The sequence below is a fragment of the Amborella trichopoda genome, chromosome 7, assembly GCF_054954075.1.
Source record: "Amborella trichopoda isolate Santa Cruz 75 chromosome 7, AtrichopodaSantaCruz75HAP2 v2.0, whole genome shotgun sequence".
Taxonomy (NCBI): Eukaryota; Viridiplantae; Streptophyta; class Magnoliopsida; order Amborellales; family Amborellaceae; genus Amborella; species Amborella trichopoda.
Window position 1 is genome coordinate 9,983,761 of NC_142342.1, and position 72,089 is coordinate 10,055,849.

Genomic DNA, 72,089 nt, shown 5'->3' on the forward strand with positions numbered 1-72,089 from the left:
TCTCTTGGAACTTTCTCTCTCATCCACCCATTTTCTCTCCCTTTCATACGCTTTTTCTCTCTCTACGGCTCATGTATTTGACTCTTTTTCATTTGCCCCATATATCCCTCATTTACCTTAAATCTTCTTATCAACTTAGCCACGCCAGCCATCACTGTCAATCACAATCCACGTGAATCTCATTGTTGAGCCACCCAATCTATCTCTCTTTTTCACATAGACATCACAGTAAATCTTCCCATTGCTGAGCCAGCTCCTCTCTCTCTCTCTCTTATGCATCTACAACATTGCTAAACAATTTCAATGAGCACTTCTATGGTGCAGCCACAACACATATGGAGCCACCGAGCACACACATAGCAGTGGTTGTAAGGGATATGGAAACAGCGTGAGCATTTAGCATTGGGAAATTTTCCCTAGAGATGTCTTGGGTTGGGATAGGCTGTGGCCCTTTTACCGACCATAATAAAATAACTTTTTGCTTCTCAAATGTTGTTCAACAAGCTGGCTTCCTCTGATTATGCTTGAATTTTTGTTGGACATAGATCTATGAGATCAAAAGCAAATTGACAGAGTTTAAGAGAGAGAGAGATAGAGAGAGATCAGTAGTATGAGTAAGGAGATGATAAGAGAGAAATTGGATGGATCTATATAGAGATGACGAGAGAGATCTCTGGCTTAGCAGAGAGAAAAACAGGACAGGGTGGAGGTGGGCAACTCAACCATGAGAAGATAGGCAGAAGAAAGAGAGAGAGAGAGAAAGAGAGAGAAGGGTGGACGAGAGACGCAAGTGATGCCGGAGAGCATTTTTTCCCACAAATTAATTCCACTTTTTATCATTGTACAAAAATACCCTTTTAGTTTGCATTGGATGTAGTTATACAAGGGCATTGACGGTAAAAGAACATTCACTAGTCATTCTAATATTGACCTAAGTTATTTTGAGTGTTGTTATTTTTAGGGGTATTTCGAGCATTTTACATTTTAAAAAATATTTTTTTTATATTTTTTATTTATGCGCCCGATTTTTTAGTACACATTTCTAATATTTCATTATGATCTAATTCATAGAAAAATAATTAAAATTAAAACAGTGATATGCATTTTGAACTGTATGATAAATATCTGACGGCTCCCATTCCACCTATATTACTATTCATTATAGCTGGCTAGATAGTTAGCTGTTTCCATATATATATATATATATATATATATATATATAGATGGAAAAGGCTGGGGTAACGTACTAGCTCATATGAACATATGAGCCCAACGGCCCAGATTGAATATTGGCTGATCTGATGTTTCGATAGTGCTTGATTTTTTTTTTTTTTTTTTACAAATCTATTTCACTGAAAATTTTAAGTATGTGTTCTTCTCATCAAGGTTCACCCAATAAAAATATAAAAAAAAATTATTCGTGAAAATAAAAATGATCAAAATACCCCCCAAAACTTTTCAGGGGTATTTTAGTCAATTTATTTCATGTAAAATATTTTTTGATATTTTTGGAAGATTCATCTTTTTTTGATAATCGCAAACCTAAAATTTCAAATGATTCAGATTTTTATAAAAATAAAATAAAATTCAAACACTATCAAACACTATATCAACTATTTTGACACGAAATTTTGGACGTCCATTCCTCTATTAAACTCGCACTAACGAAAAATATAAAAAAAACATTGTCAATAAAATAAAATAACCAAAATACCCTTAAAAGTTTCAAAGGGTATTTTGATCATTATATTTTATCGAAAAATTATTTTTAATATTTTTTATAGGTACGCCCCAATGAAAAGATGGCACGTACGTTCATCTTCTCTTCATAAAAAAAGGATGGCTGGATGGTAGGGGGAGGATAGAACTTCTATGCTGCAAGGGGAGCATATAGGGGAAAGGTTTCTATGCTGAAAGGTTTCTATGCTCCCCTTGCAGTATAGAAGTTCTATCCTCCCCCTACCATCCAACCGTCCATTTTTTATAAAGAGAACCACTCACCGTTTGGTCTTAGATCCGACGTCTCAAAGTATTTTATTTCTAATTTTTTTAATACAATTTTTCTGAATATGAAATGTGGTACCTCCCATCTTCTCATTGGGGCGCACTTATAAAAAATATTAAAAATAATTTTTTGATAAAATATAATGACCAAAATACCCCTTGAACTTTCAGGGGTATTTTGGTCATTTTATTTTATTGAAAATATTTTTTTACATTTTTCGTTTATGCGAATTTAATAGAGGAATGGAAGGCCAAAATTTCGTTTCAAAATATTTTATGGAAAAAAAATTAAAAAATAAAACAGTGTAGAGACGTGATATTATGATTGGGGCAATCTTAGCCCTCCATTAAAAAATGTTTCGTTGGATAAGAGGGAAGATAGAACTTCTATATTGTAGGGTGAACATAGAAAGCTTTCCGTGTGTGTGATTGTATATATATATATATATATATATATATATATATATATATGGGTACGGTTTGAATACATCCTAGGCTCTAAAAAATGAAATTAGAGCCTACCTTCAAATAGTGTTGAGAATTGTGGTTTCAATATTGGAAATCTTTGTGATAGCCTTAAAATATATTTTTATATTTATTTATAAATTTAAAGCTTCAAAAATAGTGTAGATCGACTGATTTATGAAAACTTAAAAATTGACTGTCCAAAAATTCGTTATAAAATACACTATTTCCAAAACTTAAAATCCATTTTGTTCTCATGTCCATGCATCTTGATATCGAGATGATCAATTTGAACATATTTGGGTATCAAAGCAACATCTTCTAGTGAAACTTTTGAGGGAGGCTCAAATTTGATTGTTTAGAGGCTCGGCTCTATATAAACTTTTCTATATATATATATATATATATATCTATATGGAAAAAGTTTATATAAGGTTGCAAGCTTAAAATGTAGAATTACATATGCACCTCAAAGATCCATCGGAAATGGTTATTTTAATGTTGAAATTTTTTTTAATTGATCATCTCGATATCGAGATGTATGTATATCAAAAAAAAGAAGAAGAAAGATTTGAGTCCGAAAATTAGTGCATCTTACAATACATTTTTCTAGACCGTCCATTTTCAAAATTTTCAAATGTTTATAGATTTACTTGATTTATTAGATATGATAATAGATTTTGAGATAATTCTAACAATTTTTTTCACCAAAATTATATGTTATGATACAATTTGGAGGTACGCCTTAATTGGATTGTTTAATGTTGCAACCTTATAGAAACCACACCCTATATATATATATATATATATATATATATATATATATATATATATATATATATATATATATATATATATATATATATATATATATATATATATATATATATATATATACCATTTTTGCCGCAAGATCTACCCTAACAGTTCTATCTACTTATATTAAGTATGAGAAAATTACAGAGTTATAAACTATTAACTGTTGCAGAATAGTAACATAATAGAGAAAAACAAACAGAAGAATTAAAATAGGAAACCAAGATATATCAAATATGATCCAGGAAGTATGAGTATAATCACAGATTTTGAAAGTAAAAACAAACTTAAATTGCATAACTTACTGTCTACAAATATAAAGACTGGCAAATCTCCTCCACTCAGAGGGATAGTAAGAAGGTAAAGAAGATAGATTACAATCACACATGTATATGAAAGTTACCGACTTTAATGGTGTACAGTTGTTGATGATTTGTACAAGCCTATCCTACTGTCTACATAATAGGAGAAGAAGGTAAGAAGAAGAGAGAGATATATGAAAGAGCAGAGAGAAAAATATGAAGAACTATAAGGCTTGATGCTTCCTTGATGCAGGCTCCGATCTAATTCCAAGATGCCTCTTTCTTCCAGCAGAGAGTCCATATTTATAGAGAATCATCAGAGGAGAGTACGTGGCTAGCTTTGGTTGCTTGGTGATGAAGGAAACTTTAGTGGCTGACATTCGTTGCTTGGTGACGAAGGAAACTCTAGTGGCTGATGTTCGTTTGCGTGTCGAAAAAGGGATGCAAAGATAAGGTTTTCGCTGACGGAAGGTACGTGGCAGGTGTAGGAGAGCTTTGGATGTCGGTGATGGCGACGGATGGTGACTTGGCGAATCTTTGGTGGTCTGTGCGAGCGGTACGTGTGAATAATAGCGAAGGAGAGGAAGACACGTCAGTCGGATGATTTGACCCGAAATTAGTCACATCATTCAAGAGAATCTTTACTGTTGCAAATGTCTTGTCACTTTTATAAAAGGACTATTTTTGTCAAGGTCGGATGGTGAGGTCTTGTCCGAGGGATGAAGAAGGAATATATTTGCTGTAGCATGTTTGTCCTATATACAAGATAGGGAACAAAAGAATCTTTGCAGGGAAACGTCTTGTCATTGGATAGGATAGTATCAGCCCGGGCTACTCATCGGGTCTCTGGCTAAAGTCGTCTAGCAGAGGATTGCTAGATTGTACTGTCTCTTCTGATGTAGCTGGTGCAATACTATCAGGGGCAAATATTTTGAAAAGGTTTTGCTCTAATTCTTCTATTGTAGCATTAGGATGTGATTGCTTCATTTTCTTTAGATAGGCAGAGAAGGTGGGTAAGCTGACTGTATTATATGCTGGAGGGTTTAATACATCAGTTTGAGGAGGTATCCGTTTCAGGGATAAAGAGGCAGGATCAGTACTGAAGATGTCCCACCATTTGACTTTAAGGGTTTTGCTGAGTTTGGGAATATACTCATAATTATTTGTATTATTTTCAGAAATAGAGTAATCCCATTTGAGAATCCAGGGTATTTGATAGATTGCCATAAAATAAAGATGGAAATCTTCTAGGTCGGTACAAGTATTATATTGTGCAAATTTAATCTGGAAAGCTTGGAATTTATCAGGTAGGATTTGAGTTTGTGATCTCCATAGTAAGAACCAATGGCGGAACCAATTCGGGAATCTTTCAAGGATGGGAAGTTTGAATTGCAAATATCAGGAATGAGTATTATTGGGATTCTGGTAGAGGAATACTTTGTGCCATGCATCGAGATATTCAGCATATTTATAATATTTATATTGGAACTTAGGATTTAATAATTTTTTCCCTTGGAGGGGATTACATCCCCAATCATCGTAAGAAAGTAGTTTTTGATTTGAAATTTAGAGTAGGCATATACTTTAGTTGTACCTTGGTAGAAATGGACTATTGAGACTGAACCGGTTTCCATGAGAATGGCTGCATACCATTCACGAGTTTTGACTCCATATGAAGGATTTAGATGGTTGATAAGGTAAAGGAGAGCTATTTTATTTGGGTCAAGCTGTGCATGAGTATCAGAAATAGGCATGTCTGATAAGAAGGCTGTGTCTATATAGACTGATTTGGCAGAAGTAGATTGTTGTTTATTTGGGTTTTGAGGAGGAGTTTGTAACAAATATTCAGGTACATTTGAGGATCTGAGAGGTGACATTGGTGTCAGGTTTAAAGAAGAATGGATGGGCATAATAGGCCCAAACATATTGTTAGATATTATTTCCATAGGTTGTTTTCCTTTTTTGGTATTTGATGACTGAGGATTATTCATATTATTCATATTCTTATTTTCAAGAAAGAGTTATAAACCGTAGGAGGAAAAGCCGTAGGATGAAATTGTATCGTCCTTAGGATGCTGTGGATATGTACGGTCCCCCTTGCAAAAATTCACGGGTTAAAAAGTCAGGTAATGAATTAGAAGAACCGTGAAGATGTTCAATGGAAAAGTCAAAAGCAGATAAAATAGCTTGCCAACGGGCAAAGATTTGTTTAGATACAAGGTTTTGGACATCTTTTTGCAGAATGTCTTTAGCAGCTTTACAATCGGTGCGAATAAGAAAATGTTGATTTAAAATATCAGTCTGGAATTTACAAACACAGTCAATAATGGCAAGTAATTCTTTTTTGACAGTAGAATAATTTTTTTGGGTTGGATTACAGGCTTTAGACGTAAATCGTAATAATTATTCTTTAGAATTAATAGATTGTTTTAATGTACCACCTAGTCTTAATTCAGAAGCATCGCATTCAATGATTTTAGAAGCTATTGGATCAGATAAAGTTAAACATGAAAGTTCTTTGGCCTTGAGTTTAAGTCGCTGTACAGCCAAAGTATAAATATCAGTCCAAGATGGAGGATTCTTCTTCAATCGGTCATATAAAGGTTTGGCATCGAGAGCGAGATTTTGGTAAAAGTCACTTATATAATTGAGACATCCTAAAAATCTTTGTAATTCTGTTTTATCTAAGATTTTATCGGGAAATTTGTCAGCAAATAGAATGGATCTATCAATTGGGATAATTATCCCTTGATGTATATTATGGCCTAAGAATCTAATTTTGGTTTCGAAAATATTTTACTTTTTTGCAGAAACGACTAATCCAGCATTCTTGACTATATGAATAAAAGTATGGAGATGTTTAAAATGTTGTTCAATAGAGTCAGAAAATATGAAGACATTATCAATATAAACTATCATGAATTTATAGAAAGGATTAAAAATATCATTCATTACATATTTCTTTTTTATAAATCATAGAATTTAGAAATAGAAACTAACACAGATGTCATAGAATTTAATCATTTACTTAAATCATATCATCCTAATGATTATATTAATGCATGCGAATCCTCTACTAGAAATTCAGTAAATATCTTAAATAAAGTAATTACGCAAAAATGGTTTATCCTAGAAACTCTTTTTATCAATGATGAATATGAATTCCAATCTCTAGCTCTAGTTGATTCAGGTGCTGATCTTAATTGCCTTAATGAAGGTCTAGTCCCTACAAAATATTTTGATGAAACTACTCAAATTATTAATACAGCGAATGGAAGTAAACTATTTATTAAATATAAATTATCTAATGCAAAAATTTGTAATGAGGGACATTGCTTTCCTACACCATTTATTATGGTCAAAGGACTCAGTCAAGCTGTAATCCTTGGCGTACCCTTCCTTACTTTGTTATATCCAATTACTATTTCTCATACAGGCATGGAAACAAATACTCATGGTACTCCTATTAGATTTGAATTTCTTGATAAACCAAAACTCAAAGAAATTAATACTGTCAAGCAAAATATTAAACAAAAGGAAAATTTTGTAGGATCATTACAACTTGAAATCAAACATAGAGCTATCAGTGAAAAGCTTCAGAATAATGAGATAATACAAAAAATACAACAACTCAAAACTCTTATTAAAAAAAAAATATGTAATGAATGATATTTTTAATCCTTTCTATAAATTCATGATAGTTTATATTGATGATGTCTTCATATTTTCTGACTCTATTGAACAACATTTTAAACATCCCCATACTTTTATTCATATAGTCAAGAATGCTGGATTAGTCGTTTTTGCAAAAAAGTTAAATCTTTTACAAACCAAAATTAGATTCTTAGGCCATAATATACATCAAGGGACAATTATCCCAATTGATCGATCCATTCTATTTGCTGACAAATTTCCTGATAAAATCTTAGATAAAACAGAATTACAAAGATTTTTAGGATGTCTCAATTATATAAGTGACTTTTACCAAAATCTCGCTCTCGATGCTAAACCTTTATATGTCCGATTGAAGAAGAATCCTCCACTTTGGACTGATATTCATACTTTGGCTGTACAGCGACTTAAACTCAAGGCCAAAGAACTTCCATGTTTAACTTTATCTGATCCAACAGCTTCTAAAATCATTGAATGCGATGCTTCTAAATTAGGACTAGGTGGTATATTAAAATAATCTATTAATTCTAAAGAACAATTAATACGATTTACGTCTAAAGCCTGGAATCCAACCCATAAAAATTATTCTACTGTCAAAAAAGAATTACTTGCCATTATTCACTGTGTTTGTAAATTCCAGACTGATATTTTAAATCAACATTTTCTTATTCGCACCGATTGTAAAGCTGCCAAAGACATTCTGCAAAAAGATGTCCAAAACCTTGTATCTAAACAAATCTTTGCCCGTTGGCAAGCTATTTTATCTGCTTTTGACTTTTCCATTGAACATCTTCACGGTTCTTCTAATTCATTACCTGACTTTTTAACCTGTGAATTTTTGCAAGGGGGACCGTACATATCCACAGCATCCTAAGGACGATACAATTTCATCCTACGGCTTTTCCTCTTACGGTTTACAACTCTTTCTTGAAAATAAGAATATGAATAATATGAATAATCCTCAGTCGTCAAATACCAAAAAAGGAAAACAACCTATAGAAATAATACCTAGCAATATGTTTGGGCCTATTATGCCCATCCATTCTTCTTTAAACCTGACACCAATGTCACCTCTCAGATCCTCAAATGTACCTGAATATTTGTTACAAACTCCTCCTCAAAGTCCAATACAAACTCCAAGCCCGGCATTTTCCCCTGCAACATACCCAAATTAACAACAATCTACTTCTGCCAAATCAGTCTATATAGACACAGCCTTCTTATCAGACATGCCTATTTCTGATACTCATGCACAGCTTGACCCAAATAAAATAGCTCCCCTTTACCTTATCAACCATCTAAATCTTTCATATGGAGTCAAAACTCGTGAATGGTATGAAGCTATTCTCATGGAAACCGGTTCAGTCTCAATAGTCCATTTCTACCAAGGTACAACTATAGTATATGCCTACTCCAAATTTCAAATCAAAAAACTACTTTCTTACGATGATTAGGGATGTAATCCCCTCCAAGGGAAAAAATTATTAAATCCTGAGTTCCAATATAAATATTATAAATATGCTGAATATCTCGATGCATGGCACAAAGTATTCCTCTACCAGAATCCCAATAATACTCATTCCTGGGATTTGCAATTCAAACTTCCCATCCTTGAAAGATTCCCGAATTGGTTCCGCCATTGGTTCTTACTATAGGGATCACAAACTCAAATCCTACCTGATAAATTCCAAGCTTTCCAGATTAAATTTGCACAATATAATACTTGTACCGACCTAAAAGATTTCCATCTTTATTTTATGGCAATCTATCAAATACCCTGGATTCTCAAATGGGATTACTCTATTTCTGAAAATAATACAAATAATTATGAGTATATTCCCAAACTCGGCAAAACCCTTAAAGTCAAATGGTGGGACATCTTCAGTACTGATCCTGCCTCTTTATCCCTGAAACGGATACCTCCTCAAACCGATGTATTAAACCCTCTAGCATATAATACAGTCAGCTTACCCACCTTCTCTGCCTATCTAAAGAAAATGAAGCAATTACATCCTAATGCTACAATAGAAGAATTAGAGCAAAACCTTTTCAAAATATTTGCCCCTGATACTATTGCACCAGCTACATCAGAAGAGACAGTACAATCTGGCAATCCTCTGCTAGACGATTTTAGCCAGAGACCCGATGAGTAGCCCGGGCTGATACTATCCTATCCAATGACAAGACGTTTCCCTGCAAAGATTCTTTTGTTCCTTATCTTGTATATAGGACAAACAAGCTACAGCAAATATATTCCTTCTTCATCCCTCGGACAAGACCTCACCATCCGACCTCGACAAAAATATTCCTTTTATAAAAGTGACAAGACATTTGCAACAGTAAAGATTCTCTTGAATGATGTGACTAATTTCGGGTCAAATCACCCGACTGACGTGTCTTCCTCTCCTTCGCTATTATTCACACGTACCGCTCGCACAGACCACCAAAGATTCGCCAAGTCACCATCCGTCGCCATCACCGACATCCAAAGCTCTCCTACACCTGTCACGTACCTTCCGTCAGCGAAAACCTTATCTTTGCATCCCTTCTTCGACACGCAAACGAATATCAGCCACTAGAGTTTCCTTCATCACCAAGCAACGAATGTCAGCCACTAAAGTTTCCTTCATCACCAAGCAACCAAAGCTAGCCACATACTCTCCCCTGATGATTCTCTATAAATATGGACTCTCTGCTGGAAGAAAGAGGCATCTGGGAATTAGATCGGAGCCTGCATCAAGGAAGCATCAAGCCTTATAGTTCTTCATATTTTTCTCTCTGCTCTTTCATATATCTCTCTCTTCTTCTTACCTTCTTCTCCTATTCTGTAGACAGTAGGATAGGCTTGTACAAATCATCAACAACTGTACACCATTAAAGTCGGTAACTTTCATATACATGTGTGATTGTAATCTATCTTCTTTACCTTCTTACTATCCCTCTGAGTGGAGGAGATTTGCCAGTCTTTGTATTTGTAGACAGTAAGTTATGCAATTTAAGTTTGTTTTTACTTTCAAAATCTGTGATTATACTCATACTTCCTGGATCATATTTGATATATCTTGGTTTCCTATTTAATTCTTCTGTTTGTTTTTCGCTATTATGTTACTATTCTGCAACAGTTAATAGTTTATAACTCTGTAATTTTCTCATACTTAATATAAGTAGATAGAACTGTTAGGGTAGATCTTGTGGCAAAAATGGTATATATATATAACAAATGGTAAAAAATTGCTTACCATTGGGACCATTAAATAGATTGTCTAGACAAAAATTGAATATTGGAAAGTGATATTGCATGAGGTGGATTTTGGGACCATATCCTTAGTTCATTGAGCCAAAGTTGAACCTTCCAATGTGAGAAATATTGTGAAGTTTCCGATTTTATTGAGAAGACTAAGAATTTAATAAATAAGGGATATAATGGTTTTTTTTTTTTGAACGTTGGTAATTTATCATAGTTAAATTTATCAAGATATTGAATGTACCAGACATTTTTTCTCAAAAAGAGGGTGGATGTTGAAACAAGGTAAAGGTTTCTATACTTTTCCTATAGCATAGAAGATCTATGCTTCCCCTACCATCCAGCCGTCCAATTTTGATCAAGAGAACTACTCATCGTTTGATCTTAGATCTGGCGTCTCAAAGATTTTATTTTTAGTTTTTTTTTATACAAATTGTATAAATATGAACTTTGGTATGTGTCATATTCTCATTGGGGCGCACCTATAAAAAATATTAAAAATAAATTTTTGATAAAATATAATGACCAAAATACCCCTTGAAATTTTTAAGGGCATTTTGATCATTTATTTTTATTATAATTACTTTTTATATATTTTTCTCTAGTGCGAGTTTAATAGAAGATTGGAGATACAAATTTTGGTGTTAAAATAGTTTATAGAAAAAACATGAAAAATAAAATAGTGTAGAGACTTGATATTGTGATAGGCGCAATCTTAACTCTACATTCAAAATTGACGGTTGGATAAGGGGAAGTATATAAGTTTTATGTTGTAGGGGAAGCATAGAAAGCTTGCCCTTGAAACAAATATAATGACAAGTATTGAAACATGTAAAACGGTCGCTATGATGTTACATGAAGGCTAGTATATAAAGGCTGCATTTTGTATTAGAGCCGATGCTCTAAACAATCAAAGTAAAGGGCACCTTCAAATAGTGTCGAGAAATATGGTTTCAATACTGGAAATCTTTGTGATAGCCTTAAAATATGTTTTCATCTTTAATTATAAAATTTAAATTTTAAAAAATAGTGTAGATCGAGTAGATCTATGGAAATTTAAAAATCTTGAAAATTGACGGTCCAAAAATGTATTACAAGATGCAGTATCTCCAAAACTTGAAATCCATTTTTTTCTTATGTCTATGTATCTTGATGTCGAGATGATCAATTTGAGGATATTTGGGCATCAAAACAACATTTTCTAGTGAAATTTTTAAGGTAGGCTCTAATTTGATTGTTTAGAGCCTCAGCTCTATATAAACTTCTTCACATGTGTTATTATGACATATTTTGTATTCACATCTAACGAATCATTGTTCTTAGATAAATTTACTATATCCCCTTGAATTCATGTTATGTAAAAGATCTTTTCTAAATTTCTATTTTTATGTTCATATTTTTCTATATTTTATTTACCGAACTGCCCCTACTTTAAACCTTGAGTTTAACTATGGGATGAAAGCCTCACTAACTATTTGTCATATGCTTAACGCTGATTTTCATGGTCTTAATTTGTTCCAAAGAAAAGAAAAAATGTATGGCTTTGAAGGTTTAAAGTTAACACTATACTTGTAATACAGCCTCACATTATTTCAAATACAGTAGTTGGGCTTCGAAAGTTCAAAGTTTACCCCAGAGTTTCAAAAACAAGTCTCGGACCTTTAAGATCCGAAGTTTGTATTTAGGTAACTTTTTCCTACTTACCCAAGCAAATAACAAATTCTTTGTGATGCCAGTCGTTAAGTTACCAGAGAAACTTTTTTTTGACACAAAGCTATGAAGTACCTCTTATAGAGTATCTCTACCCAAGCATTAGTACATATAAGTTATAAAGTATCTCTACCCAAGCATTAGTTCATATAAGTTAAATTTGGGACCTTTAAGATGCGAAATAGGGGACATTTGGACTAGAATAAAATTTTTAAAAACAATTATCTTAAAAAATATGTGTTTTTAGGTAATTTAGTGGGTATAACGGGCCCTTACCCATTTATTTAAGCATATTAGGAGTTATACTTTTTAAGGTGTTAGTGAGGTGGTATTATCGGTAGGAACGAAAACTGCAATGTGGTGACCATAATAACGGTCTGTTAATTGTAAAATAGAGATTTGTGTTTTAAAAAAGTTTATATAAGGTTGCAACCATAAAATTTAGAATTAAGAATGCACTTCAAAAATCCATCGGAAAATGCTGTTTTAATGTTAAAAAACCATCTTATTGATCATCTTGACATCAAGATGTATGAATATGAAAAAAAAAAAAAAAAATTTGAGTCTCTGCAATAGTGCATCTTGCAACACATTATCTAGACCGTCTATTTTCAAGATTTTCATATGTTTATAGATCTACTTGATTTTAACCACTTTTGGAGTTTAAAATTTTATAATTAAATATGAAAATAGATTTTCAGATAATCCTAATTTACACCAAAATTACATGTTATAATACAATTTGGAGGTGCGCCTTAATTAGATTAAGGTTGCATCCTAATAGAAACCACACCCTTCTTTTTTTTCCTTTTCTTTTTATTTTATTGAAACCTTAGAATGTTGTAATTGCAAAAAAATGTATATTTTTGAAAGTGTGACTTTAAGTCAATAAGTATGTTTTTTAACTTTTAACCTCTTTTTTTCAAGGGCGCAACGCGTTGTACATATGAAAGATTAGGAGCTAACCGGCCATGCCATATCAAAGAGTACTAGTCCACAACCCATGTCATAGGTAGGATTGATTGCTGTGATTTATTTTTTATTTTTATGTAAACTTATTATCTTTTCACAGAAAAATTTGAACTCTTTTCTCTTTCTAAATTTCTTGGAGTCATAATTTCGAAGTATCATAAGTTCATAACCTTCTCTCTTATATCGTAAAACGAGTTTACTCCAATAGAGCATATTTTTAAAATCCTTTGGTCTACACCGATTCACCCCAGAGCAAAATAGTTTACATGGCTCTCCTTGCATGCCAGATTGCCTATCATGGGATTGCTTCAATCAAGAGGCATGTCATCTCCTAAGCCCACAAAGAAGAAGAAGATTCCTCTGCCAAAATAGAAATATGTTTCTTCATAATCAAACATGTTTTTTTTTTTTTTTAAATGGTTTGTAGTCATGCATGTTTATTGGTAGAAATTGAACATATTAAAATATAAATATTTAAAGGAATATTAGGCTTGTTTTGTACCAAGTGTATGCTGGTAATGCCCTTATAATATTTTCTCTTGTGTATAGACTATATATTGCAGCACATGTTTGAATAGAATAGGATACTGTCAACTGCTAAGGCTATCAATAGTCCATCTCATGGCATTTATTTAAAATCAAAACAAATGGTTGTGCATCTCAAATTATTTGTTTTAGGGGATTTATAGGTATTTATTTTCTTAATAAACGTTATGTGCTATGCTCCTGTAGTAGCAAATTGCAATCTTAAGTCATTTATTATCGGAAAAACATTCGATATGCCCAATAACGGGCATGAAAAAGCCGAATATTTTGAGAAGTTTCGAGAAGATGCGGTTTTGGCTATAGTTGCAGCGGATCTTGGCATGGCTGCTATTGTTTTAGCGTTTTGTGTTGATAGAGCCTCAGGAAGTAAGTGTGTTTCGTTCGCAAAAAGTGAACTGCAGCCGTTAATTGGACGTGGGCTTGAAAGCGGTTTAATTGGTCTAACCGGTAAACCGGCCGATTCAACCGTTTTTACCGGGCATGTTTTCGACGGTCAAAAAAGTGTTCAAAAAAATATAAAAAGTACAAAAAAATCTACTAAAATATAGAAAGCATATAAAGAATGATTAAAACAAAACACATTCAAATGAAATTGAAAAATAATGAAAAAAATATATTTTAACCCATTTTATAATTTCCAATAGCTATTTTTAAAATTTTCTAAAAAAAATAAAAAAATATAAAAGTGAGTATTAATGACTAAATTTTTTTTTAATCTTTATCATGATGGAAAGAATATTTAAAAATGTATTACAAATCAAAATTTTAATTTTTGAGAATTTATATACATTTTTTTGATTTTTTTTTAAAAATGCTGGTTGATCACCCTAACTGTCCAAAACCGGAACCGGCCATTAACTGGTTCCGATCTATCCAGACAGTTAGCGGTTAAATCGGACGATTTTACAAATGATAGTTTCATCCTGCACAATTTCATCGTGGGTAAGGATGATGATGGCAACATAAAAATTCTCAATAATATGTCAAAAAAATAAAATAAAAATTGTCAATCATGATCAAAGTGATGATGAAGGATCAGATGCGTTTTCGGAAAGCCAAAGGGCGAGAGGTGAGCGCATTAAATTTTAAGATTACATGGAAATGTGGGATGATTATATATCTTGTCGTAATTCTTAGTGTTCATTATTGAAAAAACTAAGGCTAAAAGTGATACTAAAACGTTTACTAATTACTTTTCTTCTTAGTGTTCATTATTGAAAAAACTAAGGCTAAAAGTGATACTAAAACGTTTACTAATTACTTTTCTTAACGTTCGCTCATTATTTTTCTTACTTTTTAGTTAAGAGTTATTATGGTCTTTCATTCTCTTTTTGTTGTGGCCATTTGAATTAAGTACTCGTACGATGTCTCTCTTTCACAAAACCCAAAAAAAAAAAACAGTATATTGGATTGTACAAGTGTATTTGTGGCCATGAACTCGGATTATTGGTGTGCTTAAATGTGGTGAATCCGGTCAACAGTTGTTAAGGTATGATTTCCTATTTCCTAGTGGTTTAGAGGACTAGGTGTGTTATTGTTTGACCTGGTGATTAGGGAATTTATAGGAGATCAAATCAATTCTGAGATAGTATGAGTCATGGTTCGGTTTTCCTCTAAAACTTCCCTTTCCTACTTTTTGCCTTTTGTTTTAAGTGATCATCTAATATTACCTTAGATCTTTTGTAAATCTCCGCCTCAAACTTTATTTTTATTTTTTATTTTATTTACTTTTTGAATTTTTTTTTTTTATAATTAATTCAAACATTATCCAAATTTGATTCGCTAGTCCAGTGATCTAACATAAATCTATAGATCAATGACGTGCATGATCCAACCCATTAATCTAGGGTTTTTTAAATATTGTTTGCCATATATGGTATTATAAAATGATATCCATATGCTTGCATTATTGGATTCATAACTCTTACAGAGATCATGATGGATTCATGGTTTTATTGATGGAGGGAAACCTTTCTATGTATTTCCTAGAGTTAGCTTCAGAAGTAGTAATGTGTTGAAAGTAATTTCGTGTGGATTTAGTTTTGGTTGAAGTTTGTACAAGGTTGCCTGGAAGTAAGGTGTACCTATAAAATTTATTTAACGATGTCATTTCGGTCTCGAAAATTTTATGATAGCTTCAAAATATCTTTTTATCCTCAGTTATAAAATTTAAAATTTTAAAAATAATACAAATCTAGCCGATCAAGAAACGTTTAAAAATTTTAAAAATAGACGGTCCAGATAACTTGTTAGAAGATACACTATTTTTTAGATTTAGAATTCTTTTTTTTCTTCATCTCCATTAAGCTCAAGGTCGAGATGATCAGTTGGCGGGTTCTCCTACGCCTGAACACTCTCCACTACATGATTTTTTGAGGTGTACCTTACTTCAAGAGGGTTGCAACCTTATATAAACTTTTTTTCTTTAGTTATTACCAAAAATCGAAATTAATGGTTTATTTGGTTAACTTGTATTCATTTTGGGGTTCATTTTGTTCTGTTTGACGTGTGATCTCATCATATAGTGTTTCAAGATGATACAATGTCTGCTAATCAGTGTTTAAAAAAACGCTGAGTCGAACCGGACTTGCCCGGTTCGACTCGGGAATCGTCATGGACGGATCGAATCAGTGAAAAAAACGGGAATCGCCGGTTCTAAAGAGAACCGGACGATTTTGCACAGTGACTCGCCGATTCACTGTACGGAATCGGAGAGTCCCGTACGGATTTATTTATTTATTTTTATTTTTATTTTTATTTTTATTTTTATTTTTATTTATTTATTTTTTTTATTTTTTATTTTTTTGTAATCCATGATAGATTTTTTTGTAATACTTGATCGTTTTTTTTGTAATCCATGATCAAATTTTTTTTTTTTTTTTTTGTAATCCATGATCGAATTTTTTGTTTTTTTTTTTTTTTGTAACCCATGATAGAACTTTTTGTAATCCATGATCGAATTTTTTGTAATCCATGATCGAAATGTTTGTTTTTTTTTCTTGTAATCCATGATCGAATTTCTTGGTTTTTTTTTTTTTTTTTTTGTAACCCATGATAGAATTTTTTGTAATCCATGATCGAAATGTTTGTTTTTTTTTTTGTAATCCATGATTGAATTTTTTGTAACCCATGATAGAGTTTTTTGTAATCCATGGTTGAATTTTTTGTAATCCATGATTGAATTGTTTTTTTCTTTTCTTGTAATCCACGATCGAATTTTTTGCTTTTTTTTGTTTGTTTTTTTTTTAATCCATGATCGAATTTTATGTAATCCATGATCGAATTTTATGTAATCCATGATCGAATTTTTTGTAATCCATGATAGAATTTTTTTTAATCCATGATCGAATTTTTTGTAATCCATGATCGAAATGTTTGTTTTTTTTTTCTTGTAATCCATGATCGAATTTTTTGTTTTTTTTATAACCCATGATAGAATTTTTTGTAATCCATGAGTGAATTTTTTGTAATCCATGATCGAATTGTTTTTTTCTTTTTTTGTAATCCACGATCGAATTTTTTGTTTTTTTATGTTTTTTTTTTTTTGTAATCCATGATCGAATTTTATGTAATCCATGATCAAATTTTTTGTAATCCATGATCGAATTTTTTGTAATCTATGATTGAATTTTTTGAAAATTTGTGATTTTTTTTTTTAATCCATGATCCAATTTTTTTTTGTAATCTATGATAGAATTTTTTGAAAATTTGTGATTTTTTTTTTTTAATCCATGATCGAATTTTTTTTGTAATCCATGATAGAATTTTTTGAAAATTTGTGATTTTTTTTTTTTAATCCATGATCGATTTTTTTGAAAATTTGTTATTTTTTTTTTAATCCATATTATTCAAAGAGAAAATGAGAGAGATGATGATTCTGAGGCCACCCTATCCCAGCCATATATTCACATATCGAGTCCCAACAACAACAGTGTAGGGATGAGCACGACAGTACAGGTGAGCCTGAAGGATGGACAAGCTTCGGGGATTTTGGATTGGGAACACAACAAAACACTAACACTCAGGGATTTGGGAATAGTCAGACGCCTGCTAATATCGATGATTCGTTTTTAGATCGAATCAATGAATTGTTAAACGAATTCAATCAATGGCACCAGCGTGACCAAGAAGAACAATAATGTCGTCTATCATTTTTTTTTTAGATCATATGTTACTAATTTTATGTTTTATTATAGTCCATGTATGTTGATATACTTATTCCATGATAATTATAGGTTTATCCTTTTGTGTGATGTAAATTAAATGTTGAATGACGGTTCATGTAGGGAAAGAACATATCAATATTCGCATATTCATTCAAAAACATGAAAATTCTTAATGGAGTACCCTCATTTCTTATTGAATTCTTAAAAAACAATATTTATAATGAATTTTAATAATTTTTTCGGATTTTTTTTAAGCTTTATTCTGACCGATTCACCCGATTCTTGATCCGGATCGCCGATTCGTCGATCCGGATCGGTTTTTTGGGTGCCCGATCCGAATCACCTATCCGTTTTTTAAACCATTGCTGCTAATTGTGTATAAAAACAAATTGATTGTCCTTTGCCACGTGTTCTTATATTTGTTAGCCGGATTCTTTTGCCCCAACCGATCTTTTGTACTGAGTTTAACAACTTGAGATTTATGGGCAAATTGAGTGTCAGTTCTTCTGTAGTAAAATAGATAATACTAAAGAACTTCAACAGTTAGAATCTCTTTTGTGTTTGGGGTAGATGTTCTTTTCGCAATCTTGGGTAAAGAAGTTACGTATGAGAAATGAAAAAAATATTTGGGTTTGCCTACATAGAATCTATGTACGAAAGGGTCTGGGGTTGTGATGGCAGTGTCCCCACACTTAATCACTATGTTGTGGTTTTCATTCCTGTGACTATCACCAACCCACTCATACTTTTAAAAATCTAACTCCTAATCTATTTTAAAAAATGGGTAGAGGCCTATCTTCCCCAGTTAATTAACCAAAAACAAAAAAATGAAAAAATAATAATAAAAAAATCACATTGCAGTAAAACGAAAAAATAAGAGCAACTAATAAAAAATAAACACCAATCATTACAATGATTTGATAAAGTACAAAAAATTTAAACTAATAAATAGGTTTGGCAATAATTATGGATAAAACTAATGCGAGGAATTTATTTGAGAATGTTTTTCTAGGTAATCCAAATAGAAAAATGTATCTTCTAGGTTGCACCAGATGCTATCCAAGTAGAAAAAATCTATTTTATAGAAAATATTTTTTCCAAAAAACATACTTTTTTAGACAAGGTTTTTTCCAGGGATCCAAACAACCCCTAAGAAATTTAAGTTTCTAGATATTTGAAAGCCCTTATATATCCAAACTAGTCTAGAGGAACAAAAACATTTCGACCAATTCAAAGAGAGATCTATCAGACTGAGGCCCTAAACGATTTAAGCAGGTCATACATTCAAATAGTATCCAAATATATTGTTTTAGCACTGAAAATCTTTGTGATGGCTTTATGATTTATTTTAATATTTAATTATAAAATTTAAAGCTTCAAAAATAGCGTAAATCGAGCAGATCTATGAACACTTGAAAATTTTAAAAATTAACAGTCAAAAAAATGTACTACAATATGCACTATTTTTAAGACTTGCATATGTCCATACACCTTTAGGTCGGGATGATCAATTTGAGGATTTTTGGGCGTCGAAGCAACATCTTTTAGTGAATTTTTGATGTCCACCTTAATTTGATCGTTTAGGGCATCACCCTTATATAAACATTTTGCTATTAAGAAATTACTAAATTATTGCCATAAATTTCAATATGCTCTTATTTTTTAGAAATAAGGAAGATAATATTAGTAAATTTAATAGTAGTCATTATTTTTGAGAAATAAGGAAGATAATATCAGCAAATTTAATTGGAAATTTAAAAGATTTTTCTTTTAAGTTTCTTAGAATTAAAGAATAGTTTCACATATTTTCTATTTTATGCTCGTCTCAGTTATTCATTTTTTTTTTTTCCCACATTACTCTTAGACCAGTTCCCAACTCGGACATCTAATATCTATATGTGTGTCTCTCTATTTTAGTAAAAGATAAGTTCAAACATTAGATGTCTAGACAAGTATTTCACTCAAAATTTTGACAAGTGGTTGAGTTCCAACATATATCGTCAAATTCTGTCCACTTATCTTATTTTACTTTAACGAGTGATTGGTTTTGACTTCCAATATCTAAATTAGGGGTTCTGTTCTTGAGGAGGCAAGTTCGGGTTTCCAATTTTCAAACCAGCCTCCTACCGTTTTAACAGGTATGGAAATATGATGCCAACCCATCTCCCATTGGAATGGGTTGGGGCATTGGATATCCAAACCCACCCATATAACAAATTTTTTGCCTAAGGGTCCAAAAGATTATAGATTCCGATAGGAGCACTCTGTAGATTTAGTCCTCGATTAAAAGCTAATTTAGCAAAGATTTTTTGAACCCAAAGTTTGCCAAATATGACCACTTCAAACTCGCAAATAACCCCGAAAGAAAAGAAAAAAAAGAAAGAAAGTAGAAACACATGTGTATGTGACTGAAAAAATAATGCCCGAATAATGAACAAGAACAATCAAATTTTAGTGGGTAATATCGAAGTGTGGAAACTCAAACTCCACCCTTTTTTCTTTCTCAAAATAACCATTCAATTATTCTTGGGTGGATCGCAAAAATTTGATATCAAATAAAGCCTTTTGCTTGAGGAAGTAAAAGTGAGGGTGGAGCCTAGGAACTTTGGCTAAAGATAAACCTTGCTATTGAGGAATTAGGGTGGGTTTAGAGTTTTGGAGCCAGCCCACTATTTAAGCTCAAGATTAGTTCAGACATCTAATGTTTAAACCGGTCTCATATTTTTTTAAAAAATATATGGACTTACATATTGATAATCCAAGAATCATCTACCACTCCAAAAGTACCATAATTTAGACATTCAATATGGGAAATTTGAGAATAGAAAATAATACAAAAAAGGTCAGGACTATTTTTTAATAGGATTGTATACAAATGTGATCATTTATCTTTATTACAAGGAAGTCATAATCCCTCCTACTTATTAAATGTCTAATTTGATGGTTCGAGTTGGTCATGAAATTCAAAATATTTTTTTTTAAGCTTTAACTATTTTCAACGAGACTCTTAAAACCATCTAATTTAAAATCTAAAGAACAAAATGATTGTGCTTTTATTGTACAAAAAGTAAATAGTCTCTTCATATATTTTATTTTTTTTTAATTTTTAAAAAAATAAAAAGTTTCTTTTGCCGTGAATAAAAAACTAAACTATGTTAATAATAATAACAATAATTATGAAATGATCTTACGAGAACCTTTCCAATAGTAATGATTTTATGAAACCCTCTCATATCTTTGTGTACGGGGGCTCGAAAGATCATTATTAAGTGTGAGACATATTTAAAAAAAAGTCAAATCCCACTTTACGTGATAATTTTTTTTTTGAGATTTGTATCAATTTTAATGATTGATCATTTAAAATCCTATATATATAAATGTGCGTGGGAAGGTGTCATCATTCATTTTAAAAATATCCTAAAAACATCGAAATCTAACGGTTCAATTGGTGGCAAGAGAAAACATGAGCCCAGCCCCCGAACGAGCCCTCAAACATAAGACCTACCGCTATCTAATATCGTCCGTGATTTCCCCGTGGACCCCACGTTGCTACGTCACTGTGGTACCACTGATGACGTGGACATCAAAGCTTACTGCTTAAAAGCCTTCGCTCACCCTAAATTACTAAAAGACCCTCGACAGACAAATATTCGTGCATTTTATGCCTGGAGTACGCGCAAACTCTCCACCCAATATGTTAAACAAAAATAAAAAACGCGACATCTTCAAACCAGTAATTACTTGAAGAAAGCTGATTTTTTTTGGTAGCACCCCTCTAATAATATCGTCCATACGTAAATTTCCCCTTTTTTATATAGCTAGGTGTTATTTGGGGGTTTTTTAGAAATAAATTTTTCACAATCTAAACGTAAAAAATCAAATTGGTCAACTGATTATAGTTCATAATCTCGATTCAAATTTTGTGATTAAATTTGATTGCCATACACGAGCCATTAAATCCTCTCCACGAGGATTATAAGTCTTTTTTTATTTGAACACAACTCCAAAATTTTGGTCATCTTTGAAAAAAAAAAAATGATTGTGTTTAATGCATCTCGTCTTTTCTAAAAAATATGCCTCTTTTTTCCGAAGCTAATGAAGTGGACTATGGGCCTTACATTTCGGAGTTATGAGGTTTATGGAGGACTTTTCATAAGTCGTTATCGAAAAATACTCCATAAATGTTATTGGTGCAAAGCCCCCATAAACAATACCACGGTAATTGACTCTGTTTCTGTTAATTTTTTCTAAAACTTCAATACCAGAGGAGGTTGCTTTCATTCATATCAATTGTTGAAAAAAATTGAGCACCAGTAGAAGTATAACACAAGTGATGTGATCAATGATGGCCATTCCATCCTCCCTCCATTCTATGCTCCCACCTTTTTTTTTTTTTCTCCTTCTTCTTCTTCTTTTTTTTTTTTCTCTTCTTTTTCTTTTTGCTCTTTGTGCCTTTTTATTTACCCTCAATGAAAAGTTGGTTAACTTTTCAAAAAAAAGAAAGAAAAAGCCTCTTTGAATACTCTTAATTAATAAAAAAACTACTTATTTACCCTCAATGAAAAGCTGGTTATTTTTTTTAAAAAAGAAAATGCCTCTTTCAATATGTGCGGCTTGTATAGAGCTTAGGCTCTAAACAATCAAATTAGAGCCTACCTTCAAATAGTGACGAGAAAAGTTGTTTCAATATTGGAAATGTTTGTGATAGCCTTAAAATATATTTTCATCTTTGTTTATAAAGTTTAAAGCTTAAAAAATAGCGTAGACGAACAGATCTATGAAATCTTGAAAATCTTGAAAATTGACGGTCCAAAAATGTGTTATAAAATATACAATTTTTAAAATTTGAAATCCATTATTTTTTTGATGTCCATGAATCCAGATGTCGAGATGATCAATTGAGGATATTGCGCATCAAAACAGCCTCTTCTAATGACATTTTTAAGGTAAGCTCAAATTTGATTGTTTAGAGCCTACTCTTAATTAAAAAAAAAACTACTTCTCAATATTATTAGGACGCCATTTATATCTTATTCGAAAACTTTGGGGTGATTTAGTCATTTATTCCATGTGATCAATATTTTGGAGATTCAGGTCATTTCCAAAAATCTAGAGGGTATTTTAACCAACTATAGATTCGGGTGAAAAAAATTCTACGTCAGTTAAAAGAGGGAAGTTCTTTCCTCAAGTGCTTTCCAGTTTATTACAGTAATCAATAATAAAAAAATTACCATTTAGCAAGAGTATTTACGTTGTTTACCTAACTTCACCTACTTTGAATAAATTTTTAATGTCAAACATTACGAAAAACTGTGAAAAGAAAAAATAATTTGGTCGGTGATACAAAACCAAGTGATTGCGGTTAGAAAGAGAGGGGAGAGAGGAAAACCGTCTCTCTCTCTCTCTAGAAAATTAGGTAAAACTGTCTCTCTTTCTCTCTGGAGATCCGCGTCTAGAGTGAGAACACTCCCTTCCCCCCTTCTCTCTCTCTAGAAAATTATTGTTATAGATCAGTATTCCTGCTAGAGTGTGAACTCTACCCCTCCCTCACTTCTCTTTATCCGCGTCTAGAGTGAGAACACTCCCTTCCCCCCCTCTCTCTCTCTAGAAAATCATTGTTATAGATCAGTATTCCTGCTAGAGTGTGAACTCTCCCCCTCTCTCACTTCTCTTTATCCTTGTGTACCTGAAAATACGTCCATTTCTCGCGGGATTATTGCCGGGATGTGTCGTACGGACGTGCATTTTCCGGCGACCTGACGCCATTGTCAGCGAGATCGAACGTTTAGGGGGAAAAGGGGTCTTTGTACTCCCCTGCTCAGAGCGTCTTTTTTAGGATTAGTTTCAGACTTTGAGTTCCTTTTTAGCCAAGAAATTGTCAGGCCTTTTTAGATCCCCTGTGACCTTCTCCTTTTTTTGCCGCCATTGCCTTTATTCTCTCGCTGTTCATCACTTGGTGCTTCAGATCTCTGCTTTTAGGGCTTCGTTACTTTTGTTTAGTGCAATGGCAGCCTCTGTTATGGTTATTTCCTTAAAAGGTGAGCTTTTCTGTTAATTTTGAGTCCTCGTTTGTGTTTCCTCTTTCTGATTTGAGAATGCAGCCTTTTGGTTGGAATCTAGGGTTTGGTGTCGAGGAAAAAAGCTTACGTTCTGCTCCTGTTTCGTTCTCTGATGTAATATTCCCAGTCTAGCTATAAAATGTGGAAAAAAAATTAATTTTAATTCCTCTGTTCCATAGATGAACATTTTCTCCCCTCTTGTGCGGATTAGTTTTTGAGTGTTTGGCACTCTCCCTGTTGTGTCCTTGTATGCGCATCAGTTGCTCGAATCTAGGGTTTAGTGTTGTGCAAAACGCTAAATACTGCAGATGATTGTGATGTGTGATTCAACCTTCTGATTCATCCAGAAAAAGTTAGAGATTTCAAGATTTTCTTATAATTTCCACTTTACATTGTTGTGATTTCCACTTCACATTGTTGTGATCCCTAAATTGAAGCATTTTGGCTCGACCTTAGGGTTTAGGCTTTTAGAAAGTGTTACACGTTGCTTCTGGTTTTGATTTCACAAGATAACTTAAGATTTTTAACCTCTTTCTTCGCCAAATTCCATGCGATCCCCAAATGTCACTTTTCACTTAGTCGAATTTCAATATCTCTGTATTGGCTTGAATGTAAAGTCACTGTGGTTCAGATATCGATGTTAACTCGTTCTTGAATCTAGGGTTTACTGGTTGAGATGCAAAATTCTGACTAATTTTCCCTTGAAGGCATGTCCTTGATATGTGGATCTGGGGTTTAGTGCTTCGATTTATGCTTTGATGTTGTCTTGACATGTGTCTTTTTGTATTGATTTCTCGAGTTTTGAGATTAATTTGGTGGTTTTGCTTGTAGATGTAGGATTAGTTTTACTATTGCCTTTCTGCTCTATGCATTTTCCACTTTTTTTATTGGTAAAACAGAAATTAAGCGTGGGTAAATTAGAGAAAGAGCAAAGGTGATACTGGAAAGGCTAAGGAAACTAGTAATTGTAAAATCATGCCTTTTGAGGAGCTTTCCTTTATTCCACTTGGTGTTCCGTGACAGCTTTTTGCCAAAAAAGGAACCTTTTTGGATCTAGCGTTTGTTTGAGAATTTTTTTTGTTTGCAGTTATTTGAATAAGTTGATATTTTTTCAATGATCCTTGTGTAACCCTTGGCTGAAACCTAGATTTCTGTGAGGGAATTTGGTTATATCTTATAGTTTAAGATTTTTTCCTGCATACTATCTTGGAGATTTGATTAGAGTTTGACAGTATTTTTGTTTGGTATACTTTGAATTTGATGAGTTGGTTAAGTGAGTCATTTTTCCCTCAATTTCTTCGATTTTGTACGGTACCAGCTGTTCAGCTGTTATCTGTGTCATATAGTTTTTTCAACACATACTGTTTGGGTTAGGTGTTCTATTGTTGTTGTCATTTTTATTTGTTTATGTTGTTGAGTTTTGCTTGCACGTGTTGCCTCTTGTTTCAGAGTGCTGCTCAGAGCTTAGTTCCTGTTGGTTTAGTTAAATGACATTGCTCTGTTTCACGTTATTGGGGTGAGCTTCGATAATATTATTCATTTTGTATGTTTTTATCAGTTCTAGTATATATTGGTCAAAGACTGAAATGATATATTCCACTCTTAAGGTCATGGTTTAACTATTTCTTCCCTTACTATTGCATTGAAGCTCTTTTATTTTGAAATTTGAATATGTGTGATTTCCTTCTATGTTTTGCTTGGGTTTTTTTTCTTTGCTGATTCATTCAATTTGGTAACCTAGTGTTACAATTTTGTGACGAACTCGCATTTTGTTCATCATATTATACTTGGATTTTTGCAATGGATTAATTCAATTTGGTGGCTTAATGTTCTTTGGCTTTGAATCTAAATTCACGCATAGCTGATAATTGAAGTTTCTTTGTTGTATAGATCTGATGAATTGCAAATGAAGATGTCATCAGATTAAAATATTTTTGTCCTTGTGTACAAAGGTGAGATGTTCCTATGTAGAACTTACATTCTTTTGCATTTGTTTGGTGTACATGTTCTTTTTTTGGGAATTTTGTTCAATATCTTCACTGATACCTGGATGATGAATGTTTCAATTTCAGTTTTTAAAATGAATGAGCATCAGTATCAGAAGCAATGCAACACTGAGAAGCGATATCCAGGATGTATGGGAAGAATGGTGAATCTTTTGGACTTGAGTTCGGGCTTGAATGTAAATAGGATGCTTACTGATAAAGCGCAATTTAATGGTAATGTTGTGATCCTTTTGTGTTGGTTATAAAGTGAATGTTGTTTGTGGACATCTACATGAAAATTTAATTTGATAGATTTGCACATGGACACACCTGCCCAGCACACTTAGTTGCATCAAAATTTAATTTGATACACTTGCAAACACATATACCATAGTCCCTGATCTCCAGGATAATTTGTTTTGCCAAATCTGGACTGTCATATGAAATCTTGACAATCCTTTGTCCAGCTACAGCTAGGTCATGCTCTCTCTCTCTCTCTCTCTCTCTCTCTCTCTCACACACACACACACACACACACACACACACACACACACACACACACACAGATGGGCGTGGCGGCACAGATATGTCCCCCGACTCGACCCATTGTGAGTCATTCATGCAATATTTGTGCAATATCAAGAGGAATTAAGCTGTAGCTCTCATTGTGGCAATTGATATTTACAAGTGAACCACCTTGTTCTAATGGTTCTTTTACTTTTTCATTTTTAGTATCACCAAAATGGAAGAAATTTATTTGTTATGTTAGTGTTTCTAACTTTCTCCTCAATTATTCGTGTTGCATTTTAAAAACAAATTTATTCCTGTGATATTATTTGTGACGTGCGGAAAACTTTATAGTTTACAATTAGATTGACTCCATTTTATATCAATGAACATTGTCTTTTGAAGAATATATGAAGGCTTTAATTTGGACTCTATTTGTATCCTTTCTTGATGATAAACCTTCGAATCAACCTATGAAAAGTCTACATTAGTTGACAGCCTGTGTCCTTTATAGTTATTGAGATTCTTGGGACAAATAAAACAAATAAACAGAATGAAATGGGGTGGTTACGAGCTTAACATTCCAGGCATTTTATGTTTTGTTATTTATTTGAGTATTTTATGCCTGACCTTTCCAACAGTTGGCTACTTCTTGAAATCCTGTTAGTTCTTGAATTCTAGCTTACAAACTAAACTTGTTACATTGCAGGAAGTGCTCTTCCCAGAAGTCACCACGATGTGCCAATGAAGACACCACCACGGCACAATGCTTACACTGGAGAATATGTAGCACAGAAACCAGTACGCATCTCGGTTGTGGTGATCTTAGTTTTTTTTTTGCATATTTATATGCTGTAAGATATGCATTTTGTACAAAACTTGGGGGTTAAGAAATATTTACATGTTAAAGCAAATCTTTAATGAGTCACTCTCTTGAATGTTCTTGCCAAAATTTTTTCTTTTTTTACTCATTACAATTTACAGATTGACCATGAGCTAAGGAGGAGTTTTTCTGAGAAGAAAGGAAATGGAACACCCATGAAGATGCTTATAGCTCAAGAGATGTCCAAAGAATTTGACACTAAGCAGAAGCCTCCTAGTGTTGTAGCCCGGCTAATGGGTCTCGAAACCCTACCAGCACAGCAACCTATCTCTACTTGGCAAAGAAGTTCTCCTGAAGTTTCTCCATGGAACCCAACTGTAGGGCGACAAGATCGCCATCATTTACCAGTTCACTCAAATATGTACAGTCACTCAGGGACTACAAATACTTATATGCATTCGGGGGCAATTCAAAGGAACCAGCAGCAAGAAGTTGGGCTCGAAGTGGAGCATTTGCCCCACAAACGTTGTTCACCTGAGACCTACTTTCGAGGCCAAGAAGGATACAAAGATGTTTATGAGGTTTGGCAAAAGACTGAGAAGTTAGATGCAGTGAACTTGCAGAAGGATAGGTATGAGAAGAGCTTGGATGAGAAGATGGCTCTTGTGCGCCAGAAATTCATGGATGCAAAGCGGTTGGCAACTGATGAAAAGTTGCGCCAGTCAAAGGAGTTTCAGGATGCATTAGAGGTCCTAAGTTCAAACAAAGATTTGTTTCTCAAGTTCCTTCAAGAACCAAACTCCTTGTTTTCAAAACATATACTTGATCTCCAGTCAATCCCGCCCCCTCCTCAGTCGAGGCGCATCACTGTGCTCAGGCCATCAAAAAGCATGGCAGCATCAAATGGGTTAACAAAACTGTACAATGGCAGTGACAGATATGTTGATCAAGAGGTGAAGAGAGAGAAACAGGTGAAAAAGCAGGATCCCACTGGTTATATGTTGGGAAATTCCTATCACTGTGAAATGGATGGGATGGGTAAAGAATTCAAGAGAGAGAAAGTGGTGAAGAAGCCAGACCCCACAAATTGTTTCTTAGGAAATTCGCAAGAGGTAAGTGAGAAGAATCATGACTGGGATTTCTCTAAAGTTAGACTAGGAGCACCTTCTCAGCCAACTAGGATAGTGGTGCTAAAACCTAGTCCTGGCAAGACTCAAGACATAAGGGCATTAATTTCCTCCCCAAACCAAAATGAGAGGTTTTCAGGGTTGGGGCCTGATGGCACAAAAGGCTCTAGAGAGATTGCAAGGGAGATCACTAGGCAGATGACAGAGAATCTGACAAGTGATACCTCAAGGAGAGATGAATCTTTTTCATCCCCAATCATTTCAAGTACAGTGGGGAGAGATGATGTTTTCATGTCCTCAATGGTTTCGAATGGCTATGTTGGGGATGAGAGCTCATTCAACAGATCTGAGACCGAGTTTGCAGAGGGTGGAAGTATCAGTGATTCAGAGGTTTCAACCCCAACTTCTAGGAATTCATGGGATTATATCAACAAGTTTAGCCGTAGTTCTTCATCCTCTATTAGTAGAGCCTCATGCTCCCCTGAGTCGTCGGTAAGCAGGGAGGCCAAGAAGCGACTTTCTGCAAGATGGGCAATGATGGCTAATGGAGCTCAGGACCAAAGGCAACTGCGCAGGAGCTCGAGCACATTAGGGGAGATGCTTGCCCTTCCTGAATTAAAAAAACCAGAGAGATCCTCTGAGGAGAGAAGCAATGGAGTTCTAAGTCAATCAAGCAATTTGTCACCTAAAGGTGAAATACAAGAAGGCCTGAGCTCTTTTTCAGAAGGAAGAACCATTAATGAAATTAATGACTCTGCGCAAGTTTCTCCAAGAAGCCTGGCGAGGTCTAGGTCAGTTCCTGTTTCTTCTACTTCCTATGAAGCAATGGACCTGGTTGGTGGCAAGTCCAATACAAAGGATTCGGGGAAACCGAAGGGTGGGGGGTTTTTCATGGGGAAGGTTTCAAATTTCTTCTTCTCGAGGAGTAAGAAAGGTAGGAGAGAGAAACACAATTCTGTTGGGCTGGGCCCTTGGGAGTGTGGTGGCTCTTTGATTATCGATCTGGAGAGAGAAAACACTCATCCTGCTGAAGTAGAGGGAGATGCCTCACAATCGATGCCCCTAGCAGTTGGAGAAGAATGCCCAAACACTCCAATTTCCACTGCCTGTGATGAATGCTCCTCTCAGGTATGCGCATAATTCCCATATAATTTCCGGCTGTATTGTACTTGTGATGTATAGTGCTACCATATTATGTTTGCTCATGAGAATCTTTACCTTGATCATTACTGGCCTCTTGAATGTTCTCTTGCCCTATATGAAGTACCATACAATTGATGGGGATTCTCTTATTAAGACCCTACCAATCAATTCAAACCTCAGATTCATGTTAAAACCACAATGTTTCACTAGAGTCCCAAGAGACCAAAACATCGCTGAGTACGAAGTGTTTGATCATATTTATTCGAAGATATGGTGGCTAAAATGCTAGAGAAATACATATATAGGTCTAAATTTGGTGTAAATGAGTATTATACTGTGAAATAGTACATATTTCAAGATGATGGTACTGTGGTACATATTTGTGACTACAAAGAAATTTGCTTATTTGGACAAGTCTTGTGTATTTTACAGGCAGTTTCATCGCCTCCAAAACAACAAGTGGCACGTCTAGAGAACTTGAACGAGAATGGGGATCAACCCAGTCCTATCTCAGTACTAGAGTCGCCATTCGAAGATGAGGCTTCTCCCCTGCAAGAGAAGGAAAGGGTTGCTTTAGATATTAGTAAGTCTAAATCTCTGCATCAAAATGGGGATCTTTATCAGAGTTTTTTTTTTGCCTTTATGTGCAGGACCTCACCCTATTCTTCTATTTGACAGAGCCACGCATGCCATTCAACCTTCCAAAATCAGATGGAACCACTAGGCCTCTCGAGCAACCACGCACTGCCTCTCTCTCACTGCCCACTCTTGATGCCAGCCGATGGTTGCCATCGCCTTTGACTCCACACTTCTACTTCTGGGGTGAATCAGAACAAGAAGTATTCCTCTTTGTTGAGACCATTCTCAATGCCTCCGGTTTATTGGATGAGCCTGAATGCTCCATCTTTGGAAGATGGTATTCACCAAACTCACCTTTGGATCCAGTGCTTCTCGATAAATGCTTAGACAAAAATGGTTCGGTTTCAAGCAAAGGAGGAGAGAGAGAATGCTGCTCTAAACAAAATGATCCAGTTACATGCATTGAAGGAGAGAGGAAAAGTTGCTCGGACCAAAACGGCATGGTTATTTGTAAAGTGGAGAGGAGGGATGAGATGGAGAGGAAGCTCGTATTTGATTGCATAAATGCAGTCCTTGTGGAGATTACAGGGCCATGCTTGGATGCACACCCATGGGCCAGGCCGAGGAGGCAGGGGCCCGTGGGTCAGCAACTGGTGCAGGCAACATGGAACCTGCTTCGAGAGTGGGCTCATGGGGAGGGTCTGGAGAGAGATTTGAGTGGGTGGTTCGATTTAGGTCAGGAGATGGATTGGATTGGGACAGAGATAGAGAGGTGTGTTCTTGAGGATTTGATTGAAGATGCGCTTTGTGAGCTCTCATTATCTCTATCTTCCACAACCAAGTGAGGACTAAATGCCCATTTCCGTTCTCTCTCTCTCTCAGCGAATCTCGATCGTTGTATTTCTTGAAGGGATTTGAGCTGTTTTTTATGCATGGTCTAATGGAATAATAGCCATCCAAAAGAGACTTATGTATTGGAAATATGGAGAAGCATTCTTGTTGTCTTGTATGTGTATACAGATGAGGTTCCTAATCACAAGATTGCTACCTCTCAGTGAGCGTGTTATATTAGCCATGGAGATGTTAATTGGGTCTTTTTTTTCTTTTGTTCTTGTGACAAGTTGTGAATTTTCTAATTCTTTTTATAGATATGAATCTCCGCCTTCATTTTGTAGATATTGAATACGTCTTCTGTAATTTTTTTCTCATGATCCTGATGCTTTGCTTATTGAATGGATGCGTTCAAAAAATCTGAGCCGTTGGAGCTCTAGGACTGATCACTGATCTACTCTCTCTGTCATGCACCTTTGATAACTTCTTTCAGGCTCAAACTACGTCCATAGTTTATTTATACACTATATGAAATGAATAAATATAAAACAAAAATGGATAAATTCTCCTAAAAGACACATTTTAGCTGGACTGGTGGATGGTTATATCTTCTGCTTTCCATTTGCTTTGCATGGTTATATCTTCTGCTTTTCATTTGCTTTCCATTCGGTATGTACGAGGATACAATTTTATTTGTAGAAGTAAGGCTGCAGTGTTATACATTGTTTATTTTAGTTGAATGATGTAGATTTAATACGTCTTTTAAAACAATGTAAAAAAATAATATATAAATTAACTTGATGTTGAATGATCTTCTTGCATATTATTTTCAACTTTGTCTTGGACATTTTCAACTTTACATGGGTTGATTGGCAGTTTTTTAGGACTTTTAAATTTGCCGAAATCCTTTTTTCTTTTTCTCTTTTTAATAGGAAATTAACGATTAAAACTAATCTAAAAAAAAACAAAGTAATACTGCGTAAAGCTCAATTGATCACTTAAAAAGAACAAAATTAAACTATGATATATTAAATCAATACCACAAAATGATTCAGATTTACAATTGTGGGGAGAATTACAAGGACGCAAATAGATCTAAACCAAAGGAGAAAAAAAATTAAATAATTTATAAACTTGAAAATAGAATAAACTTAGCAAATCTATTATTTACAAAGAAGTGAGCCAAATACTGGTTGCATGGGTTCCATCAAACAGCATTTACCATTTACCACCAAGTATCCAGGTGTGTTTGAGAATAAACTATATATAGATATAAATATCCAAGAATTCCAGGTATGTTTGAGAATAAAATATATCTAGATATAAATATCCAGGAATTGTATATCACAGAAGATTTATATCCATGATTTGAAGCAAAACTAGTATTCAGATTTCCATGGAGCCAGAAGGGGAATAAATATTAACTAGAAGGTTGTAATTAGTGGACACTTGTGTCTAAAGTCAAGATAAATGGATGGAGTTAATATTAGTAATCAGGCTTGGGCTTTATTAATTAGCACTTAATGTTAGCAATATTGTGTCTCAAGTAACGAAGTTGGATTCTTACCACTGAACTGGCCAAAAAGTCAAGTTCGATTCTTACCGCTAAATTACCTAAAATAGAATACGTAACTTCGGGTACCGAGGCCGAAACACACCGAAGCGAATGCACTAGAGCTTCGTTTCACTCGATCTAAACTCTAGACCAAAAATATGGAAACTTTAGCCCCTTTTATGTTGTCGGACTCGCTTCGCCCCGGGCTCCAAAGAAAAGCGAATCTGATCAAGACAACTCGAGGGTGCGAGAGAAAAACAGAATCTCATTGGAGAGAGTACACGAGACTTCCACACCACAAGCGAGGAAGTGGGAGAGGGGTCCCCCATTGTCACCATGAATGACTTACGTCCAACAAGAAAGAGAGAGCCAAGGACAAAGCTGGGGGGTTTCCTCCCACTTTGAGAGAAAGAGAGAGGAGGAGAGAGAGGTGAAAATGATGGGACGTGCCACCACCCTAAGATTCGTAGGACCCACTTACACCCATCCACCCACTTGTAGAAAGTCTATTTGCAAGACCTTTTTTTTGAGAGAGATGCGTATATTGAGTAAAAATTATTAACAGTAATGACTTTATCATACTATTTTTACATCCAAATAACTATTAAAATTGATATAGATCTCTAAAAAAAATTATCATATAAATTTGAGATTTGATTTTTTTAAAAACACCAATCTCCCTCTTATTTTAATGGCCCATTTGGAAACCCTAGGGAAATATACCAACTACCCAATTGAATCAGGCCTATTCCTTCCTTTATTACTCCATAACTACTACCAAAAAATATGCCCTATTTATTCGTTCATTTACTGTACTATGTCTCCACGTCCCTCCACCTGCCCACCTCTCTCTCTCATACATTTCTTCAGTGGATTAAATGGAAATTAAAATACTTTATTGCTTCTTTTATTTCAAATGGAAGATCTCCATCTAAAAGTTGGTTGTAGTGTCTTTGTAGCTCTCTCTCTCTCTAGGCAGGTCTCTCCCTAGACTTTTTTTTCTTTTTCTTTTTGTGGGTGGGGTGTCCTTTTTAATGAAGTTAGTTATACTCTTCATTCGATTATTTAGTCTCTTTTCCTTCATTGATTTCAATTGCCATATCCGTGCAAATCTCTCTCTCTCCCTCATCATCACTTTGGGTAGCTCGCCTAGGGATTCGAGGTCCCAACACTTATTTCATTTATTAAAGAGTTTTGTCAATCTACTCCTCACAGGGTATTGCTCTAAGGGAAAATTATGTCCATATCGTTTTATTTTACTGTCACTAAGTGCTAGTCTAAAGTTCTTGTCTTCTATCGATTTGATGTTAAAAATATCGGACCGTTTTAAACTTTAGGAAAATAAAACCTAAATATAGTATGATATTATTAACACCTTAAACTTTCATAAAATAGGTCTAAACAAATGAAGTTTAAATGGGCAATTGATATTATCAAGCAATCCAAGGATTAAAGAATCGGAGCAAATTTGTTAAAGATTAAAATATTTTGACAAGCGTCTTTTTAAGTAAAAAAAAAATCTATATAAGGTTGCAACTTTAAAATGCAGAATTATGGATGCACCCCAAAAATTCATTGGAAAATATTATTTTAATGTTTCAAAACCCTCTAATTGAACATCTCAACATCGAAATGTATGAATATGAAAGAAAAACTAATTTTGAGTCTAGATCATCCATTTTTAAAATTTTCATATGTTTATAGATCTACTTGATTTTAACTATTTTTTAAGTTTAAAATTTTATAATTAGATATGAAATAGTTTTGAGATAATCCTAAAAATATTTTACATCAAAATTATATGTTATGATCAAATTTAAAGGTACGCCTTAATTGGATTGTTTAAGGTTGCAACCTTATGGAAACCACACCCTTTTAAGTACAACGAATCCCTTTTTTGTTATAAGGTATGGTTTGTATAGAGCCGAGGCTCTAAACAATCAAATTGAGCCCACCTCTAAATAATATTGAGAAATATAGTTTCAATGCTGGAAAGTTTTGTGATACCCTTAAATTATATTTTCATCTTTAGTTATAAAAACTAAAGCTTAAAAAATAGTGTAGATCGATCAGATCTATGAAAAATTGAAAATCTTAAAAATTAATGGTGGAAAAATACGTTTCAAGATGCACTATTTCTAAAGCTTGAAATTCATTTTTTTCTCATGTCCATGCATCTTAATGTCGAGATGATCAATTTTGTGATATTCGGGGATCAAAATAACCTCTTCTAATTAATGTTTTGAAGTAGGCTCTAATTTGATTGTTTAGAGCCTAGGCTCTATATAGACATTCCCCTTTGTTATAACAGTTTAAAATTTTGGTGCGGATGTAAATTTCCCTTGCTTTAAACCTGACCCGTCTCTCTCTCCTGCCACACGTGAGTAGGTAATAGACCCTACATTTTTGTTTTGGATGGTTAATCAATACACCACTCGATTTTCAATGGTCAATTAGTGGTAGAGTTTGAAGATGTGAAATTTGAAATCTTATGTTTGTTGTTTTGGAGGTTCAATCAATGGCGTCAAAGTTTAAAGTTAAGGAGAATATTAATGAAAGGTCAAACAACCTTTAATCAAGTCGTCAAATCATTACATATAAATCACTATTTCAACGATTTTCAAGAATCATTACTTAAGTTTTACGTCATTAACTACCTCCTTAAAAATATGTTAAAGCCGACCCCCATCAGATTCAGAGCCCAAAAATAGTACACCGGTCTCTTCGGAGTTCAGAGTTCGATGTTTGATTACTTGGACGAGCCAACTCGGATTCACCCCTGTACCTTGTCCTCGTCACCGTTGCGTGCTCAAGTATCTCTGAGTTGGAAATCCAAACCCAAGAACTTTAAAAAAGTATAAAAAATCCAAAATATAAAACAATTATTTGCATAATATATATATTTTTTTTATCATTTTAGCATAGATTTGAAAGTGTTTTGGACGTGAATATTTATTTTTATATTTTCTCTTTTTAAAATTATTTTTAAAATACCCCTGGTCATAAATAGATTTCTTTCAAATTTTATTTTTTCACTACTTTTTTTTAACATATGTTCGATGTGTTATTGTTTAATTTTACTGTAAACATATTTTTATATTTCTAACAATTTTTTGTATATTTTGAATATTTTTTGGCTTTGCCAATACTCGGCCCTAGCCAAGTACTCGTCGAGTCACTCATTTCAACACTAATCTACACAAAACTCTCAAGTGAATTTAATTCCTTAAGTGGGTTTTTTTTTTTTTGTTTTTGTTTTTTAAAGGCAGTTCAGGTAGGAATCGAACTTAAAATATGGGGCTGAAAGTTTCAAGTGGTATTTTGGTCATTATATTTTATCGAGTTTTTTTAAAATATTTTTTATTAGTGCGCTCCAATGAGAGTATCGCACGTATCAAATTTCATATTTCATATTTATACAATTTGTATAAAAAAACTAAAAATAATATACTTTGAAACGTCGGATCTAAGATCAAACGGGTGAGTGGCTCTCTTGATCAAAATTGGATGCCTAGATAGTAGAAGAAGCATAGATCTTTTATGTTCTAGAAAAAATATAAAAATCTTTCCCTATTATTACTACCATTTCACTAGGGCCTTCAATCGGCCAAATCACCAAAATACTTATATTTGTTGAGGATTCCCAGTCTTTAAGCAAGGACAATAGAATTACTTTTTAACACATTTTTTGAAAAAAATACATGATATTAATGAAACCAAAAAATAACATTCCTACGTTAAATGGGCTGATTTAACCACCTTAAAAACTTTGAAATGTGATTTCTGATTGGACCTTTCAATCGGTATCTCTCCTTTAAAAACTTTGAAATGTGATTTCTGATTTGACCCTTCAATCGATATTTCTCCTTAAACTTTTAGATGTCATTTGCATTTCACCCACAGGGAAACATAGCAAACAATTTTCGTTAAACAATAAATGCAAAACCGAAACCTAGAGGTAAACAGAATATATATAACATGATAAATGATCCATACGTGGTCCTAGGGGACACCTATGGCCAATGAGTTTAATTTTATGAGCACCCCTAATCAATTCGTGTGAAAGTGGTGCAGAGACGGTACAATCATTCATTGAAATTGCACAATTGTAATCCATTGACTCAACTATCCGGGATTGGCCCCGTCAATAGTTGCTTTGGATAGTTATGTCAAAATAAATATTTTGACCAAAAGTACCTTTTGAAGTTTTTAGAAAATTTTTGGTTATTTTATTTTATTGAAAATATTTTTAAATATTATTTATAGATGCAATTTTAAGAGAGGAGTAGACGTCCAAACTTTAGTTTAGCAAAAAATTTGAAAATAAAATAATATAGAGATGTGACATTATGATTAGGGCCATCTCAATTGCCCATCCAAAATGGACGGTTGGATAGGGAGAAGTATATAAGTTTTATGCAATAGAAAAAGCATAAAAGCTTGCTCAAAGTGAAAACCAGGTTTCGTAGAAACCTGAATAAAAAGTTTGGTGATCTTTTATTGTATATTACATATTTCTAAACTATTCTTCCTAATATTTTTATTTTTCTTATTTTTTAAAGCCAAAAAATATTCTACTCCCTCAAGAGTATATTGCCCATTTACTCCCTTGGTTAAAACCCCAAGTAGTATTAGTTTTAGGATCACAAATTTTAGGGATATAAGCTCTTTAATATATAGAATAATTTCAATAAAAAATTTTTCCTAATTGCACCGTCCAAATACTTGAAAAAAATGTCTTGAGATTTAATAGAAACTTCTAATTTTTAGAGGGTGACATCTAAATGTCAAAAAAATCAAATTTTATTATTATTTTTATTTTTAAAACACTCATATGATTATCAAAATTTCTCACAAGTAGGTCATCTGACTGAGGGAATAGAACAAGCTATGCTCATGATGGAGCATAATATACGTGCTCAATCAAGTCCAAACAATTTGACTGGTGATTTTGATTGATCCAACTCCCTACTAGTGGCTTATCATACAACTGCCTGGAATCCTACGAGATTATATGTGATTGAAAGGCTGACCAGGAGAGTGTATACTTTTCCATGCACAAGTTGTGCACGCGACAGTTAGTTGCCCATTGGCTAAAATCTTATACCATCAATAACCCATTACAAATTGCTAATGTATGTACAAAATCAAAGTACTGTTGAGCATCGGTAGACTTGATATCAGGCATGAGTAAGACAAATAGACTTATTGAGGTGGAATTATGCATAAATATTTGATAAAGTATAAATGAGACCATTTATCTCTAGTACTAACACGGTCATAATTAATCTTGACTATTGGTTGTAAAATTGGATGGTTGCATTTATGCCATTGACTATACAAAACCGAATTTTTTTCAGACTCTATCACACACCCAAGCTATGAGATTTTATATTGGATGGTTATAAATAATTGTGACCTCCTTGAATCAAATGTAAAAAATCTCATTGTACACAATCCCTAAATATTACCCATAATAACAATGAAAAAAATTTATATAAAGCCGAGGCTCCAAACAATCAAATTAGTGCACGCCTCAATTTCACTAGAAGAGGTTGTTTTGATGCTCAAACATCCTCAAATTGATCATCTTGACATTCATGGACATGAGAAAAAAAAACTGATTTCAAGTTTTGGATACAGCGCATCTTGTAAGGCATTTTTTTGATCGTCAATTTTCAAGATTTTCAAGTGTTCATAGATCCGCTCGATCTACACTATTTTTTAAGCCTGAAATTTTATAATTAGAGATAAAAATGTATTTTAAGGCTATCACAAAGATTTCTAGTATTGAAGCCATATTTCTCTACACTATTTTAACGTGTGCTTTACTTTGATTGTTAGAGCCTCGGCTCAATAATAATAATAATAATAATAATAATAATAATAATAATAATAATAATAATAATAATAATAATAATAATAATAATAATAATAATAATAATAATAATAATAATAATAATAATAATAATAATAATAATAATAATAATAATAATAATAATAATAATAATAATAATAATAATAATAATAATAATAATAATAATAATAATAATAATAATAATAATAATAATAATAATAATAATAATAATAATAATAATAATAATAATAATAATAATAATAATAATAATAATAATAATAATAATAATAATAATAATAATAATAATAATAATAATAATAATAATAATAATAATAATAATAATAATAATAATAATAATAATAATAATAATAATAATAATAATAATAATAATAATAATAATAATAATAATAATAATAATAATAATAATAATAATAATAATAATAATAATAATAATAATAATAATAATAATAATAATAATAATAATAATAATAATAATAATAATAATAATAATAATAATAATAATAATAATAATAATAATAATAATAATAATAATAATAATAATAATAATAATAATAATAATAATAATAATAATAATAATAATAATAATAATAATAATAATAATAATAATAATAATAATAATAATAATAATAATAATAATAATAATAATAATAATAATAATAATAATAATAATAATAATAATAATAATAATAATAATAATAATAATAATAATAATAATAATAATAATAATAATAATAATAATAATAATAATAATAATAATAATAATAATAATAATAATAATAATAATAATAATAATAATAATAATAATAATAATAATAATAATAATAATAATAATAATAATAATAATAATAATAATAATAATAATAATAATAATAATAATAATAATAATAATAATAATAATAATAATAATAATAATAATAATAATAATAATAATAATAATAATAATAATAATAATAATAATAATAATAATAATAATAATAATAATAATAATAATAATAATAATAATAATACTAATAATAATAATAATAATAATAATAATAATAATAATAATAATAATAATAATAATAATAATAATAATAAAGTCCAGCTAGCCTAAACAGTTTAAATATTCCGTACATTAAAAAAATAAAAAATAAAAATCCCTAAGCTGGTCTTCCACAAGACTTTCGCTCTCACTTTCACTGATTAGTAGAAACAGATCATGTGTTACCACCAGAATAGTGCATAAAGGGAATTAGAGTGATGCCAAAGTTCCCATGGTGGAGAGACTCTTTTTACGCAAATAATGGACATATAATAAGGGAGAAAGAAGAAAGAGAGTATGTCTCTTAAGGAAGATAAATGGACCTAAATAATTAGTGACAAAGACCCAAAGGCTTTCCTTTTTGAGAATTTACCAAAATACATATAAGAGCTGAACTATTTAATATTTTACCCATCTGCAGCTATTCTAACTCATGATCATGTGTCTTCTGATGGGTATATTAAAATTAAATTACAAAACATGAATAGAATGTTAACTAGTTATTTGGATAACTTTCCCTTCTTTTTTTTTCTTCCTAAGCCAGTGAGAAAGAAGGAACAATACAGCATGCACATATGTAAGACACCCAGACATGGCATCCACTGTGCCTTAAAGGAGGAGGAGATGAACAGTAACTCAACTAATTGATCTGTCCTGTGTGCACTACAATTTCTTCTCCACCGTCTGTTGTGAGAACAGAAGGTGTATGTGTTACCTGTGTAACTTCCCAGCAAGAAAAGAATGGAAAAAGCAGGAATTCCAACTCAAAGAAGACATTAACATCACCAGGACAAAATGCACAACCACTAAACATTCTCATCTGAAAGCGAGGCATATACACAAAGCACTATTTGGCAGGATAGGAACTCGAAAAGGTTCAAGAATGAAAGAATTGAGCACAATCAGTTCCTGCGTATCAGAAAGGCCTAATTGTCTTCCAGTCACATAATAATACACCGACCTTGGTTTTCTTCGCCATTTCTCATGCCCGTTGAAGCCTCAATTGAATTGTATGCAAATTCATTGGGGTTCAAGCCATACTGCAGCAAGAGTAATCGTTTGATTAATAATCATGTAGAATCACGAACCATTTGTAAAAGAGTGCAAACACAGGCATGCATATTATTAAACTCTAGCATGAGATTTTCGAAAGAGAATTTTGGCCAACAACGTCTTCTTCCCAAGAACTTTCATTGGGACTTATTTGATTATCAAATATGTGTGTGTTGGGGGGGGGGGGGGGGGGCGCAGAGCAATGGGATGGTTGATCACACATTACCTTCTCTCTCATCCGTGCGCTCCATGCATCAGTGCGGATGTTCTTAATGTCCCCAGATATCAAAGTAGAGTTTTGCCCTCCTTGGTGGTTCAAAAATGGCTGTTGATAGTTGATCCTTCCAACACCATAGTCATCATCACTGTCGTAGTCCACCCACCTAGTTGAGACCATGGCCCTTAGAATTAAGGCCAAAAGCAACGATAGTGCCTACAAAATTTTACCAGTTCAATAAGCTCAATTTAGTACACAGACAATTTAGATTTCCCTCTATATTACAAAATTTTCATGATTAAGGCCAATATCCATGTAACGCCTATTGCACTGTCAATATTTTTTAATGTATAACAGTCATATATATGAATGCGTGATCCAAGTACCTTCCGTAAATCATGAGTGATTAAAGTAGTTTAATCCTCTGACTAATCAACAAAACTTCAGTTTACTTTCAAATAAATGAGCCTGCAAAGCCCCAGGTAAGTTTAGAATTGAACATCAGAAAATAATAGAAATGTGTACCATTCAATGGGAGATACTCCGTTTTCAGTGAGCAAATTTTAATCTATGTACGTTTACAAATTTGGTGGTTCTTCAGTTTTTACTCAATTAATATGTTATAAAAAATGCAAAATCAGACAAACTAAACGCTTACAAAATCACCATGGATTTGCAATATACAAAGTCACGTCATCTATTAGGCATCCACAATTCAGAAGAACATATGAGAACATGCTGACAGGAAAAGATTGCTAGATTAAAGCATTCGTTTACCCATTATTCCTTCAAAAGTGAGAGGTAGGGAATTCAGTGGTAACTACCACCTACAATGGAAAGTTTTAGTGTGGTACACTGAGCATATTAGGACAATTTCACACGGAAAAGTAACACAAGTTAAGAAAGGATAACAAGGCAGCCAAACTCCAAGTGGTCAGTTCAAATTGTGCTTGAAGATAGGCAGATTTTCTAAGAATAGGTTACAACCTAGCAAAACTCACCACTACATGCATGCCGAGGAAGTGCTGGGTAGGTATGTGGCTGCTGCTGCAGGGGTTAAAGTTAATCCGCGGACCATCTTAAGGCATTACTATCACACTAAACACATTCCTAGTCTAACATATCCATATGTAGTTCAATTCTATCATAAAGTGGGGAGGACTGCGGCCCTCCCTGATCTTGACTTTACAGAAGGAATAGGACTTAAAGGCCAGAAATCATCATTCCATCCCAGAACTAGGCACTTTAAAGGAAGGATTTTAGTGTTATTATTTTTATTTTATTTTATTTTTTTTTCTTAAGAATAGGAAATGCGCTAGGATAAGTTAGGAGGGAGGATTTTAGTGCGTGAGTTGTTAAGAGGGAAGAGGAAGGATTTTGTGCGTGAGTTGTTTTAGACATTAGGGTGGTATGTGATTTGTTTTGATCAATTGGGTTAGTTTTTTTAAAAAGATAACATATAGATAAGATAAGACCTTTTGGTTTAGAAACTAACCTATAGAAAAAATACGATTTTTTGATTTAGGAAATAACCTAAGTTTAGATAAGTAAGTAGTAGTTAACTTTTATTCTTAGAAAGGATAACGTGAGATGAAGAGAGAGAATATAGGGGTAGAGAAAAAAACGTAGAAGAGAGAGTTTATTTTTCTTATGGTTTTTTCTTTAGTTATTTATTTATTTTCTACTAAGTGTATTTAAAGGGAAGGAAGCCCCTCATTGTAAAACAGAAATTGGTGATTGAGTAAAGAGTTTGATGTTGTAAAAAGATCTTGGAGTGGACTCGCTTATAGACCAAAAGAGAGGGTACAATCTCTCAAATCTTTATTTTTATTTTTAATTTTTAGTGAATTTCTAGTTTTTTTTTCTCCCTACATCATAGAGTAGATCCAACCTGCTCTTGAACCATAGCAATTGCATCCCTTTTTCTCTTTTTGGCTAATTCATTAGCATCATCCACTTTTATTAGCTCTAACAGCAAGTATGAACAGCACAAAATCTCCATCAAGAAGAAAGATTCATTTCTTTATTTATTTTGGCTAATTCATAAGTGTCATCCACATTTATTATCTCTATCAGCAAATATGAACAGAACAAAACCTCCATCTAGAATACAGATTCCATATAGTACCTGAGATGCCAATTTGACATTTTCAACCTTAAAGAAGAGGAATAGAAATTATGTCTAAAAGGAAACTTATTGCCCCACATGGCTAACATTTAGGGATTTACATTTAAGAACCTTGCTATTGCAAATCTCCATAGTACTCCACACTCTGACCACTGGAAGAAGGAAAAACCACCATTACCTAGCTATGGGATAGAATAAATTTAAATTTAAACTCCCTAATTCCCTTGAAATCTCAGCCCAACTGCTATTTTACTTACTTGATTATTGTCCTCTTACATACGGAAGACCTCATGTCTTCTCACTCGCTCCTCTCTGCTTCACCAACGTATATTTTCTGAGAACATGCCCTTCAAGTGCTGACTGCCAATATTTAACATCTCCTACTCACACTGCCTGGTTCCACAATCCCACACATCGATGTGCCACCTGATCCTTGGTTGGCCCACACAAACCGCCATTCCCACCGTGACCACTGATATGCATTCTAGTTGTACATAGCCTATGTATCTCATGCGTTGCCGACTAGTAATTGGAAACATGTGTGATGTGTCCTTGGTTTCTAACACGCATCGACACCACATAAACATGCATGTCTGACATTTTAGACTCTTAGATACTTCTGCCTAACTGGTTTTTATTGAAGTGTCACCATCAAAGTGCTTAATCTAACTTAAAATACCACCAGCTCCCTATAGTAAATGACGTACAACATGTCATATCTAAAATGCCAAGTTTGGAGCTGGCATTTCTGATATTTGTATCCATGCCAGATACCCACATGCATATCCATGTCTTTGTAACATAGTTTACGAAGTTAAGGACAGTAGGCAATCATTGGATAAATTAAGCACCATTATACAAGTACATGCCTCTCAAGCCTTGATCAATAGAATAAACATATATTATTCCACATACGCACCCAAAGGGCCAGATGTGAAGATCTGAAGATCAAAGTTAGCACGAAATAAACTGAATGAAAAGGGCAGCATACATAACCCATTTAGGCATACAACTGCTTGTGCTATTCTCATTGTGCATCAAAAGGCTCCTCTATGAAATATTAACGATATAACGACATGAAAGAAATTCTTAACACACAAGTTAAAGGCCAATATGGCAATAATAACTGTTCAAAGGAAGTTAAATAATTTACTTAAAATGAATATTTGGCACCTATTGGAGGCCACCAAACTGAAGATTAATATTCAAATGCATTCTGAAGAGAAAGTGCTACAGGATTGCCTTCGAAAGTCCTTCCCCAAATAATATAGCAGTACAGTATCATATCTCCCATAATGTAAGTTATTAATGAAAGTGTTCTCAACAAAGTAGAGTATATTTTTTATTATTGTGCTAGAGAAATTTCAAGCCGTAAAATTGTGAAAAACATGAAGAATAGGTGAATTCACATCACTAAGCCTCTAGCAGCTTGCAGTCGGACAAAACATAGTATCCATCAGCAAAAGTTACACAAACATTTATGATAATCATAACCACGGACATAGCATATGAAGGAATCCAGAGTACATCAGGCTTACTAGAATTGACAGCAAGTAATTCACCTGAATACATATTAATGTGAGACCAACCCACTGACAAATTTCAATATTATCTTCAACAAATGATTTTAGGGTATCGAACTCTCCAGTGGGGTCGTAGGGAAGATCCTGTCAAATAAGAAAAGGGCAAGAGACTCACTGATAATTCACATGAGAGACAAAAAAACACTTCCAAGAATATCATACAGAAGATCTCATTTAATATGTAGAGATGAAAACACACCTTATCCCAGTGGTCATTGAATAGAATATCCCCCACAAGTGCAGCTTCGACTAATATCAATATGGTTGTCAGCGTGGTATACTGCAAGTAATCCGAGTCAAGGAAAGAAATGCAAGTAAAGCATCTAAAACAAAAATGAAATGCCAATAGCTATGCACATAAACAGCATGTATAGTGGGAGGGATAATGGTGTAGCTAGAAATCATTTGAACATCGAAACAATCAAAGATGGAAGCTAAATAAGAAGGATGAAAAACAAGTCTCAAAATTCAGAATTTCAGAGATTTTGTAACTTGATCTTAGAGGCTCAACAACAAATGCACGATGCATGAACACTCTAGACAAAAACACAAATACTTCCATCCACATAAAAGGGAACATCCTTCCTTCCAAATCAAAAGGGACATCTCATGCAAACACTAGACCAAAACATAAGTTCTGTTGTTTATAAACGAAAAAAGGGTTTTTAAAATATCATACTCGTCCCAGAAAACAGATACAAAAGGTAACAACCATTGTTTTTCTATCCATTTTCCTTTTTCTTTAATGGAAAAGAAAATACATAACATTATGGCCTATACCAAATATGAGAGGAAAATCCTTAAAACTTCCAAAATAATCTCAATATAAAATTCCCACTAACTTTCTAGTAAAAAACAAAGAACATTTGCATGCTACATCAAAAGACGATCTCAGTGAACTTGCGAAGCAAAGCAAATAAAAAGCCAAAAAACTTGAGATAAGAAGCTTAAGTTAAAAAATCTAAAATTCGTTCCAGAAAACCAGCACAAATCAGCTATGTAGAGCATGTTCCTGTTCACTTTCTTGGTTTTCTTCATGAAAAACAGACTAGCTTTTCATGATGCTCCAATAAAAAATATAAGCCTTCAATCCTATCTACGACTTTTTGCATCAACTTATCTCCGCTCCATACATCCGATGATGACTGTGATAAAGATTACAAACTCATCAACAACATAGAAAAAAAGAAATTGGTCTAAATGGGATACAGAACAAAGACAACATCCATTAAGTGCCTCTGCAGCAATGTGGCCTATGCAAGTAATCAAGCATAGCAAGATGCCTATTCCCATGAAGGAATAGATGAACCTGCCAGGTAAAGAAAAGGAAAAATAAATAGTCAGGCATTCAGTAGCTCAACAGTAGACAGTGTGAAACCCAAAAAAAAAAAGTGCATCATCTCCATGCAAACAACAATTCAGCCTTAACAACCTCTCAAATTAAATTGAGGATATTTTTTAAGCATAGTAATGAAAAAGGTTTCAATTAACAGTTTCCTTTTTTCCTTTGAAAACATTAAGAGAAAATGGAATGCAAATTCTTGAGGCATCATTTGTCGAGGAAGATCACATTACTAAACTGGAAGAGTAACAGTCAATTATTAAGGATGTTGAGGGGGGGTTATTTATAGAAAATTGGCTTCGGAATCTCAGCTAACGAGTTTGAGAGCAATAGGATGGGAAAGTTGTTCCAAAGGCTTAAGGTAATCTACCTCCAAAACCATAAACCCAAGTGTACGTGAAACGAATAAGGAGGATTTGTGTACCATAATATAATCCTAAAATCAACTATGTTTTATCAGTTAATGGGAAGATGTCATAGTAATGGATGAGGACTTTAGAGCCTTGAAGAACATCATTATCAAGGACAAGGCCCCCATATCAGCCATTATTGAGTAACCTGGAGAACGTCTTAACAGGGATAGATAGTTCTCCAAACTTGAATTAGATAAGGATGTTACCTACAAAGGATGGTAAGTAGAAGGCGTACTGTAAACGAAATTTCTATACCCATTAGTAACCATCTTAAAATACTTCTGATACCATTCTGCTTGCAATGGGTAATAACAGATCAAAGCATGATGAGTGGGTACTCCATCCTCAATTGAGTCAATTAATACATGTACTTAGTAATATGCCATTAGCCGACCCCAAATCCTTGGGATAAGGCTTGGATGATGATGATGACTTAGTTAAATGCCATTAGAATTCATAGTAACCTTTTCTTTTTTATCGAAATTTGCGAAAAGGAAATTTACACTAAACTAAGGGAAACCATCAAACTCAATTATTCATAACCCTAGAGAAACTTATCCAGGCAGTAGTTACATATCATAAAATTATTGTCTTTAGTTGGATAGAGAGTTGAAGCATTTAGCTACACCCTATTTTGCAAGCAGTGTTTTAAAAAGCAGACCGCCCAACGCTTGGGCGGCCGCCTAGGCGGTCCAGAAGGCCTGGGCGCATCACCCAGACCTAGGCGGCCAAATTAGGCGGATATCCTTGGGCGCCCGCCTAGGCGCTCGGGAACCTGCCTAGGGCTTGCGCCCTGCCCAGGGTGGAAATGCAGCTCCTTGAGGGTATTTTTGAGTCATTTTTTCAATATTAAAGGGGCAAAATTGTGGGTTTTAGGTTCATTTGAAACCTAAAACCCATTAGAGGCTATTTTAGATAGAGAAAACCCCAAAAAGAAAAAAAATTCTACTGGGCCGCCCAAGTTCTGGGCGCCCACCTAGGCACTGGGCGGCCTGGACCCCCCCCCCCCCCCCCCCCCCCCCGACCGCCTAGGTGCCGCCTAGTACTTTTTGAAACATTGTTTGCAAGAGTGCATAACAAATCTCAAATTAGATCTAAATCATCCTCAACTAAAGAAGTCTTAAGATCCTTGTTAGCAACTCAATTTGGTGTCTACAAGAAGCAGTTCTGGCTTTCAAGAACTTAAGAGAAATCTGTGAGTACCACTCTCGTATTAAGAGTACCATTCAAGAACATTCCCCATTTTGGGGATACTTCTAGAATCAGAACTGGCCGTTTCATGCAGGTTGGTTGTCCATTGGCTTTCATAATAAAAGCTTCATCCAATTTTAAGATGGAAATTTTTGACGATTATTCACATGACTTCTACGTGGAAATGTTCACTTAGCATCTGGTGCTTCAACATTTGCAGTTCTTCTCATAGCACCCTGGTCCTTTAAAACAAGAGGAATCCACAACCAACCACCACATCGAGCAATCCAACACCAAGGATATAATCACAAAATTATGCACTACAAGAAGTTGTCACTATAGTTGGTAAACTTAGAACATAATCTAGGGAACACAAAACACTAATTCAATTTGGCATCACTCATAATCAATCCCAAATTCAAGAGTCATAATAAGATCTAAATACAGAACCATATACTTGTGAAAGGTGTAAGCAAACGCTTACCAACACCTCCCTGTTGACCAGAATGGAACCATTACAGCTTTTGCACTTTAATGCATTAAACAGGGGGAAATTTACCAAATCACACCTAAATAGAAGCTATTTAACATTTGACACATTTATCAAAGGGTGAAGTTGGCATACACATGCATCCGTAATTGTAGAGGTAAGGTGCACCTTCAAATTTTATCATGGTATATAATTTTGATGTAAAATGTTTTTAGGATTATCTCAAAATCTATTTTTATATCTAATTATGAAATTTTAAATTTTAAAAATGGTTAAAATCAAGTAGATATATAAACATATGAAAATCTTGAAAATGGACGGTGCAGATAATATGTTGTAAAATGCACTATTTTTGAGACTTAAAATCTTTTTATTTTCCATTGTCATACATTTTGATGTCGAGATGATCAATCAAAGGGTTTTTCAACATTAAAACTACCTTTTCCGATGGATTTTTGAGGTGCATCCGTAGTTCTACATTATAAGGTTGCATCCTTATATAAACTTTTTCCTTTATCAAAACACACTTAAAATATCAACTGTTCGAACACATAATAATTCATCTTGAAAATTAAATACAAAAATAAATGAATGAGATGTTAAACAGTTTATATCTTGGGTGCTTTTTGATAAAACTTCCCAGACCTTCCCATCTCAGCCATAAGCTCTTGGCCTCGAATGAAAAGGTAAATCAAGCATTTCTTTCGTTTAATGTGATGTATCTCCAAGATAAGAGTAAGCCCAGCCCCTTTTCAACTCTTTGCAATCCAACAAAACTTTGACCTGACTCCATATAAAGCCCCTTGGAAAGGAAATCATTGAAATTATTAGATTTGGGATTTAAGTCTTAAATGGTCTAAATTTCAATCTCAAATCCCAAATCTAATAACCTTTTAGGAATCTAAACTTTTCATAAGGTATTTCCCTCGACAACCCTTGAGATACTGACAAACTACTTTCACGGGACTCAAACAGGAGCACCAACCTCGTCTATCACCATTCAGAAGCAACCAAAAAATGAAAGAAAAAAAAAAAAATCTTCTATCTCCTAGTGCATGTTGTTTCTTATGAAATGAGGTTCCCCCAGAAATCCATGAACAGCACACGTGTCAGCGAAAGCTAAGCTACATCAATCTCACATCAGACTCCAACCAAAATAGAACTCTACTTCCATCTCCAATTCTAAGAAATAGGCTACTACCATTCTCAAAAATACAATATCTAAATTCATAGTATAGATCCCACTGTACTCCCCAAGATCCTGTTAAACCTCCTTTGATGACTAATCTATTCCATTTCTCTCACCACCATATTCTCCTTCCATTACACTAGCCTACGATGAAGCAAAAGCTTCCCAAATGGCCAGGTCCATTTGTCCCTAAGGGCTCTGTTCATTGTTCCAAGGTGCCTCGTTCCCAGCTTCACCAACATTTCTGCATACAAATATCCCCCCATCCAACTATGAGGAATGTATGAACTTATCACTCTCACTACTACTACCTACAAATACCGCCTGTAATTTTTGTTTAAATTCAGTCATTTTTACATTTATTTCAACTTTCAAGCATGCATATCTTTTTTAACATATATAATAATGACTCGCATGATACATATTTTAGGCATGAGTAACAGAGAAAGCCACTTACAAAGCCACTTACCTAACAATGTAATAATAAAAAAAAAAAGAAATGTCAAATGCTCGATTCTAAGCATACATATTGGGTCTGTGTTGCACATGGCCAGCCCACCTAAGTCTACTTTCTCTCATCTTATCTCCTATTGGTGCCACAACTAAATCTCCTGAATGTATACATTTCGAATTCTATCCATTATTGTCTTGCCACTCATCCATCTCGACATCCTCATCTCGACTAGAATTTAACACTTTTTCATAGAAAGGAAATAACAGTAATACAAGCAGTAACAACATGCAAAAGTAACAAACTACAAAAATCGATATCACAATCAGCACATGCAATTTGCAAAATCTGCATTAAAAATTTCAAACACAGAAGCACCACTAATTAGCACTCTTTCAACATAAGTTTCCTTACACAGAGCAACAAGAAATGAATAGCCACTCTCTATTAAAGAAACAGAACAACTTATAACGAAGAAAAATACCATGGAGCAGGAAGCGTCTCAAAATTAATCCCAGCATATTGATTAAATGAAATTCCTCCAAGCTTCCGAGATAAACCATGACCAGAAAGCTCAATTCTCTGAATGTCTAATAACTCATGATTATGAAACCCACCATTTGAATCACGAATTCTCGAATCATACAAACTCAAAACAGAGGGATTCAAATTCTCGGGAATCGGAGCAAAAGGAGCAGGAACATGGGCACGGTCGTTCCATTGATTTATCATCCAAACAGAGTATAGAATTATGGACACCCCAACAAAAGTTTGAAAGAAATTGAGGAATTTTAATAGGAAAGCGATGCAACCTCGACAACAATTGGCCGCCATTTCTTTGCAGGATCAGAGAGCTGTAATCAAAATTGCAGTAATGGGTTTCTCTTACAATAAAAAACCAAACATTCCTCACTCTATTACGATCATAAAACGGTAAATAAATAAATAAAGAATGATTAGAGAGAGACAATGGTCAACGGGGTAAGAAAGATTGAGTATCCTGTGATTCTATGAAAGATAATTAATTGAAACTATGACCTCAGAGAGTGAGGTCTAACAAAAAAATAGCTTAAAAATTGAGTTTGCTTTGAGAGAGAGAGAGAGGTGAGTGGGGTTCTCACAATGAGAGGGTTCAAGTACTATGCAATTCAATGCCCAAGAATTAATTCAATTTCTCCTTCAAGGGTGAGATAGAGAAGTCCCTTTAGTTCAAGAGAGAGAGGGGAGCACCTTAATTCATTGGTCTCTTCTGGTTAGAGAGAGAAAGAGAGAAAGAGAGAAGAGGGAGAAAGGTCTCTTCTGGTTAGAGAGAGAAAGAGAGAAGAGGGAGAGAGGTCTCTTCTGGTTAGAGACAGAAAGAGAGAAGAGGGAGAGAGGTCTCTTCTGGTTAGAGAGAGAGAGAGAGAGAGAGAGAGAGAGAGAGAGAGACGTACCTGCTATTAATTCATGTGAGTCTCTCCTGTTAGGAGAAACACAAGAAAAGAAACTGCAGCGAAGAAAAGAAGGGTTACAGGCTATTTTGGAGCTGGAATTTCGTTATTGTTTTTTAAATGATGCCGCTGTCTTTTCGGGTGCAGTTTCTGTAGGCCTAGGCTCTAAACAATAATTAGAGCCTACCTTCAAATAATATGGAGAAATGTGGTTTTAATATTGAAAATATTTGAGACCATTTAAAATATATTTTTATATTTATTTATAAAATTTAAAGTTTCAACAATAGTGTAGCTTGGTATATATATATGAAATCGTGAAAATTGATGGCAAAAAAATGTATTATAAAATATACTATTTTCGAGACTTACAATTTATTTTTTTGTTCATGTTCATGCATCTTGATATCGAGATTTGAAGATATTTGAGCATCAAAACAACCTCTTCCAATAAATTTTTTTGAAGTAGGCTTTCCTATCTTTTTGTCGGACTTATAGCTACAATTTTGGTTGTTTATCTAATATTAGGTGCTTTGGCTAAAGGGTATGGCATACTTTTGGCTTTTTTTTTTTTTGTGGAAAAAATACCTCTCTATTTGAGAACTATTTGTTTCCCCTCCACACTTTTATAATTAGGGCGCATGCTCTTTTAGGAGCATAGTATACATTTACTCCTTCGGGCAAACCACTTTGGGAGCATAGTATTTACTCCTTCGGGCAAACCACGCATTAGAGAGTTTTTTTTTTTTTTTTAAATTATGGGATTCATCTAATTATAACTAGAAGAGAAGTTTCAAAGAAAAATTTTGAATTTTTAGTTTAGAAACATATAGATCCCTCCAAAAAATGGATTGTTCTTATGTAATTTTGGAATGCTTTTTTCTTTGAGGTTGGTTGCCGGATTTTAGAGATCACATCTCTAAATTTAAGATCTAAAAGACATACCAGGTCTAAGTTTTGTGTGAGGGAGTAGATGGATGGTATAATATAGTAGGAATAGAAAATCTTTTGATTTATACTCATGTCGCAAGCCATGAAGATGGTAAAAACCAATGGTTTAAAACGCGGGTCGGTGACTTGGATCGGGCATCTCAACAAAACCGATCCGGATCGGCGAATCGACGATTCGGATCGAGAATCGGCTGAATCGGTCGGATTAAAGCTTCAAAAAAATCCGAAAAAATTATTAAAATTCATTATAAATATTTTTTTTTATGAATCCAATAAGAGATGAAGGTACTACATTATTAACTTTTATTTTTTTCATCAATTTGTGAATATTGAGATGCCTTTTCCCTGTATAAATTTATGTTAACTATTAAATCTGCATCACATAAAGAAAAATCATAGAATTATCATAGATAAAATATATAATTATACATGGACTATTATAAAGAGTAGACTAATCAATGAAATAGTGGCCATTAAAATCTCGTTTTGGCGAAAAACCCTAATCCGTTAAAAAAATCCAAATTATTACAGCCTAACTAACTATAATCCAAACTTATTAAAACCTAACTAATTATAATATTATATACTAAAATTATAATTATTAGTTTATATTTTATAATTATTTTATTAGACAAATAATAACAAATTAAAAATATTTTATAATATTATCTAATTTAAAATGTATTATTGACAACTGTAAGAAAAATAGTACATTACATGATTTATAATGTAAAAATTAATAAATAAAATAAACGATTTGGTTATCAATGTAAAAATTAATAAAATGCGTACAAATTTTGGAAATAACACTTCAATTTTTCAAAAATTTATTTTTTTAGGATTCTATAATAAATTTAGTGAAAGAGATTGTTAGTAGAAAGATGGAGATTTCAAATAGAATAAACTTTTTATGTTTAATTTTTTTATGCTTTTCATATTATTTAAAAAAATAATTATACCACTATATACAACAAAAATTAACTCCTATACAAAAAATTAAATTTTTTATTTTTCATTTTTTTATGCTTTTTATATTATTTACAAAAATATTTATACAATATATACAACAAAAAAAAATAACGCCCAAGAGGGGACTCGACTTTGAGACATCACATGAAGAAGCAAAGGTCTTAACCACCACGCCACCTCACCATATATGGTTATAACTTGATGATTAGTATAATATATTTAAATTCTCTTTTCATTTAATGATGTTTGGGAATTATCCCACATCGAAAGATAGGTATTCCACTTTGGTATATAAATACCTATATAATATAAATTAAAATGTTTGTGTAGAAATATTGGGGTAACCTCACATGTGTCGCACGTGTGCACGTGAGTGTCCCACCCTTTGTAGGGAGGGAACATGGTAGATCCAGACAGAACCGGATTGGAACCGGCGGTTCTTCTCTAGAACCGGGTGGTTCCCGATTTTGTATTGGAATCGGTACGGGCTATGCCGGTTCTCAAGTCAAACCGGACGAGTCCGGTTCAACTCGCCGATTTTTAAAACACTGGTAAAAACAATTAGAAAGTAGTTTTAAAAATAAAATATTTAATAGGGCAAATTGCTTTGAAATGCGCACTCTTCTCTTTCATATTTTAAATCCCGTGGTTGTAGGTACGACGTTGAATAGACTCAAAACTTTTTTTTAACAAAAAAATTCAAACTTTATAACATATGGCAAGCCATTAAATTTAATATCTAATAGCTAGTAACGATCTTCTTGCAACAATGGTAAATGATCTTATGGTATACAGTCTCTTTTTTTTTTTTAGTCCATAATATTTAATTGATGAAGATAAAGTATGGGTATTTATTAGAAAGAAATTTCCTTCTTAGTAAATTTTTCCATTATATATTTTCATGTTGAGTCCTTTCCTAGTTGAGAGGAGAGAGAGAGAGTTGTGGGAGTAGATGTATAATTTATAAAATAATACAATAAATAGAAAGTTATTGATACTATGTTTTTAAATATATATATCACTCAATATAAACAAAATTAACAGTAGTGAGGAGTAATGCTATCACTCTATATATATCACTCAGTATAAAAATGACCTCCCCATAAATATAAATTTCAAATATTCAAGGTGATCCACTTCTAAATCATAAGATGCTTATCTATTCTGTTCGTCAAGATAAGTATTGGGTACATGAATTCAATTTTCATCTTTCTAGAAAGAAATAGTCTACCCCATACTTGCTAACTATGGTCTACTCATAACCACCCAAAAAAATATGCACCATATCCACAGCAGAGAACCAGAGAAAGTTTTCGGAGAATAGAAATAGAAATTTCATAAAACAAGAAAAAGATATTGAACTTTCCCAAAAAAAAAAATCAGAGTATATTAATAGAAATTTTTTTTTGAAACGATTTTTTCAAATTTTAAAAAAGTTACGTTTTAAACTTCTTCCTGAAAAGATCACGAATTTTTATCTATCTATTGAAAAAGTCGCAGATTAAATTATTTTTTAAAAAAGCACCAATTTTTTTTGAAAAAGTCGTTATTAAATCGGCGACTTGCTAACTATGGTTGTACCACAGTTCACTAATTTTATGATAACTAAAATTCAGTACTATGATAATAATTATTTAGTAGCATGAAAATTTAATGAAATATTAGTATAAGAACAATTATAAAAATTGTGTAAATATTCTATTTATACAATTAATGATATTAATATTTGCATTATAATAATAATCAGTATATGTAGTTATTGCAATAACAATCCAATAAAAATTGTTCATATTGGTAATAGATATTTTATGATAGCTAAAATTAATTACTATAATGATATTAATAATAAAGTATCCTGAAATTTTAATGAAATATTAACAAAATAACAATTATAAAAAGTGTGTAAATATTCTATTTATGCAATTAATGATATTATATATTTGCATTATAATAATAATCAGTATATGTAATTATTGCAATAACAATCCAATAAAAATTGTTCAAATGGGTACTATTACCAATATGAACAATAGAAACGTATTTTTATACTGACTATTACAATAATTACAAAAAGTAATCGGATCCCTATTTAATATCATGTAATTATATTACTTCTATATATAAATATAATTAAGGTACTATTAACAATGTGAACAATATAAACGCACTATTGTACTGTATATTACAATAAGCGTAAGCTTTCTATGCTTGCCCTACAGCATAGAGGTTATGTCCTTCTCCTTATCCAACCATCTATTCTGAATGGAGGGTTGAGATTGCCCCAATCACAATGTCACGTCTCTAAACTATTTTATTTTTAATTTTTTTCTATAAATTATTTTGATACCAAATTTTGGTTGTTCATTCCTCTATTAAACTCGCACTAGCGAAAATATAAAAAACAATATTTTCAATAAAATAAAATGACTAAAATATCCCTGAAAGATTCAAGGGGTATTTTGCTCATTATATTTTATCAAAAAATTATTTTTAATATTTTTTATAGGTACACCTCAATGAGAAGATGATACATACCAAATTTCATATTCATACAATTTGTATAAAAAAACTAAAAATAAAATACTTTGAGACGTCGGATCTAAGATCAAATGGTGAGCGACTCTCTTTATCAAAATTGAATGGTTGGATGGTAGGGGGAGGATATAACTTCTATACTGTAGGGGAAACATATAAACCTTTTCCTTACAATAATTACAAAAGTAATTGGATCCCTATTAAATAACTTGATATATCATGTAATTATATTATTTTTATTATAAATATAATTAAAATTATTTCAATTTGATGTATATAATAATAATAATGATGACAATTCTATAATATAATTAGTTTATTTTATAAGTACTAAATGTGGTTATCATAGAATAAATTATAATCACAAATCCTATTCAAGTTACTTACTGTGCTATATCAAATTTTTATGCTTTTTTAAATATCATGCAAATAATTTACTCATTTTGCTAAACAAATGTCTAACATTCGATCATCTAGCATGAAAAGAGAGACAATCACAGGTCCATATAATCTCATCCACTATTTCTCATAATATTTACTTCAATATCATATACACTACACCTTGCAAAGTATATATATCCACAGAAATGATTGTATGACCTACGTTTCTATGGAACAGAATTGGCAAATGACCCATATTAATGCTCACAGTTATTGCGTATAAGAAATAATTTTTTTAAAGTAAAAGTAGGAGTACGATGGATCCGAAATTTTATGCTGATCTATGCCTAGTCTAACAACTTTAAATAAAAAAAAATTATACAAGACTACTTACTTTTAGTATAAGAAGATCACACTCGCTCCTATACGTCAGATTTCAAATTTACGGACAAAGTTTAAATTGGAAATTTCTTGAACATGATAACACACTCCAAGTCATCTAATTTAAAAATCGATGGCTAAGAGTAGTTTTGACCTCTTTTTAACAAAAATAAATGAACTCCTAGTATTAAACCATCTTAGAGCCAATTACAGATAGATCCATTCTAGACTTGACCTATTCAGGTATGAGTCTATTGGATTCAGACCGGACCTGCTAAGTTGATGGCTAGGTCAAAAACCCACCAGCTCACTCCTTCAGCAGCCCTACCAACGCTGAATATAATTTCAAGAGAATTGTCAAAGCACTTACAAGTGGAGTATGTTTTCAATGGAAACATCGATGCACTTACCAGAGAAAAAGACCGACAATCTTTATTGAATTTTTGGCACAAATTTGGGCCGTTCCACGAGTCACAATTAGTCCTACAACCCATTTCTTGTTTTCAACATGTAAACTAAATGAATACAACTGCTATGATACAACAAAGTAAATGATAAGATCTCCCGAAAGCAAGGGTTTCCTAAGTGTTGGGCCATTCAGGACAAAAACCCTCCCCCTTGTCTAAAATTTTGAAGGATCGACGTTCAGAAAATCGACTCAATCAAGATACTCAGAAAGACAAAGGACCTCTACATAATTGAAGATCAAAAGAGACAGATATTTCTCCATTATCTACATAGACTAGAAATAGGGGCTGGAATACAGATGGGCTTCTCTTTGTTGGCGCTCCTTATGCCTTGGCTTGGCCTCGCCTAACATGGTGAGCACATCTCGTATAGAGGATCGGCCCTTTCGCCACTTTGCTGTGCAAAGAAGGGCGATGCAAAGAACCAACAACATCTCTTCTTGAACGTGTTTGCAGAGACCACCAACGTTGGGGTCGGGGGCCTCTTCGACCCCCTCTGTTGTTCCTTAGCTTGGCTTGAACCCACTCGACTATGTCTATGCCCTTGCCAAATTCGGTGTCGAGGGGTAATCGACTGGTGAGAAGCTCCAAAAGAACTACTCCAATGCTGTATATGTCAATCTTTTCATCCACTTTTAAGGTGTACCCGTACTACGTTGGGGTCGGGGGCCTCTTCGACCCCCTCTGTTGTTCCTTAGCTTGGCTTGAACCCACTCGACTATGTCGATGCCCTTGCCAAATTCGGTGTCGAGGGGTAATCGACTGGTGAGAAGCTTCAAAAGAACTACTCCAATGCTGTATATGTCAATCTTTTCATCCACTTTTAAGGTGTAGCCGTACTCTGTGGACCACAGACAGAGCAACTAAATGTCAAAACGGGGGATAGTGGACAGTGTGAGGGAAATCCTTTGGAGAGAGAAACTGAAGGAATGCAAGAGGAACTTAGCTAATGAGAAAAATGAAACAATGATTCGTTAGGCTTCGACTCGGGTGAGGGTGGTCGAAGGATTCAAACCCCTTAAATTTGTTGAAAGGAAAGGCCAAGCAAGCTGGCTTCTCTCTTTTTTCTATATTCACCAGAAAACTAAAATGAAAAACAATGCAGCGATGGGTCAAGTTGGGTTCGGGTTGACCTGAAGCAGGACTTGACCCAGACCCAACTCAAGTTTAAAGTTTTGGACCTAGACCCAACCTATCAAGTCCAAAACTTGAACTCTTGGTTCTTAGTCTAGAGCCTAAAAAACAATTTTAGAAAATATTCATATATATATATATATATATATATATATATATATATATATATATGGGAAAAGTTTATATAGAGCCGAGGTTCTAAACAATCAAATTTAAGCCTACCTCAAAAATTTCACTAGAAGAGGATGTTTTAATGCTTAAATATCTTCAAATTGATTATCTCGACATCAAGATGCATAGACATGAGAAAAAAATGGATTTCAAGTTTTGGAAATAGTGTATTTTGTAACACATTTTTGGATCGTCAATTTTCAAGATTTTCTAGTTTTCATACATCCATCGATCTACACTATTTTTGAAGTTTTAAACTTTAAAAATAAATATGTAAATATATTTTGAGGCTATCACAAAGATTTCTAGTATTGAAACCATATTTCTCAACGTTAGTTGAAGGTAGGCTCTAATTTTATTGTTTAGAGCCTAGGCTATATACAAACCGTACCCTATATGTATATATAAAAGTTGATACAAGGTTGAGGCCCTAAAGAATCAAATTATGGTGCACCTCAAAAATTCAATAGAAGAGGCTGTATCGATGTCGAAAACCCCTTGAATTGATAATCTTGACCTCAAGATGTATAGAAGTGGAAAAAATTGGATTTCAAGTTTGGGAAATTATCTGGGCCACCAATTCAATATTTGCAAGCTTTGTAGATCTGCTCGATCTACACTATTTTTGAAGCTTTAAATTTTATAATTAGAGGTGAAAATAATTTTTCAGGCCATCACAAAGATTTTTTCTATGAAAACTCATCTTTCAACATTATTTAGAAGTACGCCTTATAGACACAAACGTCATACATATATAAGAAATCCTATCCAAATATTATATACTTGAAAAAATATTATATCTATATATATATATATATATATATATATATATATATATATATATATATATATATATATATATATATATATATATATATATATATATATATATATATATATATATGTGTGTGTGTGTGTGTGTGTGTGTGTGTGTGTGTGTGTGTGTGTGTGTGTGTGTGTGTGTGTGTGTGTGTGTGTGTATTTTAAATATATATGTATGTGTTCTGTGTATAGATATATTCTGGCTAGATCCGGGTCTAGTTGCCCTAGACCTGGACCCGACTAAAATCTCACTTATATTCAGGGTTTTTTTAAGCTATTGATGGTGAAAGCCATGATTAATGTAATAAAGGAGAATAAGTGAAAAATGATTGAGAGAGAGATTGTAATTGGGGGGTGAGAATGTGATAAATGAATATTGTAAAGCTTTCAAAGATCAAGTGGGAGATGTTTGGTTTATGTGGCCTTATGAGAATGTGTATGAGCATTTTATATAATGAAACGTAAACTCAGTGGGAGTGTTGTCCTCTTGTGAACCATACTAGACAAATGCTATTTATCGATACTCGGACTAGGCTCGACATGCTAGATCAGCTGAGTTTTGAAAAACCTAAGATACATAGAAATAGGGATCTACCGATAAGGGTTTAGTGGGTTAGCCCTTGATGAAGTCGGAGGATGCCCAGATCAGAGTCGAAAGACTGTGTAACACTTATGTGTGATGAATAGCCTTTAGAGACATGGCTAAAAACCTGATCGTTATATCATTACATGACATGTATATAGATAATCGTATTGAGATTTACCAATGAGAGTGAAGCATGTACATGTACGAGAGATTACCCCTATGCATCATAAAGTTATGGTTGTATCATGATCTGGAGTAACATGATTTTTTTTGTCACTAGGGGAGAACCTGAAATCTATAAACTTGGATTGCGTCCCCTAGTTTATTAGCTAACTTTGGTGGTCTAATCATGAGCTCTTGCAGTGGATTGTGGGCATGGGAACTGCTGAGTCAGTTTGAGAAAGCTAGGCAGATAGTGGTCCGCAGTTGAAGGTGGAGTGCTCCTGTATATTAATAAGTTCCTAGATCTAATGCATTCGATTCCCATCAAAATTAATTAATTTTATGTTTTATGATTTTTAGAATATTTATTTGAAATTTTGTGAATCCTCTGATATTTTATTTTTGTCATTTGGATTTATAAATTAAATTAAATTAATTTCCTAATATTTTAAATAAAATATAATAATTTAAAAATTCTAAATACAAAATAAAATATTTTGTAAAAATATATGGGGACCCTCAATAAAATATGGGGCCCAAATTTAAAACATGTGGATTGGGTGGGGAACACAAAATTGGGTGATATTATCCCTTGTTTGTTTGCTTATCTTTTGGGTATAGCTAACTTAATTGAATATTTGAACTATTTAGTAAATCTTTGAATCAAGATTGACTGATTCAAGAAATAAGGATTGGATATATTAAAATAAAAAGTAAGATACGTATTTTATTTATTTAAAGATTTGATGTGAATAGATATAGAAAATGAAGGATAATACTCTAGCTTATCTCTTTGAATCTTGATAGTGGATCAAAGTGATTGATGACTCAAATGTCTCACTTCACAAATCTTTCTAGATCGACGGTCAAGATTTGACCTTACGAATTAAGACAAACCCCAAGGTATAAAACATCTATAAAAAGAGGCTCTCTCACCTCATAAAATCTCTACACCTATTCTCTCTTCTCTCTAAGGGTTTGTCTCTTTTTCTAAGGTCTCTCTATCGCCCCAGCTAGGGCTTCAAGATATCTCCCAAGTTTTTCTAAAAAGGGTATTCCCCAACCAAAATTTCTCTAAAGCCAAAGGGGCACGCCTATGTAATCTATCTCAAGCCAAGGGGGCTTGCCCAACTCATCTCTCTCGTTTCAATGTGGCATGCCCAAGCAAAGATTGTGTTGTGGTGGTTTAATTTTTGGGTATCAAATGGAGGATTCTAGTAGATCTCTCACTCTCTCTTTTATTTATCTCTCATCTCTCCAGAGATCAAGCAAATGGGCTTTGAGCAACACATGGTATTGGGACCTTAAATAGTTGGTTCTAGATTGAGATCCATATGCCATTGAGAAGGTTTTGTCATGCCATTGAGAAGGTTTTGCCATAAGTACGAGAATCAAGAGACCGATCATAGATCCCGAGCACCATCAAAAGAAGGAGATTCGGTATGGGGTATATTAAACTCGGTTGATGTAATCTTCGACAATTTTATTTTTTTAAATCTTTATTTGTGATTTGATCTTCTCTTCTCATGAAGCAATGGGTTAAGGTTTTGATTTAATGAATTGTATTCAATAGTGGTAGCAAGTGAGACCTATGTTTCTTTTTTTTCATTTATTTGTTTCAAGAGTTATTTCTTTGTAATTGGACATTGTGGGTGGTCTTGTCAGTGTAACAATAGAAAAAATAAGAAAATTTTTAATATATATACTCCGTGCTTGATCACATAGTCCAACATTCAGTTCTATATCATTCAAGACCAACTAAATATGCGTAAAGTTGAAAAACACCAAAAGTATAAAAAAATAAAATTGGCTATGTTCATGTCAGGGTCTAGGTCTCGAATAACGTAAGAAAGAATAGGTGATTAAATGAACTCCAATAAAATTGGTTCATTATTATATTCTGAAGCCCAAACCATAGAAAGTGGTAAAACCAAAAGAAAATAAAACAACATATGAAGATATCACATTACTGGTAAAAACCAAAAGAAAATAAAACAACATATGAAGATATTATATTATTGAGAAGCAATGAGTTCTGATAGTGTCCATGGGCATGTTTGGAGGCATTGTGAACAGAGGGTCCTGGAAACTAAACGGGGACCATTATTTTTTAAAAGAAAAGATATAAGAATAACCATATAAATGAAAATAAATAAATATGAATGTCTAATAAAGTTGCATATCTGTTGGGTCCAAAAGTACAGACACGGGTAATAGAATTGTACTGCGTAGCAACATATGGTGAACTTAAAACGTGTCCAAGACTTCAGTGCGTCTACAGCCACTAAAGGAACTGGAAGCGTTGTGATGTCTCCAATGATATAAAGATATCCAATTGTTTATTGTTTGTCCTGTATATATGGAGGTTACACTCATTTTTTAGTTCCAAATTAAATATAATATAAACATGAACCTTAAATATATTTGAGCACTAGAAAATATATACCAAACTAGTACTTTACATGGGGACCATGATGTTCACATAGCAACATGGTGTATGTACTTGCCAGCAGTAGTTGAAGCATTCGGACATTAGCAATAGATGAGTATGGTAGAAAGAATGGATTAAAGAGAATAGAGCTTGGAGGAAGAAGCAAAAGGGGAAGTGCGGGGAGGAAAAGGGGTAAAAGACGGAGTGCTTTATTGGCTATGATAAATGCAGGACCAAGGGGGTAAATGACTACTAATTAGCTCATTGTTGTTGCCTAAACTAAATCCCCTTTGAGTAATATGTTAGTATTTCAGTTTTGAAAAATAATTGTGGTTATTTTTTGGTTTTTTTTAAGCTGTATTTTATAAAGAGATAAAGACGTAGGTTTTAGTCCCACATTAAAAAAGAGAGAGTAAATTAAGTAATATTTAAGAGTAGGCATACATTAAAGAAAAGAGAGTAAATTAAATAATATTTAAAAGTAGGCATTCACATGCCTTGTAATCTTAGTATAAAAGATAAGAGAGATCATGTTGTGCAGCCTCCTTGCTGCTCCATGGTAATGGTCGGCATGGTTTTTTATCATTTTGGCAAAAATTGTAAATTCTTTTGGACATAATACTTATCCACTTTTTGGCAAAAATTGTAAATTCTTTTGGACATAATACTTATCCACTTTTTCTCATTTTTCATTAGTTTTCAACGTGATTTGTTTAATCATACTTGAAATATATTTTTCATATTTTATTAGATTTTTTTAATTATTTTTTTATATTTTTCCATCTTTTTTGGAAAATTTAAAAAATACCCCTGAACACAATTTGGTTCTTTAAAATGTATTTTTTTATTAATTTTTAACTTCATTTGGAAGTGCTTTGTTTCATCATTTTCACAAAGATTGTAAATTTTTTTTGCCATTAAAACTTGTTTTTACATTTTCCCATCTTTTGGGAAAATTTCAAAAATACTATGGGGCACAAAATCGGTTCATTAACGCCACTTTTTCATTAATTTTCAACTTTATTTCGATGTGCTTTATTTGATCATGTTTGAAATATATTTTTCATTATTTATTAGAATTTTTTTGTATTTATGTTTCCATTTTCCCTTTTTTAAAAATTTCAAAAATACCCCTGGGCACAAATCTGATCCTTAAAATCCATTTTTTCATTAATTTTCAACTTCATTCATATGTGTTTTATTTAATCATTCTTTAAATATATTTTTCATATTTTATTAGATTTTTTTGTATTTAGTTTTATATTTTTCATCTTTTTCAAAAAATTTCAAAAATACTCCTGAACACAAATTGGTTCTTTAAAATCCACCCTTTCATTAGGTTCAATTGGATGTACTTTTTTTCATCATTTTGGCAAAGATTGTAAATTTTTTCGGCCGTTAATAGTTATTTTTACATTTTCCCATCTGTTTGGATAAATTTCAAAAATACCCCTGAACACAAATCGGTTGTTTAAAATCTACTTTTTTTTATTAATTTTCAACTTTATTTAGATGCTCTTAGTTTAATCATCCTTGAAATATATTTTTCATATTTTATCAAAATTTATTTGTATTTAGTTTTACATTTTTCCATCTTTTTTGAAAAATTTCAAAAATAGCCTTGAGCACAATTCGGCTCTTTAAAATCCAATTTTTCATTAATTTTCAATTTCATTTGGATGTGATTTATTTAATAATTCTTGAAATATATTTTTCATATTTTATTATATTTTTTTGTATTTATTTTTACATTTTTCCATCTTTTATAAAAAATTTCAAACATAGCTCTGAGCACAATTCGACTCTTTAAAGTTCACTTTTTCATTAGTTTTAAACTTCATTTGGATGCGCTTTATTTAATAATGCTTGAAATATATTTTTTATATTTTATTAGATTATTTTTATATTTTTAACACTTTTGTGACTATCCGAGACTTGCCTGGTCTGGCTCCATGTCTAGTTAACCGTTGCAGTTTGATTTTTCCTACAATACTCTCAACACACTTTTAAAATTTTTCCATTATTTTGGCAAAGATTGAAAATTTTTTGGGCCATTAATACTTACTTTTATATTTTCTCAACTTTTTTAGAAAATTTTTAAAATACCTCGGGTCACAAATCGGTTCTTTAAAATCCATTTTTTATTAATTTTCAACTTCAATTAGATGTGCTTTGTTTATTATGCTTGAAATATATTTTTTATATTTTATTAGATTTGTTTTGTATTTTTAACATTTTTTTTACCGCCTAGGACTTGCCCGATTAGAGGTGGGTCGAACCCAGGTTTACCGGTTTCGCTGGTTGAATCGTTTTCGGTCCCATGTCCGATTAACCGTTCCGGTTCGATTTTTCCTTGATTACTCTCAACACACATTTCTCTGAGAAAATCCAGAGAGCACAATGGTAGACTCATCTTTGTCTCTACTCAGTTTTCGCTCTTTCTCTATATAAAACATCATAAGTCTCTTGTATCTGGTATGTGGGTTCCTAGCCCGGGTGCATAGAGCTTTCGAACATAAAAAAATACCTCTTTGTTTTATGTCTCTCGAGGTTGACTTGCCCTTCTTATGCACACTAATTACAACATCAAAAGGGGACAAATATCGTCTTGAGATCGCGCTCTTGGGTGCCCGAAAACAAGAAAGAATCAAGATTTATTTTTTTGAAACGTACTACCTTTCTGCCCCCTTTTTTTTTCACCCAACTATTTTCCAACATAATCAACTTGCAAAATCACAATACTAGAGGAGTCTTGGCTGAGGGCTATCCACAAGCTCGTTTCTAATGCTAGGGGAACAATGTATATCGGCATTCCAATACTAGAATCCTAGTAAAATACAACTCAAGGACGTCAATTCCAACAATAGGGGCATCTTGGATCGGCAAGCAATGACCTTGATTCCGTCACTCAAAGAAACCTGGTTAAAGGCACTCGAAGGACCTTAAATCCATTACTACGGGAAAAATGGTTGAGGGCACTACTAGCAGTTCTCAGGAACTCGAATCCTTGTTTTGTATGACAGTTCTCAGTTCATTAACCTATGGAACTCGGATGCTTGTTATATATGTCATATGTTCCCAACATTCGCAGAACTCACCCCCAGTCATGGTGGACTTGTGTGCCCAAAAATCAATGTAGCAAGACGACGATGTTAGGATCATCAAGCATGTCTAGATCATCCTCCCCATCCCAACGATTGTGGTTTCGAAATGAAGTATCGACAAGTGTGGTTGATTGTTTTCTACTCTCAATGGGATAGGTACGAGAATTGTCGAACTTAAGCTAATGCTTCTACACCTTGTCCAATTCAAAACCTATGAGGGGTACTCCTTTACCTTCAACAAGATGATACCTAGCCAGACCCTGATGAAGAGGTAACAGTGGAACTAGTTATTTTGACTGTATTGGTTTTGGAGTTGTGCAACTTTATTGCTCTGGCTATCGTTTGTAATCCTAGTGCTTTTGGGAAGCCTTGAATTCAATAAATTTAATGTCGTTATCATGTTTTTTACTTAGGTTGTTTTAACCTGTATATGCATCTTTGGAAGTTCTGAATATGGACAAAACAATGCGCATGATCTTTTGTACCTTTTGAAACATTACGGACTTGAATGGTTTTTGTGACAAATATTGAATCAATCTGTCGAACGAACCATATCAAAAAACCAACAACAACATGATCATAGGCTAAGGTTGTTTTTTTTATCCAATTATTGAATAATTGTCTAGAATAAATGTGTAAATAAAAAATAAATATAGCCTTAATAGATATATCGAAATAAGCAATAAAAAAATACAAAAAAAGAAAGAAAAATCACATTACATTGTTTTGATAAGAAAGTTGGAAAACTTTGCCTTCCCAAGATCTTGAGAACTTAAAAAATTTATCTTACTATGCGGATTTTTGTTTTCCTTGTATTTCTATAAAATGAGTTCTCATATAACTTGCCATATCCTGGTTCTTTACAAGTTTCTTTATCCACTAACAGTAACGGTCGTATGTTTTCATTTTGAGGTGACTAGTAGGTAATTAATTAATTTCATGGAGATGTCCAATGTCAATGGAAAGTTGGCTCACATTGAGGTGCATAGGATTCCAACCCTGACAAGTTAGATTTATCACCTGAATATTTAAAAAATTGACCTTTTAAAATTATGCTTGTACAATTAAACTATTCTAATTGTTTTTCCAAAGATTTTTAAGTTTTCTCTTGTGAATATTTTGATAAATTTTTCATAAATAAATTGGAAACATATCTCAAGAGCATGCATTGTTGCTTAGCCCCTTGCTTGTCCAGTCAGCCAAACTAGTTAGAACTTGGTTCTGTCAACCTTCGGTCCCTCTGGTGATTTCGTTGTTGGAATTTGAGTTCTTGTTTGAATTTGAGTACTTACTTGAAGTCAGATAGATTTAATGGTAAGAGATTTTCTTAAAACATCATTTTCTTCTTAACAGTAGTTAAAATGAAATTTTTAACCCAAGGAAAGAGTTTATATAAGATTGCAACTTTAAAATGTAGAATTAAAAGTGCACCTCAAAAATCCATCATAAAAAGTTGTTTTGATGTTGGAAAACCCTCAAATTGATAATCTCGACCAGTGTAGGAAAACTCGAACATGAACGGCCTAATAGGTAAAATGGCCGGTTCAACCAACCGAATCGGGCAAGTCCTGGGTAGTAAAAAAAGTGTTAAAAAATACAAAAAAATATAATAAAATATAAAAAATATATTTAAAGCATGATTAAACAAGTACGTTCAAATGAACTTGAAAATTAATGAAAAAAAATGGATTTTAAATAGTCAATTTGTGCTCAGGGATATTTTTGAAATTTTGTAAATAGATGGAAAAATGTAAAAATAAGTATTAATGACCAATGTTTTTCAATATTTTTCAAAATGATGAAAAACATTAAAAAATTCATTAAAAAAAATCCTTTATATTTTGGAATTATATATATATATATATATATATATATATATATATATATATATATATATATATATATATATATAATATTCTCTAGGTTCCGATCTAACCAAGCGGTTAGAATTTGAACCGCCCAATTGTTTCTACACTAATCTCGACATCGGGATATATGAATACAAAAATAAAAAAGTTCAAAAAAATTGTATCTTGCAATACATTATCTAGACCGTCTAGTTTCGTATATTTATAGATCTACTTGATTTGAACCAATTTTAGAGTTTAATGTTCTATAATTAAATATGAAAATAGATTCTCAAGTCATCCTATGAATGTTTTATATGAAAATTATATTTAGTACAAAATTTAGAGGTGCGCCATACTTGGATTTGTTTAAGGTTGCAACCTTATTGAAACCACACCCTTTTACAAAACATACCACAATTAAGCAACATATATTGAGGAAATCTCACCCAATAGCTCCTTCAAACCAGTGTAGGAAAAATTGGACGGAACTATTAATCGGACATGGGCCCGCAAGCGGTTCAACCGGCCTAACTAGTAAACCGGCCGATTCAATCGGCCTAATTAGGCAAGTTTCGAGCAGTCAAAAAAGTGTTAAATAAAATAAAAAATTAAAAAATCTAATAAAATGTGCAACGTATATTTAAATCACGATTAGACAAAGCACATCCAAATGAAGTTGAAAATTAATGAAAAAAATAGATTTTAAATAATAGATTTGTACCCAAGGGTATTTTTGTAATTTTTCAAAACGGATGGAAACATTAAAAATAAGTATTAATGGGCAAAAAAATTTCCCATTTTTGTGAAAATGATAAAAAAAATTAGAAAATGCATTACAAATAAAACCCCTTTTTTTTGGATTTTATATTATTTTTTGAATTTTTTTTAAAAATACTCGATTAGCTTGAAACTGGAAAGTTCCGATCTTACCTAGGACCTAGGCATTCTAAGGGATAAGAGCGCCTATCCGAGGTGGTAAAAATAGGTCACCCGCCTTGGGCGCCCAAGCGCCCAGGATGGATGAAACTGGAAATAAGGGTGGCCGAGTGCCCAGGAGATGGATGAAACTCGAACAGGCCACTGGTTCCGATCTAAGCTAGGCAGCATGAGCGCCTATCCCAGGCAGTAAAAATAGGTTGATGGCCATGGGCGGCCAAGTGCCCAGGCGATGGGTGGCTCGGTGCCCATGTGCTGAGCAGCATGGACCTAGGGCGGCGCTTCTGGGTAGCAAGCAGCATAGACAGTGGCGCTTCTGGGCGGCGGCGGGCGACTTAGACTGGGTGGCGGTGACTCAGACCCAGGGTGAATTTTCTAGGCGACCAGGTGCCCATGCCTTGGGCACCTAGGCTGCCTAAGTGTTACATCATTGCGACGAAATCCCTGGTTGCGGACTAGACCCCGGCGCCTGAAGAGAGGTACATCATTGCCATGGCCTTAAGAATCCCGAATTTTATACCTGACAATGAAAGTTGATTATCAGCCTTTGAAAAACCCTGGGTCAGTTTTTTTTTTTTATCAAGAATGTGTTTATTAGGTTTTGACATTCTTTCCATAGTTCTTGCTATCAAAAAAGCTTTTCATTGATTTGTTTGTGCTTTTAGGTGTTCGCGAAGAAATACCCTTCACAATGCATAAAGCTTGATGCGGCACTCAATTACTCCAATTTTGTTAGACTTGATGCGGCACTCAATTACTCCAATTTTGTTAGACTTGATGCGGTACTCAATTACTTCAATCGAAAGAATTTGGTACAAAGATAGAGGAAGATAGTTTCCAAATTTGTTGTGATTGTTCTTCATTCCAAAAATTAAGTATAACAATCGCAGAGAAGGTAATTTTTTATTGTCCATAGTTTTTTGGTTCACCTTGATTATTTTTTTTTTCTTTTATTTATGGCTATCTTTTCAGGTACTAAAAGAGTACGATAAGACAATTAAAGACTGGATTGGGAAGAAGGATGGCAAACGAAATTGCTCTATGTGTCTCCTTGGACAACTTTTTTATTGTGTCTCCTTGGACAACTTTTTTATTGAAAGTAAAATTCAATGAGTTGTAAGCTTTTACTTTTTGATCTCGTTTTTCAGGGCAGTAACCTTCATTATTAATGAGCAAGGAGAGTCAGAGCAAGAGTCAAAGATATGGTGAGGGTTGAGGCATTCTTTGAGCTCTGTTTCTAAAGAATTTATTGGTGATAAACATTCGTTCGAGTGCCTAGGGACCTAGACCCTGGATGGCAAGTCTGGGCGGCAGGAGGCCTAGACCTAGGTGGTGGCGCTCCTTAGAAGCGGCCTAGACCCGATGCGGCTCTTCTAGGCAGCCAGGTGCCAATGCCTTGGGCTCTCGGCTGCGTAAATGCTGCCCAATGAGAGGTACATCATTGTGGCCTCCCCTGGTTGCGGACTAGACCCCGCCGCCCAACGTGAAATACATCATTGACATGAATTCAAGAAAAACCTGAATTTTATACCTGAAAAATGAAAGGTCATTATATGTGTTGTGGAGAATGATGATAAAGATGAGCTCAAGGAATTAGCTCGATCAGCCTGTGGAGAATGATGATAAAGATGAGCTCAAGTAATTAGCTCAATCAGCCTTCGAACAAGTCTGGGTTTGATTTGTTTGTGCTTTTAGGTGTTGGAGAAGGAATACCCTTCACACCTCATAAGACTTGATGCGGTACTCAATTACTTCAAATTTGTTGTGAATGTTCTTCACTCGAAAGAATTTGGAATAAGGATCATAGAGAAGGCAATTTCTTCTCGTCCATAGTTCTTTGGTGCATCTTGATTATTATTTTTTCTATTATTTATGGCTATTTTTTCAGGCAATAAAAGAGTACGACGAGGCAAAGAAAAGATTGGTCTATTATTTATGGCTATTTTTTCTGGCACCAAAAGAGTACGATGACGCAATACGAATGAGGCAGTGAAAGACTAGATTGGGGAGAAGGATGGCAAAACCCAATTGCTCTATGTCATCCTCGTTGGAGGACTTTTTGATTGGAAGTAAAATGAGTAGTTGAAGGGTTTTACTTTTTTATCTTATTTTTCAGGGGAGTAACATGCATTATTGATGAGCAAGCCAAGTCAAAGATATGGTAAGAGTTGCGGTGTTCTCTGAGCTCTGTTTCCAAAGAACTCATGGGCCACACCTCTTAGGTGCGCGTGGCGCTTTTGGTCGGCCTACCCTGGGCTTGGGGCGGCTCTTCTAGGTGTCCTAGCCTTGGGCCTCGGGCTGCCTAAGTGCCTCCCGACGAGAGGTATATGATTGCCATGGCCTCCCTAGATCCAAGGTGGCGCTTTTGGCAGTGGGTGGTCATCCCTGGAGGCACTTCGCTGCCAGGTGCCCATGCCTTGGGCGGCACTTCACTGCCCGGTGCCCATGCCTTGGCCCCCAGGCTGCCTAAGCACCTGGCTCTCTTGAGTTGACAGCATAAGAGAAACGTCTCATCTACAATGCTTTCAATGGACTCTACAATGCTTTCAATAGACTACGAAAAAATGATAGACATGGGCAATCTCTATCGGTAGATCGATATTTTGCTATGGAGTCTAATCAAAAGGCTGCTATAGCAGCGATATTGTTATCGATATTTTGCTATGGAGTCTAAAAAGTAGCGATATTGTTTGAAGACTTACAAAATGATATCGCCGCTATGCCCAATGAAGTATTGGGCTCGTGGATAAGATATTGACTTTCACATGATGTACTGTCCTACTTTGTTTATGCTAAAGGCCGAGTACTATGCGAGGTATTCCTACCATGCGAGGTATTCCTACTTTGTTTTCTGCTAAGGGCAAGGGTGAGGAGAAAGTCCATTATATACAGAGGGCTGAATTCTATTATAATAGTGTTTTCTGCTAAAGGCCGAATACTATGCGAGGTAGAGAAAGTCCATTATATACAGAGGGCTGAATTCTATTATAATATGGCGATGGTACGCCTTTGTCTCGTCCTTTTCTCTAATATTGTTTGGCTGTTACCTCTCCGTTTTTTTTTTGGGTTGACTTTTTTTTTAAGTTGAAATTGTCGACAATGTACAATGGCATTGGGCATACGAATTTAAATTGCTTGCTTTGTTTTGTATTACATTTTATAACATGAATGTCAGATTATGCTCCATAACATCATGTATTTCTAGAAGCAGTTGTTGTTTATTTTCCGAAAATGGGTCTACTCATCAGAAGTTTAATAGGGCAATAATGGAGTAAAGTAGGTAAGGGGTTGCTTTAGCCACTGCCCATTAAAATAAAAATTGGACTGCTAAGAGAGCTAGGAGAGGGGTGAGTCCCACCACATCAGTAGCGGGTCCTTCTCTCCTCCTCCTCCATCAGAGTTTTGATTGAATAGAAGTGGACTCCATATTGATCAGTGCTTTACTGCAATTGTATACATTGTTCTATCTTGTATGTCATCCGCATGAGTTGGACATTGCTAGCATTTCCATGTTTTTAAGGCTCAAGGCCTTTACAAAGACAAGTGGTTCGATGGCCACATAAGTATATCTATGAATGCTCCAAAATCAATTTTCAACATCGGTTATAAAATTTGAAGTCCAAAATTACACTATTCGATTTGTTTTGTTGTGAGGCTTTATTTAATTTGACAGCCAAAATTACCTTTGCTGCCTTGCTTTATTTAATTTGATAGCCAAAATTACCTTTGATGCCTTTTATCGAAGGTAAATGACAATCCAGTGAGTTATATGCTAAAAGTTCAAGTGTATATTTGCCATTCATAAAAAATGTAGGGCAGTTATTTTATATAAAAATATTATCTAAAAAAACATTTTCATGTAAAAAAATTCCCTTAGATCACTTGAATCTTACTGCATCTTTTCACAATCATTAGCCGTTAATTGGTGTAAAAATCTTTTTACTCTTAACCACAAAAGAAAATCTTTTCACTCTTAACCACAAAAGAAAATCTTTTTACTCTTAACCACAAAAGAAAATCTTTTCACGTGTGAAATATTTTCACTGGCGTCAAACGTGCCTTAGTGTGTAGGCCTTTTGCTATTTGCTTCCATATCCCTCCCAAAAGCGTCCGAAGAGCCATGTAAAGGGAAATGTTTTTAATACGGGAAAGGTTAATATACTTCCTCTACAACATGAATACTTCTCTTACTATCCAGCCATCCAAATTTGATCAAGAGAGCCACTCATCGTTTGATCTTAGATCTCAAAGTATTTTATTTTTAACTTTTTTTATGATATGAAATTTGGTAAGTGTCATCTTCTCATTGGGATGTAC

At 33.5% G+C, this 72,089-nt stretch overlaps 2 protein-coding genes and 1 long non-coding RNA gene across 9 annotated transcripts; 2 read left to right on the forward strand and 1 right to left on the reverse strand.

The window, feature by feature from the left end:
• Positions 1–9,972: 9,972 nt before the first annotated feature.
• Positions 9,973–18,088, forward strand: LOC148781246 (uncharacterized). 2 transcript variants are annotated; one of them, XR_016059162.1, is made up of 3 exons: positions 9,973–10,240; positions 13,141–13,225; positions 17,586–18,088. It is a non-coding gene; the product is annotated as an uncharacterized LOC148781246 (long non-coding RNA). The 2 variants fall into 2 exon arrangements; XR_016059161.1 differs by having other exon boundaries at positions 9,973–13,225.
• Positions 18,089–23,755: 5,667 nt separating this feature from the next.
• TRM20 (methyl-coenzyme M reductase II subunit gamma, putative (DUF3741)) lies at positions 23,756–31,296 on the forward strand. Of its 3 annotated transcripts, none has more exons than XM_020673502.2 (8): positions 23,756–23,935; positions 25,406–25,472; positions 25,847–25,908; positions 26,029–26,175; positions 27,158–27,249; positions 27,433–29,526; positions 29,974–30,124; positions 30,220–31,296. In XM_020673502.2, the coding sequence occupies exons 4-8, from the start codon at positions 26,037–26,039 to the stop codon at positions 30,963–30,965; spliced, it is 3,222 nt and encodes a 1,073-aa protein (XP_020529161.1). In that variant the 5' UTR covers positions 23,756–23,935; positions 25,406–25,472; positions 25,847–25,908; positions 26,029–26,036; the 3' UTR covers positions 30,966–31,296. The 3 variants fall into 3 exon arrangements, with proteins under 3 accessions (XP_020529161.1, XP_006854321.1, XP_088727936.1); XM_088871810.1 differs by lacking the exon at positions 23,756–23,935 and adding an exon at positions 25,078–25,229; XM_006854259.4 differs by lacking the exon at positions 25,406–25,472.
• Positions 31,297–39,739: 8,443 nt separating this feature from the next.
• On the reverse strand, positions 39,740–50,952 carry LOC18444080 (Tetraspanin family protein). Of its 4 annotated transcripts, XR_016059163.1 has the most exons (8): positions 50,896–50,952; positions 49,947–50,316; positions 45,596–45,695; positions 44,586–44,666; positions 44,366–44,470; positions 41,062–41,143; positions 40,685–40,891; positions 39,740–40,445 (listed from the first exon to the last, which is right to left on the reverse strand). XR_016059163.1 is itself a non-coding variant. In XM_006854258.4 (7 exons), exons 2-7 carry the CDS (start codon positions 50,294–50,296, stop codon positions 40,347–40,349), a joined length of 942 nt encoding a protein of 313 aa, XP_006854320.1. In that variant the 5' UTR covers positions 50,297–50,316; positions 50,896–50,952; the 3' UTR covers positions 39,740–40,346. The 4 variants fall into 4 exon arrangements, 3 of the variants coding, with proteins under 3 accessions (XP_006854320.1, XP_011627035.1, XP_020529204.1); XM_006854258.4 differs by lacking the exon at positions 41,062–41,143; XM_011628733.3 differs by lacking the exon at positions 41,062–41,143 and having other exon boundaries at positions 50,693–50,952.
• Positions 50,953–72,089: the final 21,137 nt, after the last annotated feature.

Excerpts from the sequence above, each read along its gene's own strand:
- TRM20 (XM_020673502.2), top strand. The coding sequence starts at position 26,037 with ATGAATGAGCATCAGTATCAGAAGCAATGCAACACTGAGAAGCGATAT. Across the intron at positions 27,250-27,432 it reads AATATGTAGCACAGAAACCA|ATTGACCATGAGCTAAGGAG; the intron begins GTACGCATCTCG and ends TACAATTTACAG. Across the intron at positions 29,527-29,973 it reads GTGATGAATGCTCCTCTCAG|GCAGTTTCATCGCCTCCAAA; the intron begins GTATGCGCATAA and ends TGTATTTTACAG.
- LOC18444080 (XM_006854258.4), bottom strand. The coding sequence starts at position 50,296 with ATGGCGGCCAATTGTTGTCGAGGTTGCATCGCTTTCCTATTAAAATTC. Across the intron at positions 40,892-44,365 it reads TCACATTAATATGTATTCAG|GCACTATCGTTGCTTTTGGC; the intron begins GTGAATTACTTG and ends AAAATTTTGTAG. Across the intron at positions 40,446-40,684 it reads GCGCACGGATGAGAGAGAAG|TATGGCTTGAACCCCAATGA; the intron begins GTAATGTGTGAT and ends CTCTTGCTGCAG.